The sequence below is a fragment of the Castanea sativa genome, chromosome 5 (genome assembly GCF_040712315.1).
Source record: "Castanea sativa cultivar Marrone di Chiusa Pesio chromosome 5, ASM4071231v1".
NCBI lineage: Eukaryota > Viridiplantae > Streptophyta > Magnoliopsida > Fagales > Fagaceae > Castanea > Castanea sativa.
In genome coordinates, this window is record NC_134017.1 from 29,867,405 (window position 1) to 29,939,493 (window position 72,089).

General features: G+C 36.2%; 1 protein-coding gene and 1 pseudogene across 1 annotated transcript; one reads left to right on the forward strand and one right to left on the reverse strand.

The window, feature by feature from the left end:
* The first annotated feature begins 6,143 nt into the window (after positions 1–6,143).
* LOC142634287 (multiple RNA-binding domain-containing protein 1-like) lies at positions 6,144–39,362 on the forward strand (annotated as a pseudogene).
* Positions 39,363–51,359: 11,997 nt separating this feature from the next.
* Positions 51,360–54,501, reverse strand: LOC142635041 (uncharacterized). Its single transcript, XM_075809258.1, has 7 exons — positions 54,302–54,501; positions 53,901–54,185; positions 53,749–53,807; positions 53,586–53,622; positions 53,378–53,449; positions 52,519–52,843; positions 51,360–51,722 (listed from the first exon to the last, which is right to left on the reverse strand). Exons 1-7 carry the CDS (start codon positions 54,499–54,501, stop codon positions 51,360–51,362), a joined length of 1,341 nt encoding a protein of 446 aa, XP_075665373.1.
* Positions 54,502–72,089: the final 17,588 nt, after the last annotated feature.

Genomic DNA, 72,089 nt, shown 5'->3' on the forward strand with positions numbered 1-72,089 from the left:
AAGAATTGCAGATATGATTAGTACAACCTGAATCCACACACCAGGAATCTGTTGGATTCTGTACCAAACATATTTCAAGAAGAAATGAACTTTTCATACTTTTATTCTTGGCAGCCTTGAATGTTGGACAATTCCTCTTCCAATGTCCTTTCTCACCACAATGGAAACACTTTCCTTTGGTTTTCTTTCCTTTGTTGGCAACCCCTAAGGCAATTTGTTTACCATCTTTCTTAGTGAAGTCCTTCTTCTTCTTACCCTTGCCTTTCGACTTAGGTTGAGAAGTAGAAGCTTCACCCACATTGGCTTCAACACTAGAAGTACCAAGGATGCCTTCCGCCGCCACTAACTCATTCATCAATTCAGACAAAGAATAAATCTTTTTGTTCATATTATAATTAAGTCTGAATTCCTTGAATAATTCTGGTAGTGACTGGAGTATCATATCCACTTGGGATTCTCCATCAATGTCGGCACCTAAAACTTCTAATGTGTTCAGATTAGCAATCATCCTAAGACAATGCTCCCTCATAGAACTTCCCGCAGCCATTTTGGTATTATAAATTTGCCTAATGGTTTCTTGCCTTGCAAAACGGCCTTGCTCACCAAACATCTCCTTCAGACTATGCATTATATCCGAAGCAAGTTCTACATCCTGCATTTGATGCTGTAGAACATTTGAGATAGATGCTAGGATGTAGCACTTGGCCATCTCATTAGATTTCTGCCAACGATCATATCGCTGTTTTTCCTCAAGAGGAGCATCTAATGAAGGAAAGTTAGGACATGGTTGAGTAAGCACATATTTGTGCTCTTCAGCAGTAAGAACAATGTCCAAATTTCTTTTCCAATCAACATAGTTGGATCCAATCAATTTGTTTTGGTTAAGAATAGAAACAAGTGGGCTAAATGATGCCATGACAAAATCTGAAAATAATAAACATGAATATAATAAGTAAATTGGACATTATCAATTTAGCATAAAAGCATATAATATGGAACCTTAAGAAAACCATAAAATAATATATGCAACGACAACCCAATCTCATATTCAATATCCCTCAGCATAGAGTGAACATAAAATACTATGATTGATTGAGAACTATTTTCATTATTAGTGCTATCATGATAACTCTTATAAAAAACTAATAATATGTCGTTTTACATTTAGCCTCTAAGTAATAATAGTAAGAACTCAGCCTAGAGGATACTATAATACTTAGTCTAGTGTATACCATTGTCTAGAATTATGTGTAACCACATTTCATCCCTTTAACAGGCTTATTTTGTAGTAACATGATAAAACACCCTCCGCATGGAATGCAAAGCTCGAAGCTAAGACAAGGTGTTTATCAAACCACTATAAACCAAGAAATTCAATCTTGTAGGACCATGAAATAAATACTCTCCACATGGAATGCTAAGCTCGAGGCAAAGACAAAGTATATATTTCACACTACTATGAACCAACAATGGAGGCCGTGAGATCCAACCCTTGAATCTCTCTCCCACTAGATATTTTAAAATAAAGGTTTTTAAGATCAAGAATGATAATAATGCTAGACACGTGAAAAAATATAATCCTAATCTCATTAGGAATAAATTTCATTAAACTAACATTAACATATATAAATATATATAATGTAATAAAAATCCTTATTATATATAAAAATTCATATTATATTATATATAATATAATATACAAATTAATATATATAATATATAATTATTACATTATATATATTATATAATATAAAATAATATACCTACATGTACTTTACATATATATATACATATATATATATATATATATATATATATATATATATAAAATAAAACTTATGGCCATCAACAATTTGCACACAAAGCCATTCATCCGTGGGCCATAATATATAGGCAAGACAAAAGAAACTTTGAAAAAGTCAAGTCATGTAATAATGGTCCAAGCCATGAAAGCCATGCAATCCATGCAATTAAAAGACCAAGTGATGCATTAAGTTGGTTCATGCATAAGTAGTTCCAAACGGTTATCCCAACAATGAATAACTACCAAAGACATTGCAATCCGTGGCTCATGAAACAAAAAAAAAAAAACTTCCAAACCCGAAACATTGACTTTACAAACAATTGCATTGTAAACTCATATATATTTATACACGGATTGGATGAAGTTTTATAATTTCCATTCAATCCCACTTGTAATCCGTGCACTTTTGGTGTTATGCAAAACAATATATCACATATATTGATCAATGCACACAAGGTTTATGGAACAATATCTTTATGCAGAAATTTGAAAACACAAAGATAACGGTATTTCTAAATTCTAAAATTCAATCACACGCTATACAATCATGATATGAAAACCTAGCTCTGATACCAATTGAAGGAAAAATTCTGGTTTTGTATCTCATACAAAACCCACAGCGGAAGCAACGAACTAGGATCTATTTCATTCATGATTGATAACGTGCACAATATAAATTTCAGAATTTAAGAACAAGATAGCGTACCTTGGTGTGGAGAAATTCAAAACAAAGATTAAAAGCACTTGGGAACACTTTTAATCTTCACTCCAATTCCACTCTACGCCCAAGATGTGTGGTCTCTCAATCAGTTTTTCAAAGGGAGAATGAAAGTGTGTCTCACACTCTCTCACACACCGTTTCTTATTTTCTTTTTCTTTTTTACTAATAAAAATTCTGTATGTTTCTCCCTTTATAACTAACTGATTATCTAATTGGGCTGGCCTATTGGGCCTTTCCAATTGGGCTTTAGTGTGTGGCTTGGAGTGGGACCAAAAGGAACCAATAAGACACTAGCTCCAATGGGCCTTGGGCTTTTCCGTCAACTCTTGACAAGTCCAAAGTTACCATTAAGTATATTTAATACCACTATATAAATATATTTGTACTCTAGGCCTTATTAATAAATTATATCCCAAGACTTTATTATACACGTAACCCCTTCATAAAATATTCGTAGTAACACAAAGTCATAAATGTAGACTGCCACTTTGTAAATTACTACATCTTATCCTTGAGTATCCGGTTTAATTCTTTAAAGTTATTCATTATATATTTATGAAATCCAATTTCATAAATATATACTTTAGTAATTTCTTACTCAAGTGGTTAGGCCTAACTCTTTGAATAACTGAAACCATTAAACTTATCTCAAGGGAATATTTTATATCTCCATCAAGAGACTATGAATTTCATCTTGAGAATATATGTTCCATCAACACTAAATGTGGCTGCCCAACATACTGAGGTTTTGACCGTCACTTCAGATCTTACTCTTGATATATCAAAGCAACCTACACTTCATGATCAGGTCCATTATTCTCTCAGGATTAAGAGTTCATGCAAATAGAAGTCGTGAGATTTATTATTCATTTGACAGTCATTAGGAGAATAATAAATCTCACAGCGGTCCTGTTCAATATGTCTTAACTCTTAAAACATATCAACATATCAATTAGAAGTCTCCACTTCCATGATCAAGACAAATCATCTTAGTTGACACGTTATAGTCTTCGCAGATGAAATGCCCAATTTCATCACCGACTACGAACTATAAATTCTGAGTTTACAAAGAACTTGTGATTTATATCTTCTGTGACTTTTCACATAAATCACATACAATGCATCTCATGTACTATATGATAATGTCTCATATTCATGCTACCATTATTTTAGATAATAATAAAATAACTTTATCAATCACAATATTAAGTCATACATCATGTCATACATAATGTCATACATAATATCATACATAGCATTATACAATAGGATTTAAGGGCACTAATCCTAACAGGTAATGTTTAGCATTAGAGCCCCCAAACCCCCTCTTACTCAGTCTTGCAAAGCCTTGCAATTGTAAAAAAAATTTGTAGTTGTACTAAAGTGCCATCTTATTTTTATGATAGCATTGTAGTAACTTGTAAAAGGTTTATATTGTATTTTATGGTGGTTTGTGGGTATTTGTATTTGTAATTATTTTTTATGAAGAGGAAGAGATTGAAAAAGTGGGTAAATTTAATATTTTAATGAATAGATAAGATAAATGAAAGTTGGGATGTTATGTTGTTATTTTTAGCATCACTAATACTTAAAATACATGCTACGGCAACAGTGCTATAGCTAAAAGAATGACTATGCACTGTGTAGCAAGTAGCTAAAATTATTTCTTTATTTATTAAACTCTCTCTCTTCTCTCCTTAAAAAAAAAAAAAAATTTATCTTTTCTTTCTTTTTCTCTCTTTCCGGCTTCTCTTCTTTCTTCATTTTTCCTTCTCATTTTTTTTTCTCTCCCTCATCGCCGAGACCCAACTCGCCCAGTTCCATCTCCACACTCACCCAACGCCGATCCAAGCTCCATTGCCGAACCAAGCTCATCGAGGCCTTTTCTTCACCGTCCGATCGGTTTTCCAAAGTTGTTTTTCGTTATTACTTCACTGCATCATAGTTTTTGTTTTTGTTTTTTTTTTTTAGATTCGGCTTTTTTTTGTTTTGTTGTTTTGTTAAGGCGTTTGGTTGCCGAGAAAATTTTACGAAATGAAAGAAATCATTTTTTTTGTTATTAGCAACTTCGTCACCCAAGCACCACAAGGAGAGTAAAAACCAGTTCAATTTGGCTGAGTTTCTAATATGAGTTTGATTATATTTTTAGATCATATGTTTATCTCTGTGTGTATATCAGAGCTAGTTGTTGTTGGGTGGTTGTTCTTGGTTGGCAGTGGTTGTGGATTGTGCCATTGATCGGTTTGTGGTGTTTTTTTTGGTAGAGGGATGAATTATTTATTGTAATAGATATATTATTTTATTGTGATATTTATATTATTTTATTGTGTTGAAAGCTAAAATAGATCTACTGCCAAATGGTATAATATAATTGATAAAGTAGTTTTTAAGATGGTAAAATAGAATAGTTCCAAGAAAGCGGATCTAAATGCTCTAAGGTGTTTATAAAGGAGTTTAGTTTGACCACTGCTTCCACAATTCTCTCTACTTAGGTGGTGTTGCTTAGATTCCTTTTTTAAAATTCTGCCATTTGGATTTTTTCTTATGAGATGGAAGTGTATTTTTTTAATTAAGTAGCCACATTGCTGAATCTTAAGAGAAAAACCTAAGAAACAACATTTAAGGTACTATACTTAAATTTTGTTCATATTTGCACTTCTATTCTCGAGAATCTCCCTCATTATGATTTTAAAGGGTCATGTTTCCATATGTTCAACTAAAAAATCATAGATTGGAAGGTTATATCCCATCAGTTGACCCAATTACGAGGTTATTTTCTTACTTTAGGACAACTAATGGAATGTCAAAGATTAGGACTATGCTATGCTGGATGTGCCTTCGCATAGGCAACATGTTCAGTCGACATCAAACCTCCAGCTCACATCATTTTCACTGTCAAAATTCCTTAGGCATCCATGTAGTCATGCTTAATGTAGTATAATGACTAGGTTCACCAAGCATAATTTGCCCAGCACACCCAAGTAGAATATATGAATTAGTGTATTAGCAAACTCTCGCTTCTTTTCTTGCCAAATCACCCCATAATGGTCTATGTGCGTTTGTAGTTGTGACTTAGTTGGAGTTGCACACGATGCTAGATCCGAAGTCATCTTGCAAACCTCTCATTGATCTTGATCCCTCGGAACTCATTCCTTATTGATACAAATGAACAAGAGCAAGAGAAACTTACATAAGAGAGTATATATGTACTTGTGAAGTCCAATTGGTTAAAAATTCATATATAATGTCACCTTATGTTGCTAACTGCTAAACATTTAATAAGACTTTTCATTTTAATTGCAGCCTTTCACATGATGCATGCTACATACGAATGTCACACTTATATGACTTGTCATTTCAATTGCAGTTTCTCATATGATGCATGCTGCATTAAATGTCACATTTAATATGTCTTGTCACTTCAAATACAACTACTTCCATGATTTACACTTCATATCAATTTTGACATTTACTATGCCTTGTCATTTCTTCGTAGCTTGTTGTTTTCATTTTTACTTTGAACTGTCCTTTCTAGCTCACTCGGTGGGTGCATGTGATTAACAAATCATTGCATGTTTCTTCGCAGTGATTGATTTAGTGTGAGTCGAGTGGTGTAAAGAGAGAAAAAACAAGAAGACCAAAGAGGAGGTAGAGGAATGGAGGATCACTTCAAGACCCAGACTGTGCCTCACCCACTTGGGTTAGTTTTGCTCTCTATCTCTCTCTCTCTCTCTCTCTCTCTCAATGGGATGGAAGATCATTTGTTTGAAACCATTTAGATGTTTTCGTGTGGTTACAGAAAATTCTTATTCATCTCCAAGCAAAGAGAGGAAACAACCAGAGATCCATTCATTTTGGAATGAGTGGCTTGGCGGCAACGTTTAAACAAATGTTGACTATCATTATTTTGGTATCTATTTAAATTATTGATGACATGGCAAAAGTCTACTGTTTTTTATTTTTATTTTTATAATTAATGAAGTTTTATTAGCAAAAACAGAATACATCTGGTATACAGGAAGTAGACTTGGTGAACATCTCAGCTAAGCTCTAAAATTACAATGCTCCATAAATTCTAAAAAGTTTGAGAAAAAGAAACTTCATGAAGTAGCCACGCATTTGAACAAAGTTCTTAGGAAGTGCAATTTTTGATACAATTGTCCTCTCATTTTAAATGGATGGATTGTATGTTAGGAAGCCAATGGTTGAGTTACCCTAAAAACCCTAAAGGATCCTATTCGATTTAAATTCAAAGTGTTCACCATACCTATCAAAAAAAATGTTCAGAGTGTTCACGATCGTGAACATGATGTCCTTTTTATAAAATAAATTTTTGATTACCTATAAAAAAAAAATCGAAAGGATCCTAACCCAAAGAGAAGTGAAGGGGATAAAAATAGGAGACGGATATCTCCATTGAACTCAAAGGGACGGAGAAGAAGAAGACGGATTGACCCTCTAGGTGACACAAATAGGACGGATGAATTTTGTGTTGTATCCGTCATATATGAATTAGCTATAGATTTTAGGTTGCATGTCACTTAATATGTTTGAGTCGACTTTTGCTTTATCTCCACGCAAGCGTGTACACTTGAACTCCTTGCACCGCATGCTTCAGAAGACCCCTATATGGAAAAGAACTCAAGAAGGAAGTTGTATCCTAAAAGGAAAGACAATTCTACACCAATATAAATACCCCAGAAACCCTAGATATCGAGGTACGCACAATTGACTCAACTCTGGCACTCTAGGGTTGCGAAGAAATACTAACTTAACCTTCGGAGGGTTTTTGGCTGGCACCACACCGGTGCTCTCTGTTAAGGTCTCTTTGCTTTCTCTTTGCAGGTGTTGACTCGAGTTGGAGAGTGCTTGCAACTTATTGGTGATTTTTTCGGCATCATCAGTTGGCGCCGTCTGTAGGAATCGAGGGCGTAGGGAGGACTATTTAGCCTTTGCTCTATTCCTAAGACAAAAAGTTGCATGGTACTCACCAGATCGATGGCGACAATCAACAACCAAGGCGAAGAACTGCATGCTACAGCGCTAGAAAGGCAAGTCCAAACGCTTGCTGCGGCTGTTGAGCACCTCACTAAGCAGAATCATGATTTAGAAGAGCAATTACGACAAAGGAATGCACATCAAAGTGCACCAGAGGAAGACCAGGAAGTCGCGAGCCCGGAGGGGAGGAACGTTGTCGGGCCTGAAGGTAGCACTGCACCGACTAGACCGGAGCGGCCGGAGACAAACCCGCCGTCCGTCTCGGACTCCCTACCACCTCACATCGCAGCTGAGATGCAGCAGATGAGGGAACGAATGGACGTGATGATGAGCGCCTTGAGGGGACGAATATCTAGCGACTTGGACGACCTAGTCCACAGAACAGATTCGCCATTCACAATGCCCGTGACTTCGTGCCCCCTTCCTCCAAAATTTCGCATGCCAAACATCGAGAACTATGACGGATCCAAGGACCCTTTGGATCACTTGGAATCTTTCAAGACCCTGATGCATCTTCAGGGCGTGCCAGACGAAGTCATGTGCAGGGCTTTCCTCACCACGTTGAAAGGACCTGCAAGGGACTGGTACAGTAGGCTAGCGCCTAACTCCATCAGCACTTTTAAGGAACTAGGCGTGCAGTTTGTATCCAACTTCATTGGGAGTCACCGGCATAAGAAATCCACTGCGTGTTTGCTGAACATCAGGCAGCGAGAAGGTGAGACCTTGAGATCATACGTCGACCGATTCAACAGAGAATCCCTCCAAATAGACGAGGCCGATGATAAGATACTCGTGGCAGCATTCACGAACGGGCTACGGAAGGGTAAGTTCCTGTTCTCTTTATACAAGAATGACCCAAAGACTATTTCCGACGTGTATTACAGGGCAACAAAGTATATGAACGCAGAGGACGCCTTGCTCTCTAGAGAAGACAAGCCCAAAAAGAGGGAAAGGCCGGAAGATATGCAACCAGACAAGGGGCACAAAAGGGCAAGAATCGTAGAACGACGGGAGGATCGGCGACCCAAGCCGCCTACAGGAAGGTTTACAAACTTCACCCCCCTCACCGCCCCAATTGACCAGGTGTTGATGCAGATTAAGGACGAAGGAACTTTGACGTTCCCTGGCAAGCTCAAGGGAGATCCTAATAAGAGGCCAAGAGACAGGTACTGCCGCTTTCATGGCGATCATGGTCACGATACTACGGACTGCTATGACTTGAAACAGCAAATTGAAGCCCTCATTAGGCAGGGTAGGTTGCAGAGGTTCGTCAGGAAGGAGAGAACGGATCAAATCCATGAACAAAATCCCCGACGGGAAAACGAACGTCCCAGACCACCGGTAGCAGACATACGGATGATAATAGGGGGCAGTACTTCAGCAGGGTCGTCTAAAAAGGCCAGAAAGACCTATTTACGGACGGTACAAAGTGTCCAGCCGACGGGCTCCTCACTAGAAGGAACACGACGGAACAGCTCCAGCATCGAGTTTTCGGAAGAGGAGGCCCGGCGCCTTCACCACCCCCATGACGACGCGCTCGTGGTTAGCATACAGGCAGGGGACTTCAACATCCACCGAGTTTTGGTGGACAACGGGAGCTCAGCAAATATCCTTTACTACCCCGCGTTCCAGCAGATGGGGATTGCTAAAGAGTGCCTGATCCCGGCATGCACGCCCCTCGTTGGCTTTGGAGGAACCCGGGTCTACCCTTTAGGATCCGTCACGTTGGCAGTGACGATAGGAGACTACCCGCAGCAAATAATCAAAGGTGTTTCCTTTCTCGTGGTTGATTGCTCCTCAGCATATAATGCCATACTTGGACGACCCACTCTCAATGCATGGAAGGCTGTCACCTCTACCTACCATCTGATGATCAAGTTTCCCATCGAATACGGAGTTGGAGAACTGCGCGAAAATCAGGTGGCTGCGCGGGAATGTTACGTTGCCATGATGGAGATGGATGACCATGTACAGGCAATGAACATTGAGGAACAGAGAATAGTAGCAGAGCCCGTGGAGGAATTGGAGGAGGTACGACTGGATGATTCGAGGCCCGACCGGACCACCAGGATCGGAACCTCAGTCGACCAAACGGTTCGACATGCGCTCATGTTATTCCTCAAAGAGAACCAAGACGTGTTTGTATGGAGCCATGACGACATGCCGGGAATAGATCCAACAGTCATAGTTCATAAATTGAACGTGTCACCTTCTTTCTCTCCAGTTCGACAAAAGAAGCGCATGTTTGCCCCCGAACGGGATCGAGCCGTAGCAGAGGAAGTGCAGAAGCTACGAGAAGCAAGCTTCATACGAGAGGTGTACTACCCTGATTGGCTGGCAAATGTGGTAATGGTCAAAAAGTCAAATGGGAAGTGGAGAATGTGTGTTGACTTCACGGATCTGAATAGAGCGTGCCCTAAAGACAGTTACCCGTTCCCGCGCATTGACGCCTTAGTAGACTCCACCGCAAGACATGAATTGTTGAGCTTCATGGACGCCTTCTCGGGGTATAATCAAATTAAATTGGAGAAAACAGATCAAGAGAAAACATCATTTGTGACAAGCCAGGGGCTTTTTTGCTACAAGGTGATGCCGTTCGGGCTCAAGAACGCAGGAGCCACATATCAACGATTAATGAACAAAATGTTCGCGCACCAAATTGGCAGGCACGTCCAGGTTTACGTAGATGATATGTTGGTGAAAAGCGCAAAGGTGTCTGATCATCTGAGGGACCTCCAGGAGACTTTCAACACTCTTCGGACGTATAAAATGAAGCTGAATCCAAGCAAATGCGCATTCGGAGTAACCGCTGGAAAATTCCTAAGATTCATGGTGTCCCAGCGGGGCATTGAAGTCAACCTAGAGAAAGTGAAAGCGATTATGGAGCTATCTCCTTCGAGGACGGTGAAGGAAGTGCAAAGCCTGACAGGGAAGATAGCAGCCTTAAATAGGTTCGTGTTGAGAGCGACGGACAAGTGTCTCCCTTTCTTCAGAACACTAAGGAGATCTTTCGAGTGGACGAACGAATGCCAAAGGGCATTTGAGGAGTTGAAGGCATATCTCTCTGCCTCGCCATTGCTTAGTCCGTCCACGCCGGGGGAGAATTGTTCCAGTACCTTGCCGTCTTATCAGCAGCGGTAAGCGCAGCTCTCATCAGAGAGGAAGGGAAGATACAAAAGCCCGTGTACTTTATTAGCCGGGCGCTAAGAGGCGCAGAGGAGAGATACCAACGGATGGAGAAACTCGCTTTCGCTTTTGTGACTGCAGCTCAAAAACTCAATCCCTATTTTCAAGCACATACCATAAAAGTCCTGACGGATCAGCCCTTGCGAAAAGCAATGAACAATCCTGAAACTGCAGGACGGATGGCTTTGTGGGCTATCGTGCTAAGTGAATACGATATCCAATACCAGCCAGGAACAGTTGTGAAAGGACAGATACTGGCAGACTTTATTGCGAAATTCACTACACCTGAGGAGCAGGGGGCAGATGAGACGCCCACATGGAGAATTCACATAGACGGATCTTCCAACAAGCATGCGGGAGGAATCGGGGTTGTACTCCACACCCCGGAAGGAGATAAGATCGAATGCATGATCCGTCTGGAATTTACCACTACAAATAACGAAGCAGAGTATAAGGCCTTGGTGGCAGGATTGGAGCTTGCGATAGCGGCTGGGGCTAGAAAGGTGGTGGTCTACTCTAATTCTCAAATCGTAGCCAGTCAAGTTGATGGGAGCTATGATTGTAGGAATGAACGAATGAGAAGGTACCTCGGGGAAGTGAAAGGTCGAACGAGTGACCTCCAATTCACGATAGTTCAGATCCCAAGAGAAGAGAACCAAGAGGCGGATCGACTCGCAAAGGCTGCTTCGGCCGAACCTATGATTGCCTCAGAACAGGTATTGTCCTTCGTCCAACATTCATCGCTACTAGATAACGTTCGAATGCAGGAAGTAAGCACTAAAGACGATTGGACGGTTCCAATTGTGGCGTACCTCAAGGACGGCAAGCTGCCAGATAGCAAAGAAGACGCAAGGAAATTGAAGGTTAAGGCTACCCGATTCATCCTGATTAAAGACGTCCTCTACAAAAGAGGATTCTCCCGACCATATCTAAGATGCCTTGGCTATGAGGAAGCAGACTACGTGATGAGGGAAGTTCATGAAGGAATTTGTGGAAACCACTCTGGATTAAGGTCTCTGGTGCACAAGCTACTCCGAACAGGATACTACTGGCCGACAATGCAAAAGGATGCTCATATGTACGTTATAGCCTGCGATAAGTGTCAACGGTTTGGCAATCTCATTAGATGGCCAATGGAGGAACTCACACCTATGACGGCTCCATGGCCGTTCGCACAATGGGGATTGGACATCATGGGTCCATTTCCAATAGCGGTAAGACAACTGAAGTTCTTGGTGGTTGGTATTGACTACTTCACCAAATGGGTGGAAGCAGAAGCTCTTGCTACTATCACGGAGAAAAACATTCGCAACTTTGTATGGAGAAGTATTATCTGCCGATATGGGATCCCAAGAGTGCTTGTTTCAGACAATGGGAAGCAATTCGACAACGATGCATTCCGAGACTTTTGTTCTCAGCTGGGAATCAAGAATCACTACTCGTCACCCGCCCACCCACAGGCCAACGGACAGGTTGAAGTCACGAACCAGTCCTTGTTAAAGATTATCAAGACTCGGCTCGAGGGGGCAAAGGGCATATGGCCGGACGAACTACCAAGTGTACTATGGGCATACTGGACAACGGCAAGGACGCCAACAGGAGAGACACCGTTTCGATTGGCGTATGGTGCTGAGGCCCTTATACCGGCAGAAGTGGGATTAACGAGCTACCGCGTGGAAAGCTATGACGAGAGCAAGAATAATGAAGCATTGCGTCTAGAGCTTGACCTTGTAGATGAGGTTAAGGCAGCAGCAGCACAGAGACTGGCGCGGTACCAAGACATGATGGCAAAACATTACAACTCCAAGGTCCGGCACCAGGACTTCAAGGTGGGAGATCTGGTATTACGAAAGGTGCTTGGCGCTACGAAGGATGCATCCCTGGGAAAGCTGGGTCCTAACTGGGAAGGCCCGTACAGAATTATCTCATGGCATAGGAAAGGAACGTATTACTTGGAGACGTTAGACGGAAGGAAATTGGGACATCCCTAGAACACGGAGCACCTGAAGAAGTACTACCAGTAGTGCAGCAGTCATAAGACAATATCTACCGCCTTATTTTTAGTTTAATTTTAAACAGTCATAGTTTTTACTTATTAGAACCCAAGTTTTCTTTTCCATAAACAATTTGGTCTGTTGAACTGATATAATGAGAGGAATTTTTATTTAGAAAATATGAAATGCATGCTGTTGAAAACTTTACTAGTCCACAAAGTGGACGGATCATCCAAAGGATGAAAATTCTACTAGTCCACAAAGTGGACGGATCATCCAAAGGATGAAAATTCTACGAGTCCACCAAGGAGACGGATCATCCAAAGGATGAAAATCCTACAAGTCCACAAAGTGGACGGATCAACCTAAAGGATGAAAATCCTACAAGTCCACGAAGTGGACGGATCCTCCCAAAGGATGAAAATTGACGATCACAAAATGGATGGATCATCCTAAGAGATTAAAATCGACGTCCACAAAGTGAACGAATTATCCAAAATGCACAAAGTGGACAGGTCTCAAAAAATACATCTGGAAGTCCAGCCCAAATAAAGGACGGACATCTAAATTTCTTCACAGTAGACGGGTTATCTAAATAAGAGAGATGTGCATATAATGTGCGACGAAAAATAAGCAACCAAATAGGCAACAAAAGATTCGATAAGTTAAATTGTTTAATTACAAACGACGGTTCAACGAAGTTCACTTACAACAGTAAGAATTTAAAAAAAAAAGGAAAAAAGAAAAAAAAGAAAAGCGTCACTACTCATTCTTTGGCGGAGAGTTCTCAATCATCTGGCCGTCGTTTGGTTGACTTGGAGGAAGAGCTTCACCTTCGTCAGCTGGAGCAGTGACGGCAAACACTTCGTCTGTGCTTTCTGAACGGACGGACTGTGCAAGTGTTTGCCCTTGAGCTTCAATTGAAATATGGGATACGTCCAGATCAGGATACGACGACTTCACCTGACAGATGGTGTCGTCGAATCCGTCAGCAAAGGAGCTCCCAAGCTCTGTTAGAAGGAGGTCGGAGTCGCAATATTCTTGGACGGCTATTTCCTTCGCATTATGGAGTTTAGTCTTTGTGTCCGTCAATTCTTTGTCCTTGTCCTTCAAAATTTCGAGCAGGTGCTCGTTCTCCTTCTCCACCTCACCTCTGACCTGCTTCGAGCATTTGAGCTTTCTATCCATGTTGATCTTGTAGGTCTTCAGCTCGTGAAGCTCATCCTCCATCGTCTTGTTCTTCTTCCTTAGATGGTTCATTGTTGTCTCGTGATTGACGCAACGACCCATTAATCCTTTCATCATCAGCATGGCCTGAAAGCAAAATACAACACCATGAAAATGACGGATTGGCATGAAAATAACAAAGTTAGACGGATTTAAAAATACCTGCGCAATATTAAAGAGCCCCGTCTTTCCCATCGCCTCCGTCGCGTGGTTGCCGAGGTCTTCATAGTCGTCAGCCGTCAGGATGGACGAGAGTTTGCCTAGGGCGTAGCTTGAGTCTTCCCTAAAAAGGACGGGTGCTTTCTCCCCGGTGGGAGCTGGACCCTTCATCAAGCCTTTGCCCTTTCCGTGCCTGACGGGTGCCTTCTCAGCCTCCAACGCCACGACGGGCTCTGGTGTGGTCCCCTGCTTCTTAGGAGGACGGTCCACTTTCTCTTGTTGGGAACGTTTAGACGGAAGGATGGAACCGTCCCCTTAGCTTGGCCACCCTCTTGTTTTTTCTTGGTTGCCTGCTGTTTGATGAAGGCTCTTCTCTTGGCAGCGTCCATCTCTGCAAATCAAAGATGGATGTGAGTAGAAACAAAAATGACGACGCTAAAGTAAGAAGGAGAAAATTACAGCTAACTTACATATTCTAACTCTGGTATCGTAACGACGGGCGGCGGACGAAGGGTCAGGACCGTCACAGTACCAGTGGAGAGTGTCGAGGGTGACGAGTTGTGCCCACGTCCTCTCCTGGAGCTTTGTCTTGTTGAAAATCCTCTCCAGAAAACTCCACTGCTCTAAGTTAACTTGTGGACGGTCCCGAGCTGCAACAAAGACGGTCAGACCTTAAACAAATAAACTAACTTTCAAAGATCAATTGGATGGAAACTAAAGCAATGGCATACCCAACAGAGGCATTATGCCCCATGTAGTGTCGACGGGCATGAATGTTCTATCCCCTGGACGACACATCCATTCGTCCCCTTCCAAAAAGAAATACCGACTCTTCCAGTCTCTATTTGAGTCCGGTGTATCACTGACGAGCCTTAACAATGGGCTTCTAGCAACAAAACTGTACATCTCTTTTGACTTGACGATCTCCGTCAGACGGTAACAGTGGAAGAATTCTTCCACCGTCAACCTTCGAGAACCGTCGGACATTGCCCCATACAAAACTTCTACCCCGATGAATACTCTCCAAGCGTTTGGGGAGATCTAGGTGACGGATAGGCCGAGGTATTGAAGAAGGTGACGGTGGAGAGAACTTAAAGGAAATCTGAGCCCCGCCTTTAAGGCTTGCTCGTAGATCCCAACACCGTCGACCCCCTTGTAGTAACATTTTTCAGACTTTTCGGGGAGACGAAGACGGATGTTATCTGGTATTTGATACTTGGTCCTAAGCGTGTTGAGATGGGATTCAGTCATTGACGACCTAAAATCGTTTACCGTCCAAAGGGGCAGCATGATGAACTTCCTAAGACCGTCCGGGCCAACCACTGACTGAACGGGGGGATCCACACCGTCTAAGCTACGACTGGACGACTCTGAACTCTCCGTCTCCAGACCTCCATTTAGGGAAGAAGAGGTACTGGACGGATTCCTCTCTTCACTTGAAGTGTCAGGATCTCTTGGACCTGACGGGAATCTCTCATCGTAGCCCGCCCCGTCGCGGACAAACGATTGATTACTTGACACACTAGACATTACCTACATTTATGACAGTATAACCTAAGACACCGACGGATCTAAAGAAAACGCATATATGTAAAACAATAAAATAAAAAGAAAGACGGAGAAGGGTTTGGAGTACATACCGGATTGAGATGGCTTCTAATAAGAGACGACAGATAGATTAGCTGAACGACAAGAATGCACAGTAGTAATGACGGAGGCGCTCTGCTCACAAATTTTTGATAGGAAGAGAAAATGAAGGGAGAAATGGCTGGCTTTTATAGAACGAGGGGCGTGGAATACGAAGCGACGCCTTGTTTTGGGGAAACAGCCAATCCATAAGGACCACGTGTCCTTCGCCAGAAATGCAGGCCACGTGTCCTCCGTCATGGTGCGCTCAAACCGTCCTATCTCAATATGTTGCTTTATGAGTCATTCCATGAATCCGTCAGGTTTCAAAAACGGATCCAAGGACTGAAGGGGGCAACTGAAGGGGATAAAAATAGGAGACGGATATCTCCATTGAACTTGAAGGGACGGAGAAGAAGAAGACGGATTGACCCTCTAGGTGACACAAATAGGACGGATGAATTTTGTGTTGTATCCGTCATATATGAATTAGCTATAGATTTTAGGTTGCATGTCACTTAATATGTTTGAGTCGACTTTTGCTTTATCTTCACGCAAGCGTGTACACTTGAACTTCTTGCACCGCACGCTTTAGAAGATCCCTATATGGAAAAGAACTCAAGAAGGAAGTTGTATCCTAAAAAGAAAGACAATTCTACACCAATATAAATACCCTAGAAACCCTAGATATCGAGGTACGCACAATTAACTCAACTCTGACACTCTAGGGTTGCGAAGAAATACTAACTTGACATTCGGAGGGTTTTTGGCCGGTACCACATCGGTACTCTCTGTTAAGGTCTCTTTCTTTCTCTTTGCAGGTGTTGACTCGAGTTAGAGAGTGCTTGCAACTTATTGGTGATTTTTTCGACATCATCAAGAAGAATTGTTTAGTTTATGTGATTTTTAAAAAATAATTTGATACAGAAGAAAGCAATTTTCTATTTCTTTTCTTCTTAATGCTTTAAAAAAAATCAGCAATGAATTTAAATTGTTTTAAAAATTAATATTATATTGGCATAATTATTTCTTTTTATATTGTTGTGAACAGGACTAGGATATGTGTGAAGAATTTACCAAAATATGTGGCAGAGGATCGCCTTCGAGAGTTTTTTTCTCAAAAAGGAGAAATAACAGATGCGAAGCTAATGCGAACCAAGTATAATTCCATTTATTTATATATATTTCCTTCTTTTTTTTTTACTTTTTTTTTATGTTGGATTCATTGTTTGTCATTTTTTCAAGTTATGGTTTAGTTCTAAAAATTTTGTTTGTTTTTGCTTCATTTGTGGGTTTCTTTAGGAATGGTAAGAGCAGCTCTCTTTTTTTTTTTTTTTTTTTTTTTTTTTTTGTTCATGTCGGATTCATTGTTCGTCATTTTTTCAAGTTATGGTTTAGTCCTTAAAGTTTGTGTGTGTGTTTTTGCTTCATTTGTGGGTTTCTTTAGGAGTGGTAAGAGCAGGCAGTTTGCTTTTATTGGGTTCCGCACAGAGCGTGAAGCTGGAGAAGCAATCAAATACTTCAACAAATCTTACATTGATACTTTTAGGATTACTTGTGAGGTGCGCATTGCTGTTTCTTGTACTGTTTATTATTATTATTATTATTATTATTATTATTATTATTTTAAAATAAAAGTTTGGTAGATTTTTTTGTTGTTGTAAAACATCAGTTGTATCTTGATTAATTAGGAAGTCCTGTCTAGAGCTGAATTTACACTAATTGCAATTTTCTGTCTAATTTGGACAAGGAAAAACTTATTTTTTGTTCAACAGGCTAATGACTTTTCAAGCAAATTTCTGAATACTACTTTCCATTAGTGAAATTACTTATTCAATTACTGCATCCAGCCTTCTGCATTTAATTGAGTTGAATAACAGGTTTGTATTTTGGATTGGTATTATATGTGCAAGTGTAATAGTGAATCTGTTGACCATCTTTTCCTTCATTGCTTGGTTGCCTTGGAGCTGTGGGATATGGTTTTTGGTTTATTTGGAGTTTGTTGGGTTATGCCATTGTCTGTTGTTGGGCTATTTGCTTGCTGGCAAGGTCATTTTGGTCGCCATCATAATGGAGATATTTGGATGGTTGTTCCTCATTGTTTGATGTGGTGTATTTGGAAGGAGAGAAATAGTAGGATTTCAATTTGAACTTGAATTTTGCTGTTTTAGACCATTATATGTTCTTGGCTAAGAGGATTTCTGCTGCTTTATTTTTGATAAATCAGTAAAAAATGAGACAAATTAAGTACATCTAATTGTCTGAAAGTGATTTTTTTTTCATAGGTAATAGAGAATTTATTGATAAAAAAAAGAACATTGTTTTCACGATGATGAACACACTAATCTTGAAGCAAATACAAAAAACTCAAGGCGTAGAACTAAAAGAAAGCAGAAAAGCATGAATGGAAGTACATTGTGTATAACCCCAAACTTGGGACCACTAAAACAAAGTACCAAAAAGAAGAGATTTTAAAAGATCCAAAGATCTTTCTTTATCCTCAAAAATACAGGTATCGTGTTCTTGCCAAACTAACCACAACAGACACCCCAAAACCATATTCCAGATCTTTGAATGATGCCTTCCCAGTCAATTTCTTCGTGAAAAAAGAAGAGACCCAACTGACTTCAGCATCACCCATTGGATTCCAAATACCAAAAAAATATCACATCATAGAGCATGAGCAAACTGACAGTGTAGCAACAGATGGTCCACAGATTCCTCATCACAACATAAACAACCCCAATTAACAATGGACCAGTCTCTTTTAATCTTTTAGCATTGTAGCTGTTCTCTTTTTGTGTTTTAAAACTTTAGATAAGATTGTTGTAAGGTCTATTCTTAGATTAATTAGAAGAGCCTCCTACCAATTTGAATATTTCAAATTGTGCCTAATAAGCATTAGATACATATGATTTGAGTTCATTATATGTATAATAACAATATTTAGAGATCAACACCTTGCTTCATTTGAGAGAGTTCATTTTTGGCGCCTCACACCTCAAGCGATACAAGGACTTGGCACCTTTTTTTTTTTTTTTGATAGGTAATCAGAAAACTATTATTAAAGAGAAAAACAAAAGGAAAAGTACAAGTTGTTCATGATGATGAACAAGGAGAAAAAATAAAACAAATAGCATAGCAAAAAGAGAAATCAGGAAACTAAGCTAAGGGAAAACATAAACTTAGAGAGAGAAGAACAATCAGTAAAACCCCAACAGCGAGACCACTCCAAAAGACTACGTTGGCATAAAACCTTTAACTCATCCAACGTCTTCTCATTATCCTCAAAGGAACAACGATTTCGTTCCAACCATACAATCCACATTAAGCACCCTGGAACCAAATTCCAAATGTCCGAATTATGTTTCCCAAGCCATTGATGCCAACAAGATAACAAACCCGCCACTGAACCTGGCATAACCCAATGAATACCAAAAGCCCGAAGCATAAAAGTCCATAGGAAATGGGTAACAGGACAATGAAGAAGAAGATGGTCTACCAACTCCCTATCACAACAACACATACAATACCAAGTAGCCAACGGGCGACTCCTAAGCATTAGATTATCCAAAGTGAGGATCCGACCATGTGCAACTGTCCACAAAAAGAAGGCCACTCGCCTAGGAATCTTTGGTTTCCAAACACCTTTCCAATGAAATAAAAAATTCGAAGCACCCTGAATCGCATGGTAATAAGACTGGATGTCAAACTTACCATCCCTTTTTAGCCGCTAGCCAAGGGGTAGAGAATAGGATGTAGCTAGATTATTCACCTCCTCAACAGGGACAATCTCACTTTTCCCAACATTGACCTTCAAGTCCGTAAAGGCCTGAAAACAAGACAACACCAACCTTATGGACAGTAGTTGTTCCCTAGAGGCATCACAAAATAAGATAGTATCATAAGCAAATAATAGATGGGAGGTACGCACACCAACAGAGTTCATAGAGCCCACATGAAAACCCCGAATGAGATTACACTCTGTCTTCTTCAAAAGTCTACTCAAAACCTCCATGATCAGAAGAAACAAAAGCGGGGATAATGGATCCCCTTGTCTCAATCCACAAGAACTACCAAAAAAACCTTCAGGGGAACCATTTATCAGGACTGAAAAATGGACAGAAGTAACACAAACCTTAATCCACCCCCTCCATTTCAACCCAAAACCCATCCGGTCCAACAAATAAAACAAGGCCTTAACATGGACATATGGCAAACCCTTTGGAAGTATCCTTAATATATAGCTACAAACTCCTACGCAGTATTGTATGTTTTGAAGAAAAGGAAATAGACACATTGTATATCTCTTTTGCATCACTTAAATGATATATCAAGCTAATAAATGGATCTGTTACTAAACCAGGCACCAACCCCGTATGATATGTCCCATATTCAAGGTTCTGAATGATGCCTCAACTAAACAAAGTCAACATTTTCCTGGTCGACCTCATTCATGCAAGATAGTTTCAACCAAAGTAGTGACAGCTAGCTTTCCCACCTCGCCAACTTTCAAGTTATTTATTTATTTATTTTTCTTTTCGAATCTTTTTTAGCAAGTAACTCTTCCATTCCAAGTTAAGCCACTGCATTCCATTTTTAAGACCAATGGACTCGTTTTTCCTTGTGAGAGAGAGAGCTAAAGAAATCATCCCACCTTTTTTTTTATAAGTAACATTTCATCCCACCTTAAGCATTACTTGTTTCCAAATTTCCTTTGGTAATGACTAAAGATGTGACAAAGTTTGTAAAACCAGTTTGCATGATGACATTAAGGCAGTTAAGGATAACACTGTGACGTTTTTAAATCTTAAGGACTAAATTGAAAAATAAAATAAAATCGTTAGTTCAGGGACAAAATTGAAACTGGATATGCATTTTTTAACAAAATCATGTAGAGACCTTTCTATTACCACTCTCATAGAATCTTCTTATTCTCTATCCATTGCATACATCAAGTAAACTCCAAGCCCTAGCAAAGCTTCAACCTTGAAACCAACAGCCTAGCCCAACGAAACATGAATCTACAAAACTTATATCTTTTTTTTGATAAGTAATAAGTTTTATTGATATAAAAAAGGGACACCCTAGTGCATAGGGAGTGTACAAGGGGTCAAAAAAAATTATGAGAATCAAGAAAATCAAGAAAGGAAGAGAATGATTGGTTTTGCAAATTAGCCAACCAATTAAATAAAGTTCTAAAGAAAAATATCTTGAGGTCTGGTATGGATCTCTCATTATCTTCAAAACACCTACTATTTCTTTCCCTCCAAAGACACCACATTAAGCAACGGGGAACAATTAACCATATATGACCATTTCTTTGACGACCAAGCCTGCCTTGCCAACAAGCTAGGAGCCCCACAATAGACTACGACATAACCTAGCTTAGTCCAAATAAACCCAAAACCATAGACCACAAATCCATAGCAATTGAAAAGTGAAGAAATAGATGGTCAACTGATTCACCATTACTCTTGCACAGATAAACACCAATCCAATATCCAAACTTTCCTTTTACGTAATTATCAATTGTCAAGCATTTCCCTAAAGCAGTAGTCCAAACAAAGAAAGCCACTCGAGAAGGGATCTTCTGCTTCCAAATACTTTTCCATGGAAAACAACAATCATTAGAGCCCACTATAATAATTATTAACTATGAACCCCTTATTTCTATGTGGTTTCCAATACATCTTATCCTTACCAAACCTCTTTACTGTATTGATATATATGGTATCCATGAAGCTCGACACAGCCTCTAATTTCCAAGCATGAACACCCCTAAAGAAACTTACATCCCAAAAAAGAACTCCATTAGTGGACTTTATAAGCTCCACCATACTTGCCTCCTTATCTCGGCAAAATCTAAACAATTTAGGATTGGTGACTACAAGAGATGTCTCCCCACACCAACGATCTTGCCAAAACTTCACCCTTGACCCATCACCAATATCATACAGAATATAACGTGAAAAAGAAGGCCATCCCCTACTAATATCTTTCCACAAACCAAGACAATATGGACCATAGATAGATTTGGAACACCAGCCACCCTATACACATCCATATTTCACCTCTATCACTTGCCTCCAAAGGGCATCCTTTTCAATCCCAAATCTCCATAACTGCTTCCCAAGCAAAGCTTCATTATCAAGTCTTACCTTCCTAATCTCCAAGCCACCCGAAGAAGGAGGAGTTCAAACAGTAGCCCATCTAACTAGGTGAAATTTGGGATCATCACCTAGCCCACCCCATAAGAAATTCCATTGAAGTTTCTCAATACGGTTAGCCACAGCAGCAGGTATAGGAAATAAGGATAGAAAATAAGTAGGTAAATTAGATAGAGTGCTCTCAAACAGAGATTCTAATTTCAGCTCTCTGTGTCATCCGTGTAATGAAGCCTATATTTTCCTTCCAACAGTAGGATATCAATAATTCTCAAGTTTAATTAGACAACGTGGCCAAGCTGGATATAACAAAAATAAAATTCCATATCACAGACCAGGACTAATAAGTACACAGATGAAGATGCATATAATTTTCATTACAGATCTAACCGCCATAAACCCTTTATCCCTTTCACAGATTATCCCAAACTCATCCTAAACAACTAATCAATGCATATTTAATGAAACAAAAAATAGATTTTGTTAAACTAGAGTCAATATTTATTGAGAATTCAATTTTTAAGATTTTTGAAGGAGGGAAAATTTGTTGCAAACTATTAGTAACCTGCTGCAATGCACGTTTTAAATTGTAAAAATGGATTGTGGAGTCAAATGTCGCAATTCCAACCATCGTCTGAAAGTGATTTTTTTCTTTCTCTTTTGATTGTCGTGGGGATGGGGTAAAATGATCTTAGCCTAATTGGTAGGAAAAGCAATCTCCTTTGTTTACTTTTGGATTTCTTGTATTGTGTTTAATGCCCAAAAACATAGAGACATCCATTGACCAACATGAAAGTGATTGAAGTTTGAACTTCGAGGAAATAGCTAGCCCTTTTGCGTACTTCTGAAGTTCTTGTTATGCACCGAATGCATATATATATCGATGCATGCAGAATGATAATGCTTCCTTTGAAAATGCTTGTGGTATGTCAAGTATCCAAATGCTCATCGAGACACTTGTTCATCTCCCCCCCCCCCCCCCCACACCACCCAAAAAAAAAAGTTGTGAGTACCGTATATACTATTTTTTATACTTCAGAGCTCAAAAATGCTTAATGAATGGAAAGTGATCTTTCCTTGATAGAGGATTTTTGAGTCCTTTTGTATACTATTTTAATATTGGACGCCCAATGGAAAACAAAATTATTTGTACACAGGAAGATATGGAGAAAGGTAAATTTAGCTTTACATTTTACCGGACCAGAAATAAGTCCTATATGCTTAATTTCAGATTGCTCATAAAGTTGGGGATCCAAGTCTTCCTCGTCCTTGGAGTCAGTATTCTTTGAAGAAAGAGAAAGCAACTGAAGAGAAGAAACTTGCTGGTGCTAAAAGTTCAAGCCTTGTGGGTTCTAAAGAAGAGAGAAAGAATCTTAAAAAGAGTAGTGAGGATTATGACCCTAAGCTTCAAGAGTTCCTTGAGGTCATGCAGCCACGTATGAAGTCAAAATTGTGGGCAAATGATACATTGATAACAAATACAGCTGACCAAAATGCTAATCTCAGTGAGAAGCAAAATCAAGAAAAGGAGGAACACAAAGATAAATCATTTCCAGTACATGTTGACTTAGATGAGCATGAAACAGTAGAACATGGGCTATCAGATAGTCATGAAACTAAGAAACCACATAATCTTGCTCATGATGAGCTCGTTTCAGATTTGGATTACTTCAAGAGTAGAGTGAAACAGGAATGGTCAGATTCAGAAAGTAGTGATGATGATGATCATGGAAATGACAATGACAGTGACAGTGATAAAAATGATGATAATGATTACAAAGAAGACAGCAGTGGATCTTTAAAGGAAAGCATTGAGAGCCAGGATGCTCATAAAGTAGATCTGAAGGGATCAAACACTACCCTTAAAGAGGTTGTACTTGAAGAAGAGGTTGAAGAGGAAGAACATTCCCATGACTCGGACAGTGGAATACCTAAACCTGGGTACCTAGCATCAAGTTTGAAAGATGAGAAAGAAGTTGTTCTTGAGACTGGTCGTCTTTTTGTTCGCAATCTGCCATACACAGCAAAGTATTCATCCTTACTTCTATCTTTTTATTGATTAATTTGTGCGTGTGTGTGTGTGTTTCCTGTCCATTATAATTAATAAATTGTATCTTATACAAAAGGGAAAAAAAGGAAAGAAAAAGACATGTTTTGTTCAGTATATGAATTCAATTTGTTTATGATGCTAACGACTATTTCTAGTTTTCATGTTCCTGCTTGGCCTTAAATGTTATCGTGTTTTTCATTTTTATTTGATGAGTTTTTTGTAACAGTGAGGAGGAACTGGAAGAGCATTTTAGTAAATTCGGTGATGTCTCACAGGTCCATATTGTTATTGACAATGATACAAAACGGTCCAAAGGAATAGCTTATATCCGTTATGCAGTTGCAGAATCTGCAATGAGGTTAGATAGTTTCCCTTCTATTACTAAGAACCTTTTTTTTTTTTTGGGATTGCAATGAGTTTAGGTCACCAATGACCAATTTGAAGCTTGAAGCTGGATGATACTTGTAACAGTTCCAATTTTGTGGCTCTTATGCCTTAAACAAGATTTGCATGAGATGGGCGTTGAGGTCAATCTTTCTAGTTTTGAGGCTTGTCATACTTGAAAAAAAAAAGAAAAAAGGAAGTTTTGCCAAAACATATTGTTCATTTGATTTATTTTTTCCTTTGTACTCTTTGCTGACCATAATCCACACACATGAGGCATACAATAATTGCATGTTCTTGGTAGTTTCAGACCATATTGTTCCTTGTCTTGATGTTGTTGCCAGTGTTGGTAAAAGTGCTCCAGCGCTTTTTTCCTCTAAAGCAAGGCGCATTCAAAGAAGCATGCTTTAGGTGTGTTTTTTTGCGCTATTTTATATTTAAAAAAAAAAAAAAACCAAAACTGAATTGTGGCCATAGGATCTTAACACTATTGATCTAAACCATGGATTTATAAAATTCAATCTATGGTGTGCTGCTATGCACTTCTATAGTTCTAGAAACCCATTTTGGACCGCAATCACTCCACAGTCCACCATTGATCGTAGATTGACTAATTCTTATTTTCTTATACTTATTAAGTGATTAAACTATTTCTTCTAAAAAAAGTTATTAAACTATTAACTAATATTAGCAATTAGCCCTAGCACATTATGGCCACTGGAGATTCAAGAAAGGATATTGACAGAAGTACTCATATCTAGCTAATCCAAAATATAAAAAATGACCTGACTTGCAATTTTTCTGGTAAAATTGCAAAAAGAGGTGCTTATATAAATGTTATATGAATTATATAAAATGTCTTATTTGAATTTGTTTGATTTTTTGATTACTTGATTGTTGAATTGCCCATTAATAATTATTTTTGAATTTATCAAATCATTTTATAAAAATTGTGCACTTCGCTTCAATCAGGCATGCTAGCACTTTGTGCGTAGGATCAACGACTAAGTGCACCCGGCACTTTTACCAACGCACTTATGACTTTCTTAACATACATATTGTGTACTGGGGTTCTTTTTCTCTTAATACAATTTTATTATTCATTAAAAAAAAAACAAGATTCAGTTCCATATATCCTTCTGCACTTTGTGATTGTTTTGCATCATAGGGTGTAGAATTATTTTCCTCTTCTTTTTTTGTAAATTATACACAGCCTGTGGATTCTTGCTTCCTAATAGATGATGCTATTCAAATCTTTGCTCAATCTTTCCATTTTGTTGGGTGTATGTACTCAGTCTGTTCCTTGAAGAATTATTTAGAAGCAAAATGTTCCTTCCAAAGTCGCGTTTTTTGTTTGGATTGCAGCTTTGGGAATTATTTTGACCATTGATAATTTACGTAAGAAGAAGGTGTTGATTTTAGATTGGTGATATATATGTGCATTGACGAGCAATTACCTATATAAAAAAAAAAATAGATTGGTGTTATATGTGCAAAAGTAATAGAGAATCGGTAGATTATCTTTTACGACATTGTCTAATTGTTTTGGAGTTGTGGTCTATGGTGTTCACCTTGTTTGGTATCTACTAGGCAATGCCAAAAACTGTGGTTGAACTCCTTGCATTTTGGCAAGGAATCTTTGGTCATCATTATAATGGTGTTATTTGAATGGCTATCCCTCATTGTTTGATGTGGTGCATTCGGCGAGAGAGAAACAACTGGTGTTTTGAAAATTCTGAAAAGGAGTATAGCCGATTTAAAACTGTTCTTTTTTAAAACTCTATCAGATTGGATGTCTATCATAGGAAGTCATTCTATTTTTTCAGTATGTGATTTGATGGGTGCTTGTAATATATGTATTTAATTATTTTGGTCCCTTGCTTTATACTTGGGTGACTCCTTAAGACTATGAATAAAATTTTCTTTACTTATCAAAAAAAAAAATGTATGTCAGACTGCTTAAACTATTTTTCTTTGTAAACAGGGCATTAGAAGAATTAGACAATTCAGATTTCCAAGGCAGATTATTGCATGTTTTGCCAGCTAAAGAAAAAAGTTCTTCTGACCAGCAAGGGTAAAAAGCATTACTATATATTGGCCTCTTTGTGCTTTTCTGTTCATATCACATCATTTATTGCTTTCTGGTTTCACTGAAACTAGGAGTTGGACATCTATTTCTTTAGGACTGATGTTTCTGTTGCCCAAACTCCAAAAAAATTTTAGCAAAAGAGGGAGGAAGAGAGGAAGGCATCTGAAGCCAGTGGAGATACAGGAGCATGGAATAGCTTTTTCATGCGCTCTGATACAGTATGTTTTAACCTGAAACACAGTATACAATGCATACTCAATGTGAAGCTAAGTTTCAGTGATTTTGCAGTTTGCATTTCCATCCGTAAACTGAAGGAGGTTGCTGGTAAAATTTTTTTTTTTTATCTCAAAAATGTTATGTCGTCATACCTACATTTGATTTCTTCCCCCCCCAAAAAAAAAAAAAAACTCGTTACTGCCTAATACTCTATCCCATTACTGCCTAATACTCATAGCAATAGCATTCCTAAGGAATTTACCGTGTTTTGCTGAAGTATTTCTGTGTGTGCATTTTATGCTTTCTGTCATGGAATTGGGCCTCATGCTATCTGTTCTCCTGCACATAATAGGTTGTTGAAAACATTGCTAGGAAATATGGTGTAAGTAAGAGTGAATTACTTGATCGGGAAGCTGATGATCTTGCTGTTCACATAGCTTTGGCAGAAACGCAAGTGATTGCAGAGACTAGAAAAGCTCTTACAAATGCTGGAGTAAATGTATCATCTTTAGAGGAATATGCTGCTGGGAAATTTGATGGGGTAAAAAGAAGCAACCGTGTTCTGTTAGTGAAGAACTTGCCGTATGGTTCTTCTGAAAATGAATTGGCCAAGATGTTTAGCAAATTTGGGAGTTTGGACAAAATTATTCTCCCTCCAACAAAAACATTGGCCTTGGTATGCATTCATGTTTTTTTTCATAGTTATTTCATTCTAGGTTTTGTTATTGAATGTGCCTCTGCAATTGAGAATTTCTATTTGTTAATTCATCTTCTAGTTGAAGTTTACATTGATGCTTAATTCTCAATGATTTTCCCAACTAGATTCATTCACCCTAAACTGTCTAAGGGGAATTAGACTAAAAAACCTGGGATGATGTGTGTATATGAGAGAGAGAGAGAGAGAGAGAGAGAGAGAGAGAGAGAGAACAAAGTTGCCAAGACTTCATTTCATTTAATTATTTAGAAGTATGTATGTATCTGTTCTACAGTCACGATCAAGGGGTTTGTGTATATGATTGAGATAAAATAAACGAGCATTAAAGTGTTTCTAAATTGAAAAGATTTTCATCACAGTAAAACTGGATAATGAGGAGTTTAAGACTGTTCTTCTATAAGAGTGGAGAGGTTGTAGTTATTAATCAATAAAAAGAAAAAAAAAAGTGGAGAGATCGTAGTGAATATTGTCGTCTGATGGTCTGAGAGATAAGATGTAGCTTAGATGTTTGTGTCTAGACTCAATAGACTGGTGGTGGTGGAAGAGGATCTAACCTGGGCCTGAGTTGTTGAGGTATTGGCCTGCAGTTGGCATTTGACTATCATGTGTGGAATATCGGTGGAGCAATATTATTATGGTTTACTGAGTATTTGGAAATGCTCTCTTACAAGAGTTCCTTGTCAGTTCTCGTATGTAGTCTAACTAGGTAAAGTTTTCTTCTCTGTTAGAAAACTCTGTTAAGTATGAAGATTCAATGATCCTTTTTACTTGCAAAGTGAGTGAACATTGTGATAATTGGGAGAAATATACAATTATATCTCATTTTTTGAGCGGTATATTACTAATTCTCCTTACCTATCATATATATATATTACTAATTTTCCTTTGTTTATTTTTTTGGGGATAATATTTCAGGTTGTTTTCCTTGAACCAGCTGAAGCTCGTGCAGCTTTTAGAGGTTTATTATATAAGCGTTACAAGTAAGTTTTTATTTTTATTTTTTAAATTATTTCTTTTTGGACATTAATTGAAAATATTCATGAATAGATATTCTTTTGCAAATAGCTGATGAAGTTCTGATTGTTCAACACATCTACTTAATAATGACAATTTATTTATAAAAGAAAAATTTTAGAAGTGGATTTGGTTTGTGTTAGATTGGATTCTGCTCAGATCGGAAATGTTTTTCGTACACGTAAACTGGCCCATTTGTGTATGATGATGATGATGAAAAAACCCTGGGTATATTACTGTTGTGAATATAAACGGAAAAAAATGCCTTTTCTTTTATAATAAAGAAGTAAAAGAGAAGCTCATCTTTAACTTAAATTACACTTCCTCTCAACATCAGAATAAGGTGAATGGTCAACTTTTGGGGTTTATGCGTAACTTAACTTATCAATTAAAAAAATTTCTAGACTCAAACAGGTATATGTGTAACTTATCAATTAAAAAAAAAGAAAAAAGAAGTTTAGAGAAAGTTTCAAATGGTTTAAAATGATACTCCTCCATCTCATTTTGTTTTGTCCTACTTTGTACTTCCAACTATTTTGGTGAAGATCATTTTTTTGTTTTTACATGCAAATAAAAGGCAATTGCATTCCAAAACTACCCGTTTTTGTTTTGTTCAATTTCAAAAGAGCACTTTAAAAATTTCGTGTTTATTCTAATCACTTTCAAAAAAGCCAGATTAGTTTAGAAAAGTAATACTACAAATTTGGTGTTTTATTCTATTGAATTTAAAATAAAATAAAAAGCTATATTGGGAAGAAAGATTTTTTGTTGTTGTTGTTGTTGTTGATAATTTCAATCGTTGTTGGTGGAGGGATTTGAATCCTAGATGTCTCTATTGGAAACACCAGGAGGTGTCAACCTATGATGCACGGACACGGACATGGACACGGATACGGCGATACGGCAATTTTTGAAAAACTAGGACACGACACGGCAATTAAATAATTAATTAAATTTTATATTTAGACACATTTTTAAATATTTTTAGACATAAAATACCTTTATATCTAGAATTTAAATTATGTACGAACTACAAATAAGTAAACTAACGCCTAAAGTAGTACAATAATATACATAAAATATTTAGAGTACAAACCAAAAGTTTAAATAGGCTACATTCAATATCAAACAAAAAACATAAAAGGAAATAAGTAGGACACACAAAAACAAAAATCACAAAAACAAGCTTTAGTAAAATCACCTACAATATTTAACTTTAATAAATAAATAAAACTATAACAGGACACACAAAAACAAAAATCACTAAATTCATAATTAACATTATAATTTATAAGGCAAGGTTGAGTAAAGAAGGAAAATATATATATATATATATATATACAGTAAAATATAACACAGTAAGTGGGATTAAAAAAAAAAAAAAAAAAAACTTTGGGTGTTATAAATATAACACGCCACAATACACCAAACCAAAGGTCCTAAGCAGTCAGCAGATAAAAGAAAGAAAAAAGAAAAAAGAAATCGCGAAACAGAAGGAGAGAAGAGAAGAAGCTCGGACCTGTCCACGACGAGAGAGAGAGAGAGATTGGAAGGAACAGAGGGACAGAGGGAGCTCGCCGACTCGCCGATTGGCTCGATGTAGCTCCGGCGAGGGACAGAGGGCAGCGGGCAGAGGGAAATCAAAGGTTGGGCTGTGTGGGTTTCTGATATTTCACTTCTCACTTATGGGCTGTGTGGGTTTTTGTTTTGTTTTTTTTCCATTGCTGGCGTGTCCACCGCGTTAGCGCCGTGTCGGCGCCGCGTCGGTGCCGTGTCGGAGAAGCGAAAAAAGAAAAGAAAAAAGACACCGCTCGGACACTAGTGTCCGGCGAGTCTTACTGGTACCGGTGTTCGACACGTGTCAGACACCGGTACGTGGGCAAAAATGCCGTGTCGGTGCAACCTAGGTGTCAACTAGTTGAGCTATGAGGGTCTTGGCAATATTAGGAAAAAAGATCTGTGTTAAAGTAATTTTCAAGTTTGGCAATTTGAAGCGTTTCATGTGTGGGATTCATGTAATGTTGGATTCAAATGTGTTTCATATGGTTTTAAGGGTCCACTTATTAGGTATCACAGGGAAGATTTTCACCTCAAATCGTATGTCTTGTGATGGCAGTAAGTCCTATTTAGTCTCAGCCAAACACCCAAAACTCACACGGAGGACAGCACAATATAAGCATGCACAGGCAACAGAAAGCTTATGGAAAATACTCCCAACAGTAATGAGATTCCTAAATGTTAGGATCTTCACTCATGCCACCATCCATACAAAGAAAGTAGACCATTGATGGGGCGTTAATACACCAAATACTCTCCCATGGGAAGACCTGGCACATAGACCCCTTAAGACATTGCAAAAAGAGCGAACATCAATGTCCCCACTCCTATTCAACCACCAACTCATTCTATCACAACCCTTTGTGAGAGATATTAGAGTAAAGAAGATTGAGAAAGGAGGCTACCAACTTGAACTCCCAATCATTAGTCTCAAAGAAAGGTTACATCCTATCTCCTCATTTTCCCATCAGTCTGTCTAACCAGCATGAATAAACTGAAGCTTCTCTAGCTATTGAGCATTCATACAAGATAGGAAATACCACCTTCAACGGATGATTCCTACACAATCTGTCATTCCAGAACCGAATATGGCAACCATCTCCTACATCCAATGTGGAGATAATGTAAAAATCAGTCCCACCAGATCCTTGTTCTTTTCCATATGCCACTACCATGAGTCCCATGAACAGATTCCAAACTCTATACACCCCATTCCTCACTGTACTTTGCAGCTACTACACTCCTCTATAAAAGTGTTTCTTCTGTCCTAAAGTGCCATAATCGTATTCCCAATAGAAGTTGGTTAAAGGTTCCTATTTTCGCAACACCCAAGCCATCCTTAGCAATACCAGTGTAAACCATACCCCACCCTATCAAATGGTATTTGAGCTTATCACCCATACCTCCTCACAGAAAATCATTTTGAATTTTGTCCACTCTATTCCTTATACCAATCGGCAATGGAAACAAGGGAATGTAATACATTTGGGAGACTAGACAACTACAACATACTCTTAATAAGAGAGAGTCTTCCTCCCTTAGACAGATTCATTTTCTTGAATCCTTTCCAAAACACCATCCCACATATTTCTCAACTTGAAATGTGCTCCTAGAGGTAAACCCTGATATTTTAATGGAAGGAAAGAAAGCTTACAGCCAAGAATTTCCCCAGTTCTTCCCATTCCCTCTCCTTGCCAACTGGTACAATTTCAGATTTACTTAAATTAATCTTCAGTCCCAATATAGCTTAAAAGAAAACACCTTCAAAAGGAGAAGCTGGTCACTGCACCGCAGAAAATGAGTGTTTTGTCTGCAAAGAGAAAGTGAGAAAATCTACAGTGGTTCACCATTCACATTGTTGATGGAAAACCCAGTGAACTACTCTTTGTGGCCTCATGAACTTCTGAAAATTCACTTGGTTTGCCATTGACCAAAATCAAAACAGATATTTGTGGAAATGCAAAATCATATTCACTTATGCCATTTCCCCCCAAACCATACCTCTTCAGCATATAGGGAATGAACTCCCCAGTTTTGGCATCCTGTAGTTTTCAGAAGCATATTTTCTAAAGGTTAGACAAAAAGATAAAATTTGGCTTATTTTTGAAAAAAAAAAAAAAACTAGTTTTGTTACTTATTTGCTATAAGGTGAGACAACAAGCAAAAAAAGTTAACTTTGGGTTGCCAAACGACATGGTCATATCCCATACTTTTTATGTGTGTCATATTGTCTTGACACATGTTTGATGACATGGCTAGGTGACGGGTTTGAGTAACACAGTTGCATTGTCCACCTATAGATTTAACTTCAATTGTCAATAGTGGCTCAGAAACAACCTTTATTTGCTTTCTTGATTGGAAATTTAACCTGGATATTACCAGTTTGAAACTGGTTTCAGGACTTCACGATTTTAAACATTCAAAAAAAATTTGAATTGCAGTGAAATCCCCCTTTTTCCAGCGTGGGCTGCTCAATCCAATGTCAGGCTGCTGGCTTGGGTTGGGGCATTCACCTTTCTCATTTTTATTCTCACTCCCTTGGGCTTTGGAATTTTATGTGCAAGTAGATGTATTTTAAACTTCCAAACTTGGGTTGGCTGGACAGGTTGAAAGCCAACCTTTTACTTTGAACAAGCTGCAGTCAAACCCAAGCCTACAAAATCTCCAGTATGAGCTGCCTGAAGACCCTGAACTAATTTCAGGATGGTTCTGTTGCTTGTCTTATTTATGAGGCTTTTTGGGCTATAAATCTTAAATAACCATAAATTAGCATCATCACATAGGCATTACAATATAATTTTCAGTATTTGTTTGGTTTCTTGTTGTCAATGTGAAGGCATTTAATTCTATTTTAATTTTTTAAATTTTGATTGATGCATCTAGTTTTTTGGAAGTCAGACTTTCTAACCCTTCAGATTATCAACACAGGGCTGTGCCTCTATATTTGGAACGGGCTCCTGGCAGTATTCTTACTCAATGTTCTACATCCAAGATTGATGAAAAGAATAATGCCATTGGTGAACATGATGCCAAGAGATTCATACTGGAGCAACAAGAGGGATTAATGGACATGGATATTGATCCTGATAGAGTTGAGGTTTGATACGCATTTCTTACTTGCCTTTTAATTTATTTCATTAGTGTAGGATTTTACCAGTATTACAATCTTTGAATATGCTGCTACTTTTTAATTTTTTTGCTAAGCTAACCTCAAAGAGTATGCTGTAATAAAATAGAAGCAATAACTATCTTTTAATAAAATATGCAGTAGTGAACATAAACTGTTGCAGGTTTTTAGGCCAATGATCTTTTGTTCTTTCCTCTTAGGATAGTACACACTGTGTTATTGTATTTTGGTACATGGACCTCACTTTTATTTATTCACCTTAAGTATTATTGTTTTTGTGTTGTTTTCTACTTGCCTAACACAGTTGTTCTCTCCTGGTTTATATTGTAAAATAGAGTTGGCTTGTAAACATCAGAAAGTTAGAAGTCTTTAACTTTTTTATTGTTCATAACTGGTGTACAAATATGATTCAATTAAATTTCAATTGTACTTGGTACCAAATCTCAATTGGGACTTTTTTCTTTTCCTCTTTTGTAAAATAAATTAAAAAATCCATAAGCAATCTGGTGTGGGTGCATTGGTTGTCTATCACTCTATCTTCCTGTCAAATGTATGTGTGTGTGCATGTGTGTCTATTTTCTCTATGCGTAAATATATATATATATATATATATATATATATATAAATTGCTAAGGAAAAAAAATGTAGAAGCGATCTGGTGTAGTTAATTGTTTATCTTTGCCAAGAGCTTGGTAGCTTAACTGACTCTTCTTAGTGTTTCTAACAAACGTCCAGGGATCAAATCCCCCTTCCCCCAATGATCGAATTTTTAGTTGACCTATGAAAATCTGTGTTTCAGCTCACTCTTTTTGATTGATAAAGGTGTTGGGGATTGTTCATCCATTCTAGAGTTCCTAGCTTCTCTTAGACCTGCCGGGTGAATCTTTTTTTTGTCCTCCTGTGTTCATCATTGTGAACTAAAAGTTTTTATTTCTCTGATTAATAAAATTGCACTATTTAACTATTACAAAAAAGACTCTCTCTCTCTCTCTCTCTCTCTCTCTCTCTCTCTTTAGGGAAAAGAAAAGTGCAGCATTTTTATGTTCTGTGATCATTTTCCATAGTCTTGGTCCAATTATTATTAGATGCTGTTATTAGAAAAAAGTAATATATTTTGTGGATCATAAATAAAGGGCGTTTGCTGTTGTGCTGGTCTGCTTGCACTTTTTAGCTGTTTCCTCACATCTAGTGAAGTGCAACTTGTATATTCTTTAGGCAATAAAATGATTAGATATAATCCATGAGAGCATGAAGCTAAAAGAAATCACATTGACAGCTGGTTGAAGAAATTATGGCCATGTATTTGATGGAACACTGGTTGGTTCTTCTGTTATTTTCCCAAGATGGTAATCTATGTTCTAATATCATACAGCTTTTAGTTTTATGTGCTTGCACAATAGGTCTGATTAATACTATGCTTTTGGTTTTGTCTATTTTGCTTCAGTCACGAACTCTATTTGTCAAGAACCTGAATTTTAAGACAACTGATGAGAGTTTGAAAAAGCTTTTCACTGACAACATAAAGGAGGGAAGAATTTTAAGTGTCAAGGTAATTATCTTGGTCCATAGAACTTTTAATGATCTGTATATTATAATTTTCTTATCTTTCCTACCATGTCTGGTCACATGCAGGTGAAGAAGCATGAGAAGAATGGGAAGAATGTTTCAATGGGCTTTGGTTTTATCCAGTTTGATTCTGTTGAGACAGCCACCAATATTTGCAGAGATTTGCAGGTATTAACTGAATTTCGTCACAATTAATTGCACACTACATGCAGTTTTGGAAGCTTATTGCAACTCTCACATTTTCTCTTTCAGGGAACTGTTTTGGATGGCCATGCTCTTATCTTGCAGTTTTGTCATGCTAAGAAGGATGAACAAATGCTGAAAAAAGTTGACGAGGATAAGAGTTCAAGTAAATTACTTGTTTGAAACGTAGCATTTGAGGCAACAGAGAAAGATCTGAGACAGCTATTTAGTCCATTTGGCCAGGTAATTACTTGTATAAATCTAATCATAGTGCATATATTTACGCATATATAATTTGGGACAATGTTCCTGCAAAGTTAAAAGGTTAGGAAGCTTTATTGCTATAACAGATTTTTCAATCTACAGTCTACACTTTGAAATTGACCTAAGGAATCAAGATGCAAGAACTAGTGAATGTTGTAAAAAGGAACAATGGAAGCAGTGTATTATCAAAACCTCTATAAGCTATTTGTTAATGAGCTATATCTCAACTGGCACTTCCTTCTCCCATAATTAGTGGTTGGAGGGGGTTAGGTTTGGATGTGTGTAGTTTATCAATTAAAAAAAAAGAATTTTTTTTTTGGGTGTTTCAACCAATGGTGTCCGCTCTTGATAATAGTCCTTTATTATCAAACCAAGGCATTAGTCAGTTTTTGGTGTAGGCGGGGATTAAATCCTAGATTTCTTATTTAACCATCAGAGACATTATTAGTTGAGTTAACTGGAATCCATAAAAAAAAATCTCTATGAAGCTTTTTGGGTTATCTATTATTTGTAATAATTAAAACTTTGTGAATGGTTTGAATCAGCCCTCGATGTCTAGGATAGATAGGGCTTTGGTTTCTCACGATTGGGAGGATCACTATTCGGATGTGACCCAACGGATTTTACCTCGTCCTATTTCAGACAACTTCCCCATATTAGTGGAGGCAGGACGGATTTTAAGGGAGAAAAATCCTTTTAGGTACGAGAACATGTGGCTAAAGTCGGATAGGTTCAAAGATAGGGTTCATTCTTGGTGGAATCGATATTCTTTCTCAGGTACCCCCAGTTTTGTACTTGCCAAGAAGCTGAAGGCATTGAAGGCGGATATTATTCAGTGGAACTGGAGTGAGTTTGGAAATGTAGAGCGTCAGAAAAAAGAATTTTTGGAGGCTTTGAAATTATTGGATGTTAAGGAAGTGGAGCATGGCCTTTCTGAAGTGGAGTTAGGTGAGAGGGCTGGGTTGAGATCTCAAATACAGAACCTTCTCTTTGGAAGAGGTTTCGTGGAAATCGAGGATGCTTTGTACTAAGGAAGGAAATAACAATACCAAATTTTTCCACAAGATGGCCAATTCTCGGAGAAGGTATAACCATATTAGTATGTTGGAAGTGAATGGGGTTATCTATGAGGACGAATCCGAGATGGCTGACCAAGCTGTACAGTTTTATAAAAATTTGTACAAGGAGACAGAGGAGTGGAGGCCTTCTGTGGAAGGATTGGAGTTTGATCAGATAAAGGAGTTGGAGAGGGACTAGCTTGAATGAAGGTTTGAACAGGAGGAGGTCCTTTGAGTTGTCAAAGAGATGGAAGGAGATAAAGCTCCATGCCCTGATGGTTTCTCTTTGGCTTTTTATCACCTTTGTTGGGGAGTGTTGGAAAGAGATGTCTTAGCCGTGTTTGAAGAGTTTTATCAACACAGTAAGTTTGAAAAATCTCTTAATGCAACTTTCATGACCTTAATTCCTAAGAAGAATGATGCTTCCAATATTCGAGATTTTAGACCTATTAGTTTGGTGGGGAGTGTCTACAAGATTTTGGCCAAGGTGTTGGCAAATTGCATGAAAGAGGTTTTGGATAAGTTAATATCTGAGTCTCAGAATAGTTTTGTGGGTGGTAGACAGATTCTTGATTCAGTTCTCATTGCTAATGAGTGTGTTGATAGTAGGGTGAAGAGTAAGCTTCCGGGGGTTATCTGTAAATTAGATATTGACAAAGCTTATGATCATGTGAACTGGGAGGCTCTTCTTGATTTGTTGAAGAGAATGGGATTTGGGGTGAGGTGGTGCAGGTGGATTCACACTTGCATATCTACAGCTCAATTCTCTGTATTGTTTAATGGGTCTCTAGCTAATTTTGTTGGGAGTTCGAGGGGATTGAGACAAGGGGACTCGTTTTCGCCCATGTTGTTTCTGGTTATGATGGAGGCTCTCAGTAATATGATGAAAAGAGCTGAAGGGGCTGGTTTGTTTCGAGGCTTTATGGCCCACGGTAGACGAGGGGGAGGGGTATGTGTATCGCATCTTTTGTTTGCGGATGATACGATTCTGTTTTGCAATGCTGATGAGGAGCAGATTCTTCATATTCAGATGCTTCTTCTTTGTTTCCAGGCAGTGATAGGTTTAAAGGTTAATGCGCTAAAAAGTGAGATGGTTCCCATTGGGGAGGTTCCTAATGTCCATGTCCTAGTAGAGATTTTGGGATGCCGGATTGGGTCTTTGCCTATGACTTATCTTGGTATGCCTTTGGGGGCGTCTTACAAGTCCCCTACTGTTTGGAATCTTATCTTGGAGAATTTTGAGCGTAAGTTGGCCGGTTGGGAGATGTATTTGTCAAAAGGTGGAAGACTAATGTTGCTTAAAAGCACTTTATCTAGTCTCCCCACTTATTATTTGTCTCTTTTTACCATTCCTACGCATGTGGCCAATAAAATTGAGAGGTTGCAAAGGGATTTCTTGTGGGGGGACTGAGGAGCGGAGAAGTTGGAATGTTCATTTTATTCAGAAACCAAATGATTGGGAAATGGGTGGGGTGGATGATTTTCTTCGTACCTTGGGTTCTAATTCTCCTCCTACTGAGAATGGAGATCGTATGCGATGGAAGTTGACAAAGAATGGGGACTTTGATATTCGTTCGTTTTACAATAAGTTGAGAAGCCCCTCGTCCATTATTTTCCCTTAGAAAGGTGTTTGGTAGGTTAAGGCTCCTCGGCGTGTTTCCTTCTTTGTGTGGACTGCTGTTTGGGATAGGATCCTTACAGGGGATAATTTAAGGGGTAGAGGGCTGGATTTTGTCGATTGGTGTATCATGTGCCGCAGTAATGGGGAGACGGCGGATCATTTGTTACTACATTGTAGAAAGGCTTCTCGACTGTGGAGTTTGGTATTTAGATCTTTGGGGTTTTCTTGGGTCTTGCCTAGATCAGTTGCGGATACTCTATTCAGTTGGTGGAATTGGCCTGGAAAACATTTGTCTAGCATTTGGAATTTAGCTCCTTTATGCTTGATGTGATGTCTTTGGAGGGAGCGCAATAGGAGGACGTTTGAGGACATGGAAAGTTCGGATGACCAGCTATTAGCCTCTTTTAGTGGTATTCTGTTTGATTGGTCTAGGGCTTGGGGACTCACCTCTAGTGATTCTCTCCTTATGTTCGTTAGCTCTCTCCTGTGTACTTAGTTTCTTTTCCTTTCCTTTTCTTTTTACTCTTTCTTTTCCCTTTGTATTTTTCTCTCTACCTTATGTTTTTCTGCATAAGGTGGTATTCTTGAATATATGTCTTTTTTACCTAAAAAAAAAAAAAACTTTGTGAATCATAGAATAAGAGGATGGTGGATAAAGTGGAGAAGTTCATCAGAAGTATTGTGTCATCAAAGAATCTATCAATTTAAAAGGAATATCTTATAAGACTATCATGCTATGTGGTATTGAATGTTGAGCTATTAAGATGCAACATGTTCATAAGATAAGATAGCTGAAATGAGACCCACTTAAATGGACAATGGAAAATACAAAGAAATATAGGATTTCCAAATGAGAAAAATTCACTTAAAGATAGCGGTGGCCCATTTAAGTATGAAGTTGCTTCCAAATGGTAACACCTACATTCCAAACAATTCAACTCAGTAGGAACTGATTCCCCCCTTTCCTCTCCCACTGATTATTCTAGGTTACCATTCATGAGCAAATTTTTTGTGAATGATGCATTGTTAAAGTATAACAAATTAATGTTCTTGTGTATTGACTTTCTTCTTGTACAGATTAAGAGCCTAAGGCTGCCAAAGAAGTTTGGAAATCATAGAGGGTTTGCTTTTGTGGAGTATGTTACAAAGCTAGAGGCACAGAATGCACTTCAAGCACTTTCAAGCACACATTTATATGGTCGACATTTGGTAAGTTTTCTAGATGTGTAACTTTTTGCTCCTTTCACACAATAGAGAAATTGCCATAACTGCCTGTCCCCTTTCAGGTTCTTGAGAGAGCGAAGGAAGGTGAGAGCTTGGAAGAGTTGCGAGCTAGAACAGCTGCTCAGTTTACCGAAGATCAAAATGGGCTTCAAAATCCGACTAAATTGTCCAAAAAGAGGAAGAACATGGACATCTTGGATGTAGGAACAATGAAGTTTAAAAGGATTGCTAATTAGCGTTTCTTCACTATTGTCGTGTATTATAATTGGGAAATGAGTTAGGTAGTCGTATTCATTGTAGGTTATGCATTATTTTATATGTTATGCTCGCCCCATTTTTGCTTTGCAGGGAGCTGGTTTTGTTAATTACACGAGCAGGAATAAAAAAAAAAAATGTATCCCTGTTTCAAGGTTCATTTGTATTTTTTTTCAAAGTTGAGCTGCCTTTAGGTAGGTCTTTAGATTCAAGCTTGGTTAGATATTTGCATAACACTAGGTGTGAGTTAGGTCAATATTTTTTTTTTTTTGTGAGAGTTTCAACTTATAGTGTTTACTATTGAATATGGTTTTTTATCATCAGATCAAAACACTAGTCGGTTTTTTATATAGATGGAGATTGAATTCCAAATTTATTATTCAACCATTAAAGATTTTACCAGCTGAGTTAAATTTGGTCTAAAAAGCTATTTTAATGAACTCATTTATAGATACTCTTACATTTAAATGTTTATATTTATATTTTATTTAAATATTTTTTTTCTTTCCACACACTCCATCTTTGAAACTATTTTGGCCAAGATAGTAAGGCGATAGGCCAAAAACGTATTGACCCCTTGTGATGGATTAATTGATTAATTAACCAAATTTAATTAATTAATCAAATTTACATATAAAGTACGTGGTAGCACAAACAAATCACCAACTAAATAAATATGCAGCAAAAAGTAAATAGACACAGTGATTTATTTACGAATGGGAAAAACTTTGGAGGCAAAAACCCCTCCGGATGATTTTAAGGTCATAACTTTCGAAAATTCACTATTATCAAAACGAGTAAAAGAATCTCAGTACCTTATACCAGTTTACAATTAAATTCTTACTCTAATACTCAATTGGACTTGTTTTGTAGTAATAATCTCTCCTTATATTGCATGGCTCCTAGTACGTGACTAACTAATAGATGTGCGGATTTCAATACGCGACTTGATCACCAACTTGAGAAGGATGTTGGCTGCAAAGTTCTTCTGTTCATCACACGATGAAGATCATAAAGTTGCTTGGTCATCAAACGGTCAAAATTGGAAATTAACTCAGTTTTCCAAACAATATAATTAGTAGGCACTGTTACAAAACTATATTTTTTACTAACATCTCGAGTCTAAAAAAGTCGATTTTGGGCTATAAATCGAGTTTTGAGGGTCAATTTTCATTTTTTGATCAGGTCTGAGTTGACACTTTTTCCACGTGACATCTACTTGGAAATCGAGTTACAAAAACTCAATTTATATCTCGACAGTGAGATGCTCGATTTATGTTCACACCTACACGCCACAAACAGACTTTGATACCAAAAAAAAAAAAAAACCCAAAAGCCACAAATAGAGGATACGAAAAAAATATAGCTGAGTTCTTGTTCTTCTTGGCATACCAAAGAAGAGCAAAGCTCGCGCTCGATACTTTTTGAAGTTACACTTCCAAGATTGTAACTCCCAAAGCTCCAATTCAAGAACCCACTTCTAGAATTTCCCAAACTGGGTCTTCAATTTTCTGGGTTTTCTTCATATTCTTGTATTTCTCAAAACTTTCTCGGTTCAATCAAATTCATTCCAACCCTTTTCTAGGAGGTGCTAAGAGATATTACTACGTTGATCAGTACTAGGTTTAGCATTTCAGGCCACGAGGGCCTCAGCGGTGGTTTTAGAACCCAAGAACTGTGTTGGTAGTGGTTCTTGTGGGTTCTGGGGTTTTCATCACTGTGTATTTTGGGAATTTAGAGACAGTCCCATATACGAAGCGAACTCATTTCGTGCTTTTGTCAAAAAGCATGGAGAGGAGGCTGGGAGAGACTTGGGAAGAAGAAGAACAAGAACTCAGCTAGGGGTTTTTTTTTTTTTTTTTTTCCGTATACATCTGTTTGTGGCTTGTAGGATAAATCGAGCATCTCACTGCCGAGATATAAATCGAGTCTTAGAGACTCGATTTTCAGGTGAACGCCACGTGAAAAAAGTGCCAACTTAGACCAGATCAAAACATGAAAATCGACACTCAAAGACTCGATTTATAGGCTCAAAATCGACTCTTTTAGACTCGAGATGTTAGTAAAAAATACAGTTTTGTAACAGTGACTACTAATTATATTGTTTGAGAAATTGGGTTAATTTCCAATTTTGGCCGTCACAAAAGCCTATGGTGTACAAATACAACAGCTTTTTCAAGATGAACTAGGGTAAATTAGGTTTCCGGTCACACTTTTTTTCACACTTGTGGAATTGTGCTCTTGTCCAACTGTGCAACCTGTGACGGCCCTTAAAATAGTCTTTATATATGTTTAGGGTTGTGAGAAAAGAAAACCCAAACATATATTCACAGATTAGATGAAAATCAGCTCTGAAAAACTGAACTTCATAAATCTCGATAGATAGGGTATCTATCGAGTAGCTGTCGAGCATCGAGTTAAAATAGCTCTTTTAAATCTCGATAGATACTAGCTGTTGAGCTAATTGTCGAGTTTTAATGAACAACACTTCTTTACTTGATTCTTAGACAGACTTGCATGGCTTTAACACTTGAACTTGAAACCTTGTTTCTTGAAGTATTAAACACATCTTAGATCTACTCAAATACAAGTAAAGTGCGTTTTGTCAAAGGATTAGTCAATTACATAAAATGTTGACATATGTTCCTAACATGAATCACATGTGTCCTAACATAAGATACTACCAAAACCACCACCAAACCACCACAAAAGCCTCTACCAAACTAGCGCGGATTGCTCAAAGCTGCTCATTTGGTAGATTGCACAAAGTTGGCGATGATGTTATCAGTGGTGCATTTGGGTGGCAATGACATCTTGCAGGTATGATCTAGCAGTGTGGCGTTAAGAAGGGGCAATGGTACCTAAAACAATGAGTGAGAGGTGAGAGAGCTTTTTTGGGTTTTGAAGGAGAGGATTGAGAGAAAATGCAAGTAGAGAGAGCTCTGATAGTCCAACTAGAAGAGAGAAATGAATAAAAGTAAATAACATTTTTTACCAGAGTATTTGGAGTGCTATTTGTGAATGCTAAAATGTTGAGTATGATGCATGAGGTTTTATAAGTGTTTTTAGTTATATATTTTTTAAAAATTTAGTTTGAATAGTCTGATGAGAATGCTTAGTTGCAGCCCATGTTCAAGGTTGACTTAAAAATTTTCATTTTTGGTGGGAGGTGTGCCTTAGTGAAATTTGATGTGCTCAGCTCATTTGGAGCTTAATATGTGCTTAAATTAACATAAATCATAAATAAAGGCAGCTTATTGTGAGTCTTCATCAGAACTGTACTACCAGGATTGGATCTCTTCAGTTCTGCACAATAATCTCAAAGTTGATTATGTTGCTCAGTGAAAGCCCCATTTACAAACTCTTGAGCCCTTTCTTTAGCCCTACTGGCCTTCCCAACACTAATACTCATCACATACTTCTCATGAACAACATCTTGAATATCCTTCAGTTTTATTTCAGGTTGCCTCCTCACCTTTTTTATCAACTTCTTTGCAAGGAACTTGGCAGTACACCTTTGAATTTTGTAGCTCCTTGTGCATGTGTGCTCCAAGTTCAGGGTCTTAAGTTGATAAGTCATCTCCCTGGACATCTTTGCTAGGTAAGCTGTAAACTTACATGGAGGTTGACACTTAGCTCTAACCCTTACCTTATTATTCTTCATAAACCTCACTCCCCATCTACCCTACACTGCATACTTAGTGATAGCATCCTTGAACTGTTTAGGAGAAATAAACAACATATCCTTCTCAAACCTAAGGTGTTTAGGATTAGAGACTGAATTAAACACCAAAAACTTGTTCCTCCTAGTAACATTGTTCACCTGTCCATGATCACCTTCACCATGACCCTCACTGCCACTATCATCAACCCCCCTATCATCTGATGGCTTAGTGAGACTTAACAGCTCTTCACTGGTGTGATCTGAGTTCATTACACCAGCTCTTCACTGGCACTGGTACCTCAACCTCATTGTCCCAACTGTCATCACTATGTTCTCCAACATACCTTTGGTTGGGGTTCATTTCTCTAGTCCCTTCCATATCACTATCATCATTACTGTCAGAGGTGACAGCCCCATCCTCTTTTGGTTCATCAACAATTGGTTCCTTATTAGGTCTCCTACATCCTACTATTTTAACATTAGAATCAGTTTGGATACCATCTCCATTGGTGGGAGCAGGATTTTTACTACCATCATAACCACCCTCAGACCCAACAACACCACCATCCCTATCACCCCTGTCATCCCTGCCAAAATCATCATCCATGTCACTCTTATAGAAGTACTGATGACCATTAAAATCATCAAAATCATCATCACCACCAAAGGACCCATCCTCATCATTAGAATCACTACTACAAAAGTAGCCCTTACCATTGTAATAAGCATCATAAGTAGGTTCCCCCTCAGAATCACTAACATCCACAAAGTCATCATATTCATTTCCTACAACAACCTCCAATGTTACACCATTACCCCCATAAATGAGGATAGATCATGTATTGGATGCTCTACATATACATGAATCTGCCCATGACCCCTCACCAATGGTCTCAATCTCTACCTTAGACCACTCATTAGGATCATAATTCTCTACTACCCTCACCTCACCCCCCACATACTTCTCAAGATTTTCAGTGAAATGCCCCCCCATGATGCATATGCAAAGTAAATAACTCGTCCATTTTGCATGCATGGAAAAAAATTGTACTGAATATTTTATTACAATAAAGACAAATCTAAACCAAACAGTTAAACATGCACTAACTCTATACATTCTAAACAATAAGCTCCAACATGGAACACAAAACAATGCCAAAAATATATATAGTTTACTGATAACAGGGAACACACGTGGACCCCATTGATCCCTACAGGCCAAACAATAACAAGCACCAACCAAACAGACAAATTAAAGCATAATGAATCACCAAAAGTGTGGTCCCTAATCAATGAGATAGACAAAATTACATACATAAATAGAACGCGTTAAAAGTAGGAGAGAGAGAGAGAGAGAGAGAGAGAGAGAGAGAGAGATTTATATACATAGACACAACGTGTTAAAAGTAAGAGAGAGACATATAAAAAGAGATGGAGAGACATATATACACACAGAGAAACAGATATACACACATAGAGAGACAAATATACACACATAGAGAGACAAATATACACACATAAAGAGTTTCTTATATGCACCTATGAGAATCTCAGATGTCAGAATCGATGCGGTAAATCGAGCTTCAAATCGTGATGTTCTTCTCCTCCTCCAGATCACATCGTCGTTCTAAGTCACATTGATTTGTTAGGGAAATCATTTCATAGAAATGGGATTGAGGTTTCTCATGGGACTGGGCTTGAGTTTTCTCAAGGAAGTTGAGGAAGAACACGAGCTAATTCGGGGATTTTAGGGTTTAGGTGAAATTTGGGGATTTTAGGGTTCAGGTGAAATTTGAGGATTTAGGATTGAACTCGGTGGGATTAGTTGAGGACTGAGGTCACGTGGATTGTCACATGGGGGAAAAGTGGGTGGGAACGTGACGTGGCTCGGTCACGTGAGGGTCTCATGGGTTTGAGTGGGACACATTGGCATTTTTTTAATATTTTATTAGTTGGCTTTGACACCTAGCATTTCCGTTTGCCACCTCAACTTTTTCCGTAATTGGGTTAACTATAAGGACCATTTTAAAAATGATTTTAAAAAATCAGGGATTGACCTAGGAGTAAAATCAGTTTAGGGACCAAATTGAGAAATGAACCAAAATGTAGGGACCCAAAGTGCATTTACGCCTTTATTTTTCCACTCTTGAGAAACGAGTTTGACTTGTACACAAGGGAGTCAATCTCGTACTGGAGGTTGTACCGGTTTAACTAGTAGAACGATATATTTTGGTACATGTTAATACCGATGTACCGTTTCAAGTTTACTTATTTTTTATATTTATAAATATATATATATATATATATCTTTGTGTGTGTGTTTTATAATAAATATAAAATTTTACCATAAAATATTACCTTAATTTAGAACAAATTATTTATGGTTTTAGACTTTAGCATCAATTAAAAGAAAAAAAAAACACAATATAAAAAATAGAAAGCTTAATTGTTCATTGCATACTAAGAAAACAAATAATACTTATAAGTTAATGCAAATAAGTTACTATTTTGCCATTACAAAAATTCAAAAATTACAAAACTATAAAAAAAAAACTTTTTTCTGTACTGGTCGATACGCCTGGTACTGACCAGTATTGCCAGAAATTGGCCGGTATTTAAATCGGTACGAAACGTTGGCGTTTCGATATCGGTATATGTACCGGTACAGTACATACCGACTAGTATGACCGGTATCGGTACATTATCGACTACATTGCTTGTACCCCTAATTCAAATTGGGCTTTTTCTAAAAAAAAAAAAAAAAATTGGGCTTAACCTAAACACACTCGACCCACACCCACTTGCCAAGCATATGATAAAAAAACATAGACTGAGGGAAAAAGAAAAAGAAAAAGAAAAAGAGAGAGAAAACCTTAAGACGGTGTCGGCCTCACGCTGCTTTGCAAATCGCTAGGACCCCGCCATCTCCACTGGTAAAAAAATTTTGCTATATCCCTTTTGCCACTCTTATTTTTGCTTCACTTTGTAAAACTTGCTTATCATATCATATTTATATATTTGAGTTAACTCCCTATTTCTATTTGGCTTTACATATTTAGACTACTGAATGAGAGAGATAGAAAGTTGTTAATTACCTCTTTGTCCAATAATTGTGAACTAGGAAGCACTGATATGGATACGATATGACAAGAGTGAGAGTAATATCTGAAAAATTATAACATGACACGGTTACAACATCTGTGGGACACTCCAAATGAAGTGTCTATGCTTCCTAGGTTGTGATTGAATGGCATTGGCCTGACCACATGTGCATAATGGATGCATCTTTATCAACAAGGCAGGGCTGTTTTGTCTTTTGTTGTTTTCACTTTAGAGGGTAACTTTATCAGATGAGATGGGAGATAAATTTTGATAGTACTACCTAGAATTTCAGTGTACAGTTACAATAACAACCCTACATTACGAAACTCAGTTGAAGTGGTTGGGATTTTTTTGATTCTTTGTGATTTTTTGGGTTGTCAATGTCTAGTTTTATGCTTGTGTTTCTGGTCTTGATACAAAATTCATTAGTTTAGTTTGTATATGTGCTTTCTGTCATGTTGCCTTGGATTTCTGTAATGCTGAAGATAAATTTAATAATATTCTTGTTGCTTGATGGTTAGGTTCAATATTTTTGCTAATTGGGTTGTTACTGCTGGGTTCAATTTCTTACACATGTTGCTTTCATTTATTTTCCTATTGTTTCTATATTTTTCACAATTAATTATGTATTAGTTCATGTAAAGATTATGGTTTTTGTATGCTTTGTGGGGATTAAAGAGGACAGCTTTACAATTGGAACAACTGTCTTGTCCAAGTTCTTCTTATAGGATGTTGGCAATGAATGCGTTGATCTGGCGATGAGATTTGGGAGAAAGATATGACTATATGAGTGACTAATTTGCCTATAGTGGTTGATGGTTTTCAATGAGATTACATGGGCATTTAGGTTGTTGTGGGGAGAAGGTTGAATGTAGTTTATGTGTATTGTTTGGGTTATATGAAGGAAAAACTTGCTAAACATAAACATAATAGTAAGACATAATTTTTGAACCTCAAAAAACTTCCTAATTATAAACAAAAGATGGTTCACAACAAGGTCTTAGGTATGTGGAGATCCTCATTGCTTGAATTAGAATAGTTAGATTGCTCCTAATTAGATGCCAAATTAGAATCTTTAATAATGGTACTTATGGCATTGCATGGGTCCTTTTGTTTCTTCTTAGCTAGTTGGATTGCATGATAGTGGTCCAATTGCGGCTTGTTTTCCCTTTCAAGCTGATTGAGTATCTTGTCAATATTATTAGGGTTGTACACGGTGTGGTGCAGTCAGTTTTGGGGGGCTATTTTGCACCACACCTACAAGGGGCGATTTCTCTGCATGTTTGACCGCACCTCAAATATGGAGGGTGGAAACTGGCCCATGGAAGGTGCAGTGCACCGTACTGGTTCGGTGCGGTTAGTTCGGTTATTTATCCATTTTCTTAGTAACCAGACACAATAAAATTAACACCCTAAACTACATATTGATCATTAAAATACCCCAAACATTCCTAAAATAAAAAATATTAAAAACAAACAAACAAACAAACAAGCAATTTCACTATCTTTCTGTCAATTTTCCCATTCAAATCACAAAGACTCAAATAAAAACAAAAAACAAAACACAACCCATAATAGATTTTAAAAGGAAGAACATAATGCACATACAAATTTGGTAGAAAACATAGTAGGATTTGAACATCAAAACCTTCTCTAAAAACTTTGAGATTGCTAGGCCTTGGAGAATGAAGACTTCAAGGGCGGATCAGGTGGAGGAGGGCACGGAGGCGGAGGAACAGGCGGAGGATGAGAGGGAGAGGTGAGACAAGTTTTCGGTTTCACATGAGACTTGAGGGAGGAGAGTGGGAGTGGCGGAAGAGAGAGAGAGAGAGTGACTGATCTAAATGAATGAGAATTGAAATTTTTTTAACCTAAACCTAACGAGTTAAAACGACTTCGTTTAACTATTTTATATGAAATAAATATGATACTAAAAACGACATAGATTTGAAGTTAATATTAATATTAATTTTGGATACAAAACGGCGCCGTTTAGCATCAATTTTTTTACTTATAAAGAAGCTAAACGATATCATTTTAGCACATATCAACATAAACCTATTGTCTTCTTCCTTCAAATCTGCCGCTTTCTCTCTCTCTGCTATTGGTGTGGTACGCTAATTCCTCTCTCTTTTGGGAAATCACCTCTTTCTTAGTATTTCGTTATACTAAAACACAAACACAAACATGAACACACATAATAATTTATGTTTATATATACATATATCGGTGCTGTGTGGTTCTCATTAGTGTGCGAAACTCACCACTGCTCGCTGCATCGGCCAGCGTCGGTACTCGAAAAATTCTACTGACCACTGTGCCTGAAACCTGTCGTTAAATCATGAGGTGGGCGGATCGATGCGGAGAAGGTCGGTTCTATCGGTATCGAGCACTGGCTGAACAAGCCTGTTTAGGAGTACTTTCGTAACATTAGGCTGCTTCAAATTCTATGCATTGCCATTAATTGCAATGTGAAGGTTGTGGTCACTTTTTGCCATATGTTGATCTCTAATTGGGCACTTTGAATGAGGCATCAATCCTTTCACATCATCAAGGAGACGTTTGGAGAAAACCCAAAATTGGTTATTCATTTTCACATTTACTTTCTCTAGTTTTTGTCTCAACAATTTCTTTTCACTTAGGCATTACTCTTCGTTGACATGCTTATTTGGTGAGTTTTCTATTTCTCAACTGTTACTTCGTTATGGATCCTTTGAGTTCATCCTCAGCTTTCTCTTTTGTTAGATTGTATTATTTCATCAAAAAAAAAATCATAGATGTCCCTTTGTAAGTCCGATCTTAGGGGCTTTATTAGAGTTTAGGAGAATGCCATTTGAGGTGGTGAATGGTCCCTTCTAGGGTATGATCAATTACTAATGGAGTGGCGTTTTGTGGTATCAAGTTCATCTTCTTCTTCTTTGTCCATTCCCACTCCTTCTACGTTTGTCACCTTGACCTTAAACCTACTAACTCTCCCTTCAATTCACTATACATTCCTTAAACCCTCTAAGATAAAAACCTTAAAGTAGATTTGGAAGAAGTACCGAATTCCTCTGTCCCTCGTTCTCATATGCTTCTTGTAAGGACCAATAGGCTTGCTCGTTTGTACATGGGGATGTTTGTTTTGACAAGGCCATTTTCATAGTTGGCTTGCAATTTTCGTTGTGGCTTTTTATCTCTAAGCTGTTGCATTGTCTAGACTTGGCCCTTGGTTAGCTTTTTCATATACATAATTCTTTTTACAATTTTTTCATAACTATTGTGTAGATAAGCTATCAATTGTAGACAATAAAGTGGTGTCAGTGGTGGACTCATATGAAATTAATAACAACTTGTTGAGTTCATACGAAGGTTGGCAAAGCATGACCTTGTGCAACCAAACTAGGAATCTTTGTCTGTCTTGATGTGCGTTTGAAGTAAAGTTCAACTTCCAAACAAGTAAAGGCTCAAGTAGCAAGACAACCCAATGTTTTTGGAATCTCAACTCCAACTCAATTCTGGCTTGACCCATTTAGATTCACTAGTCTTAACCCATCGAGCCAAAATCTCAACCCATGCATTGAGATTTGTGTAGAATCAGTTTTCTAGTTTTATTTTTTTAACCATTTAATGTAGGATTTCGTGGTTTTCAAGCTGTTAGGACATATGTGGAACTTGTTATGAATATATGTCATTTAGAATTGGCTAATCCTTTGACAAAATGCACTTTACTTGTAATTGGGTAGATTTAGAATGGTTAAAGTCTTCAAGCAACATATTGTTCAAGCCAAGAGTTAAAGCAATGCAAATCTGTTCAAGAAACAACTAAAAAATGCTATATTTTAAAGCTCGATAGATAGCTTGACAAATTGTATCTATCAAGATTTAAAATGGAATTTTAGCTTGATGCTCAACAGTAGCTCGACAAATAACCTATTGAGATTTACGAAAATCATATTTCGAGATATGTTTTTCACACATATCCAATCGATTTGTGTAGGGTTTCTTTTCTCACAACTATAGACATATATAAGGATTATTTTAAAGGCCGTAACACAAGGAATCAAAGCATCCCTTCATGCATTGTGTGACCGGAGACAAAAGTTGACCTAGTTCATCTTTTTTTTGAAGAAGTTGTTGCGTTTGTACGCCGTAGGGTTTTGTAACCAATGAGCTTCTTGATCTTCATCGTGTGGATGAACTGAAGAACTTTGCAGCTAACATCTTTCTCAAGTTGGTGTGTTAGTCACGTACTGAGATCCACACATTACTTAGTTAGTCACATACTGGGAGTTGTGCATTGAAAGGAGAGCTTGTCACTACATTGCAAGTCCAATTGTGTATTGGGGTAAGGGTTCAACTGTAGGTTGGTATAAGGTATTGAGATTATTTTACATGTAATTGCTTATTTTGATAATAGTGGATTCTCGGGAGTGGTGACCTTAAATTCACCTGGTGGGGTTTCGCCTTGGTGGTTTTTCCTATTCTTAAACGAATCACCTGTGTCAAATTTAATTTCTGTTGCATTTAGTTATTTGTTGATTTGTTTGTGCTACCATGCATATTGCATGTTAAATTGACTTAATTAATTCACTTGGCTAATTAATTGATTAATTTATTTAAGGGGTCAATACATTCTTGGCCTATCACAAGACAAGTATAAAAGTAATCCAAGGGTATGTTTTCAATACTTTTAAGAGAGTCTTTTTATGTACAAAAGCATTGGAGATTTCCAAGTTCTCTTGAAGCATTAGTCAAAGATCCAATTCAAAGTTCTGAAGATCTGGTGATCAAAGTAAAGTTGTTGCAATTAAGTTACAGAAAATTTTGTTTAAGTAAATCTTCAAGTGGGTGCTTGAAGTCATGAGTGGGAAGTTTACATTCAATAAAGTCCAAAATAGAAGAGTTCGTCAATTTGGAGCTGTGTGGAGTTACATTTGTAAGTACTACATGAGGTAGTAGTAGATTTATAGTTTAATCTATTGCATAAACTTCAATTCTATTCATAGCAGATTTTGTTTCCTTATGACTGATAATTTAAACCCTTTCGGCCGTTTTTACTTTGGGACAGTTGTTCTTTTGATTTCCCTTAATTACCATATTGCATGTTATTGTGCTTTTAACTTTATATGTTATTATGAATGTCTGTACCAATTGAGACAAGCATAATTGAACTGATATTTAACTTGGTTCTAAAATTAATTGGTAATTTGGTACAACTGAGGCCTAACTTCCTAACACATCTTACCACCTAAATTAAGAAAATAAAATTGTAAAAGAAGAAATTTACATATTTAAAGGGCTTTTCCATCATTTGTTCAAAAGCTGTGGACATTTAACCCCCCAACTACAACAACAACAAAAAAGGAAAAAAGAGAAAGAAGTAATCTTTTAATCTCACTAAAAGCCTCATACTCCTTGAGAATAAATTTTTGGAGTAAATTTTTTGACATAGACTCGATGCCGTCTCTCTCTTACATAGACTAGCCAGAAGATCATAGAAAGCATAACTGGAGCTGAGACCATAACCAACCCAACATAGATCCTATAACTATAGCGCCTTAGTCCCGGACAGTGATCCTCACTTATGTCACTGAAAGTTTTTCTAACAAAGTTGCAGTCTACAAGGTCAACAAGGAAGGGGCCATAATGATACAATGTATAGCTCACATTTACAGCGGCTTGCATCTGGCCATAAGATGTAGGCGTCAATCGGCCCATGCTGGTGCACATACCAGATGGTAACACATTGCAAACATAATTCCCCCACACCTGCAATGGGTAAGAATAAAATTATTACAATTCTTCAAACATTGACGCAGTGTTTTTCATTGATCCAATGAAGCAGAAGGGACTTCTTGGAAGCAACAATACGGATGAATGGAGTATAATGGTACCTACAACAATAAAAGCCTTAGTCCCAAAATTTAGGGACTATATATCATCAACAGATTTGTTAGGTTTGGCCACATATATTAATGGTACCTAGAAGCTATAATTTTATAATACGGTATCTCTTTTTAGAAAATATAGTTAGAAGGTTATCCGCAGACAAAGTGGGTGAGACTTCTTATTCAGTAACAATTATCTTATGCATGTGATATTTGCATTACTACTGAGATGTAACTTCTTAAACTCTTAGGTGTCCTTAATGGGAATTCCTTAGCATTACTGCTGTGGTTTAGCCAGCTAAAAAAGTAGAAGACAATCTTTCTGAATGTGCTTGAAAATGTATCAAGAAAGTATTGAATTTAGGTGTAGGAAATCTAAATATGCACCAAAAAAACTAAAGATAATTTGGGCAAAAAGTGATGCTAGGAATTTCACAAAGTGCACTACATAAGTTTTACAAATTGACATGCTAACAATCACAAAAAATACTTTAGATATTCATATTTTCAATTTGTAAACCTTAGAAAGTAAAATTCGTAGTAAGTTTAGCATTTTCCTTGGGGAAATGACCATAGTCAATTTTCCAAAAAAGAAACTCTAACCCCACTCCCCTCCCTTCTATCCCAAAAAAGCAACAAGCTTTCAAATGCTTGTTTAATGTGCTTATAAGGTTTACCTGGGTTGCATTACTCAAGTCCATTTCACCAGCAGTGCATCTCCGATCAGTGTTATCAAAATTTAATGGATTACAAAGGATGGGCACCAATGGACCAGACTGATTGTAATAAAAAGGTCCAGCATTTGGGGGTACATCATTGTTGGCCACATTAGTTATGAACTGGTTCACGATACCAACCATTAGGAAGGTGACATGTTTGCTTATAGACAAGATGTCATTTGCTGTTGCATTGTCCACGCAAGGGAGAACTTCACTTAGGGCTGAATGAGCTGTGGGGTTTTCGACCCATTGATCCATTGAAATACACGTGTCTGCTACAATGCTGGAATGTGAATATAAATGAATTAAATGTTGCCACAATTTAATATTTTAAGGCCTACTATAAAATAAAGTTCTACATTCCGTAATTAATACAAAAGAAAGGTGATTTAGTTGAGAAAAAATTAAGTCAGAATTTAGGGGAACTTATGTTGTGTAATCCTCCATGATTGATTCACTGATCTATATTCTATAAGTAGCATGGAATTTGTTCGAGTTTCATTTGCAGGCAACATTTCTTATTTATCTGCTAAAGAGGAGCAGCAGCAGTTTGAGTTATCCATGTTAAGAACAAATTAAAGAAGCCACAGAAGATGCAGTTCCTTTTGAAAATGCAAGGGATGCACTTATAACATAATAAACATTATATATGTTATGCTAAACATGAGCATCTGCCTGAATTAGTCTAATACAAACTAAAACTCACACAGAAAAACAGTAATATGCATTGATACTTACAGCTGCCAAAATTTTAAACAAAGAAAAGAAGGTATTTACTATATGATATTTTGAAATTAAATGACTCAGTGGAACTTACTTATGGAGGACAAGAGATACGCCACACAAAATAAATGTGCCCGTCACAAGAATCCATCCTATGATCATTAATCTGCAATAATTGATTTAATCTAAGTTAAAGCAAATTTAATAAAGATACATTACAAAGTTATAATGCAAAACTTTGAGAAACTAGACGGCCTACGGACAGCATATAAGAGGGAAATGATTGGTAGAAAGTCACTCACATGTACACGAAACACTGCAGACCGAAAACTGAAAATACTGCAAACAATATTGACAACAACAGAGTTATAAAATAAATAAAAAACTTGCAATAACAGTGTAACATTAGTGGTTTGAAAATGGTAAACAACACGCATCTAATAGCGGGTGTTAATAAATGCTTACTGAAACCAAGAAGGGCTAATAGTAGCATTGAAGCGGCAACAATGTTAAGAACCTGCCTCCTGTAAAAAAAGCCAGTAAATCAATTGCAGGATAAAACTAAACCGAAAATTATACCAAATCAAAAGGAAGAAAGAATCAAAGCAATTACTTACACAGGAAGCAAGACATTTTGTATTTGTTTTGAACTCTGCTGTGTCTTAATTTTAGGAATCATAGCAGAAATATTTGTCATATTTCCCAGTATGTCAATATTACTCTGGATATCAGGAGGTAGAAAATTTTGACCAACTCCGACTTGTTTAGCTGCAACAAGATTAACCAATACATCCTTTAACTTCTCAACAGTGGTATCTGCTTGGTCGAGAAGATATTCCAATATATTTGTTGTACTGACTTGAAACTTTCCCTGCGCAGTGTACAGAAAACCACTTCCTGTTCTGAAAACACAGCAGTTTTATACTTAGAACTGAAATCAGAAAGATTTAACCAAACATAAATTCAACACTGATATGAGCGTGCAAAAGTAGAAGTGGGGGCAAGGCACGAGACATACATAGCAGTGATGGTGAAAAGTATAAGGAGGATAATAGAAAGTGCATAAGCAATTCGAGAATAGCCATAAGACTTCTTCTGTCTGCGGCAACAGGAGCAGCAGCAGAGAATTAACGAGCATAGGCCGAATGTCAAAAACCAGGTTGCAGCAGTGGCAAGAAGAGGAACACCAGTATATGCAACTGACTGCATGGAAACCATACTTAGAGAGAGAGAGAGAGAGAGAGAGAGAGAAGTTGATATGAAAAAACAACTAGAAAAATATATAAATGAATAGACAAGAGCCTTATAGATCAATGGCATTATCTAGTTCTTACATGGAGAAGAACTTGGGTTCGAATACCTCTCCCCTACTTAACATTGTAAGAAAATAAGATTTTAGGAAATATGCAACATGCATGTGATCTAGGCAATTGCATGGGGTTAAAAGTTTGAAGTCAGTACATAAAACTTTTAGCAGAACCTGAATAAGAAAAGTAAAATTACAGGTTGTAGAAGACCTTCAATTGTTAAAATTTAATTCCATCATAAAGAAGAAAAACTTAGATGAACTCGACAGTCACAAAAACAATCGCTTCTATAAACTACAAATCCACCAAAAAGCCCACAGGCTGCACAAATTAAATATAAAAAGATCCCCTTTGGGTCCTAACATTCATAACTGGCAAAACTTAGATGAGGAAATCAATTCATAGTCCTAAAATTTATCCATTCCAATAACAAAGAATGACATGCCAAAATATAGAGACTTATTGCGTGGCAATAAAAAGATTAGGCAACATGAATGAAAAGAACTCACATAAAGATAATGTTCATTAGTGATATTCCATCCACCCTCGTAATAAGTAAAATTGGCAAAAGGGTCTATCCTGTGTGTTTTGTTAGCAGCTAATATCAGGGTAGCGTTAGGTGCGACTTCAGTATTGCTTTCCTCGAGGAAAGACCTCCTCATTCGCCCTGAAATGTCAGCAACACCGTTTTCACCTCCATATATGCAAATTAGATCCATTAATGTTTTATTATTAGCATGGAAAACAAAAAGTAATGTGGTGAAATTTATTTTTAAAAAAGTTGTTGATCAAAATAGGAAACTAAATAAATCCCATTTAGCAAGAGAGGGAGAGAGACAAGTGGAAAAAAAAAAAAAGAGGTAGTAATTACCATGAACATGTTTGGTAGGTAGGTGCTGAAATTGAGGAGCTCCATGACAAAGTGAAAAGAAGGTTGAAGATACGAGGACAAAAGCTGTAAAGATAAGAAATTGCTGTGAGTTGAGACATAGCATTTTATTCTTTGCTCAGGATATTTTGTTGGGTTTCTCTTTTTGAGAAAAAAGTCGGCTAATGCATGCATGAATCTATGATTTATTTAGGAATATATTCTCATAAAGAGAGAGAGAGAGAGAGAGAGAGAGAGAGAGAGAGAGAGAGAGATGGAGAGAGAGTACGTTAAATATATTAACTATTTTTAGGTTGACATAGTTTATTTAAAAGGCTAAAACTTATTGCACACATGTGTAATCAAACCCGTGTGTGTATACACACATGTATGTAACAAATAGCTTTTATTAAAACAACTTATGTGAAATTTGAGCTCTACAAGACACGCTTATTGTTTTCACTCTTCACACATAAACAGGATTTTATTTGTTTTTCTCTTACACTTGTAATATAAATAGTATTTATTTGTTTTTCTTTTCCTAATTAAGTTTTGGCAAAAATGCAAAATTAACCCTCTAACTTTGACATTTTTTTAGTTCAGTCCTCTAACTTTCAATTTTGTCAATTCAGTCCTCTAATTTTCAATTTTGTCAATGCAGCGCTCCGTTATAAGTCAATTAGTGACTACTGTTAGATCCACTGAAATAACGCTATTTTGCATATATATATATATATTTTTTAATTCAGAATTAAAAGAAAATAAGAAAAAAATCTGAAAAAAGAAGAAGAAAGATCCTAGGCTAAGTACTGGTTAGCGAGCGAGCTGTAGTCATCGGAGCAGAGAAGCAAGGTCTTAGACCGGCTAAGCAAAGCGACGGCGAGGTTTCGGTTCGAGAGTTCCCAGGCGGTACGAGATCTGGTGAGATTGACATCGAGGAGAAGTTTCACTACATTGTCGGCGGAGATGGCGGCGGCGGTGTTGGAATTAGAGAGAAGATCGGTGGCTTTCTCGAAGCAAGAGGAAGTGAGGTCGAAGCGGCGAAGGTTATGCCAGATGAGGCCGGTTTTGTAGTAGAAGGAAGTGAACTTGATGGACAGAGATGGAACGCCGAAGACGTTGTCGGCGAGGGAGAGGATATCGGCAGCGATGTGGCGGAGCTTGGCGAGGTGGAGAGAGAAAGAAGAAGAAGAAGAGGAGTGGAGTTTGGGATTGAGGTTGGAGAGGTCGATATAGGGTTAGTTTTGTATTTTTACCTTAAGTTTTCTTCATTTCCCTAATTAATAGAAGTAGGATTTTGTTATTTATTTTTCTTAAAGGACTAGAAAAATATCACTTCCTATAAGGACTATTTAGAAGGAGGTAGTGATTATTAAGTTGTTATTAGAAAGGGCTTTCTCTATTCTTAGCATATAAGCCTAATGTTCTCGTACGTAGAACTTAATTAGGATTTGTGGAAATGTTGTTATTATTGTGTATTTCAAATTATGCTTTCACAGGCCTATGCTACAACAATAGTAATCACAGCAATGTTATGCAGCAATAGTTGGTATTAGAACCACACTAAGCAAGGTTATGTTCCTGGCATGGCACCAAGAATAGCACGTGGGGGGAAGGTATGTTGTAGTAGATGATGTGTGTGAACACGATGCACAACTGGTGGCATTCTTTTAGCTCACCTCCTTAATCATTGGAAATAACAGCCTCAAAACTGCCATCCTAATCCGCAGTATGTGGAAGAGGAGGAAGAGGACGATTGCGATGTCAAAGAGCTGGACAAACACATTAAAAGAGTTGGTGTTGTAGACAAGAATTCTTCACCAATAAATTAATGATGACTATCTTCAAAAGCATATATAGTCAAGGAGACAAAATGTTGCGTGATAAGGATAAAGTCAAATGGATACAAGATGAGCCCATAACCCACACCATTGATGTGGCTTTCTTTGTTCAAGCAAAAGAGGTTGTTGATTATATAAAAGGTAATCATTTAGTGGTACAATTAGTTTGTTTAGAAAAAGAAAGATTCTCTATTGTTGAATGGAGTTTCAATCTCCCAAAGCTTGAACATATTCAAAACTATGATGTTATTAGAGTTGATGGGTTTCTATCAAATCTTCCTAGTGATAACGCTAATCTTACTTAATTTGGAGAGATTAATGGCTACCATTAATTCTTGGTTCTTTTTGGGAAGACTTTGTTAAACAAGAATAAGTAGAGATAAACAGGAGGCATGGAAGAGAGAATATATATATATATATATATATATATATGTATATATTTATTTATGAGACAGAAAGATATATTTTGAGTGAGAAAAAAATTGATTAGTATATTGGCTTGTCTTGTCTTGTAGAGAAGAATAGGATGAAGAGGAGTTGATAGCTGCCTCTATTTTTCAGCCTATACAAACCTCACTGCAGCAAAGTTCCTTGTTTGACATGATGAATGAATTTCTTGTACTTCCCTTGTCATCCATTTTTTAGTTTTTCTCCCGTGCATGCTCAAAAGATTAATTGATGAAAATGGATTTTAATGAGAAAAAAAGAAAATAGATGGAGGAAGGGATGAATTAATAAAAAAAGATAATGGAATTACAAGAAAAGCGTGTATCAGTTAAGACAAGGGATGCTCAAAAGATTAATTGATGAAAATGGATTTTAATGAGAAAAAAAGAAAATAGATGGAGGAAGGGATGAATTAATAAAAAAAATAAATAATGGAATTACAAGAAAAGCGTGTATCAGTTAAGACAAGGGAGCTCTTGTATTGTTACCAACTACTGGTTTCTGCAAAAGTCTGGATGGCACAGCATAAGATACATCCAATGGCTAAAGAATAATCCACTAACACAGAAAAGGGCACATCAATAACTCAGTTTCTTTTTTGAATTAATCAGTTAATTTACTAGTTTTAATGTAATCTTTATGTAAAACTAGTCGCAAACACTCAATGCAAGGTAAAAATATTATGATATAATTATTTTATAATAGAGAATAATATAAATTTTTGTAGGTTATATGCTATTTAAAAATATTAACTATTTTTATAAGTTTCATGTAAAAGAACATATTCATTAAGTAGGTTATATTTTGTAGGTTATATTAACTATTTTTCATTAAGTAGCTAGCTAGCTAGCATCACCGCTATTCTTTAGTGTGGTGATTACTCTATAAGTATAAATACTTGTGGAGGGTAAGGGTTGAGGTCCAAGTCTCCAAAAGATAGCTTCACACATACATATACTTAGATTAGGTTAGAGTAGAAATTTTATCTTGTATATAAAAAAAAAAAAAAAAAAAAGTAACTACAAAAAGATTTAAATTTCATAATTATATATAATAGAACAAAGTTTAGCTTATAAATTAGTTGTAGTATTAATCTTAAGTTTAGCTATATAATCTTAGTCAATATTTTTTTATTGGAAGTGAATGTTGACAAATCTATTATTGGATTATATCTTTTTTTTATTTTAATTTTTTTTATATCATCCATACTTGCAAAATTTTAAGATTAATAACTATGTTGTAGAGAAAAGGAAAATTCTCTGTAAATAGAATGAATTTTTCTTTCTTACTGATGAAAAAATGAGATAGTACAATCATAAATATCTACTGCTCTGGTATTTATACACCGTAGCAGACTCAGTTCCAAGCAAAAGAAAAAGGCGCCAAAAAAACTCTAACAAACTTATTATCCTCTAATAAAACGACACCTGTCAAAGCCTAATAACGGATTCTGAGCTTAAGTCTGGCACGTGCACAGTCCATGTCTTCATTAAGTATTACGCGTGTCTTCATTAATCCGAACGGTGCCGTTTTCCTCTAATTCAGCTTTCATTCCTTTAGTCAAATTGATGTCGTGTGAACTCTGCTCCTTCTTCTTGCACTTTTGCTTCTTAGCCGGAGTTTTAATCTATGTCATTAATAGATGGTTTAAATTACAAGTCTTTATAGTTTAAAATTATGTATAAAGAATAAATTTATAATTATATAGTAAATAATATTTGATTGACATAAAATCTAACATGTGTATTAAGAGTGTAAAAAATATGTATTTCAATGGTTGTAAGGTTGTAATGTTTATTTTATATAGCAATATTTATTTTATTGAGTAAAGTTGTAACCTTAGTTTTGTAGTTAAATTTTGTCTATTATAATATTCTTTTTTCATACTTAGTATCTCCATAATTGGTCGACTTATTTGAACATTTTCAAGAATATAAATTTTTTTATAATATATATATATATATATTTTTTTTTTACATCCCTAAGTCCATGGAACACATATTACATGTTACTTTTAAGTTTAAATATTATATAAGATTAGAATTGTAGTAGATTTTTGTTTTCAATGATATATATATAAAAGTATAGTGTATATACTATTGAAACTTGAATTTTAAGAAAATATTTTCAAAATTTATAACTTTTTGTTGTTGCCTATCCCTCCAAATTATGGGCAATGAATTAAATTAGGCTAATATTTTGGAGGGATAAATTTATTAATGGTCTGTTTGGATTGAAGGGAAGAGATGAGAAGTAGAGTAGAGTAGAATAGAATTGACCACAAATTAGCTTCAGTCTACTTTACTATATTTTCCTCCAGTTCTCCCTCCCTTCTCTCTCTATTCAAAAAGGCCCTAAATACATAAGTAGACACTAATATAGGACAGTCACCATAACAAGTATGAAAAAAATAATCCTTTGACTTTCCTCCTAAAATCTGGTGTACTGGCCCAAATATATATTGGAGATTTTCCTTTTTTTTGGCAGGCATTTGTGGACCAAGTCGAACGGTCGATCAAATGCATCATCAACAAAGAGCGACTTTAAAGCATCATCAACAAAGAAAGGAAATCTTTGAAACTTGTCCATTACCAAATTAGTATGAATCCCATCTCAACCCTAAAAGATTCTGTCAAAGTTTTTATTTTTTATTTTTATTTTTATTTTTAGAGATAACTGCAAATTCTATGAAAGCTGAAATGGAAGTGAGAATACCCATACTTTGTTTTCTTAATTGAATAATGTCATGCAAATAGATAATAGCTTTTTTTAGTTAAAAAAAAAAGACAATAGTTATTACAGGATCACAACCAATTACACACTTATTTTCAAAGCTATCCTATGTGGCCAGGGGTGTAACCAGGAATTTTTACAAGAGGGGCCGATTCGAAGTATTGATATAAAAAACATAAATCACAAGTCTATTAAATATGAAATTTCAATTTTGATATATCTTAAACATTAATGAACATACAAAAACTGTACAGTTCACTATAGACATAAACAAAAATATCCACACAAAAAAAACATTTTATATCAAAATCATGTCTGACGACGATTTTTCATGGAATAGAATTCATCCATAATCATTTCCATGGTGAAATTCCCAGCAATTTCCTTTTCTATATAAACTATCATATTATCTGCCAAAAGTTCATCCTCCATTTTATTGCGAAGTCTTGTTTTTAATAGTTTTATAGCTGAAAAAGCTCGTTCTATAGGTGTCCTAATTTTTGAATTGCTAATATCTTTTTTCTTAAAGAATGCATAAATTGTTTTTCGTTTGCTCATAATTCTTTTAGCTTTAAGAATATGACTCAAAAATTAACCTGAAAAGAACTTTAAAAAATAAAATTTTAATTAAAAATTTTTACTTAGTTATATGGATGTTATTCATACTTAAGAAAAAACAAAATTTCCACTATAATTTAAACAGTCAATCCATTTTTAATACAACTTTAATTAATATATACCCCTTAAACAAAAACAAAAATTAAACACACAAGTATTAGTACACAACATAAACCAAACAATTTAACAACACCCACAGTATCAATTAAAGAGAAAGAAAACTCACCACTAGTTACAGCTTATACTAATATAAACTGTAAACAGGCTTGATTTCCTTCAATGAAGTCAAAATCCCTGTATCAATCAACTCATTGCATCTTCCAAATTATTCACCACAGCCTACAACAACAAAATTAAGCAAAAAAATCACAACTTTAACCAAATTTCCATATGAAAATCACATTTTTTTCACATAAAAAAAAAACCCAACTGGGTCTCAATCAATTTTTTTTTACCTGATAGCAAGTGACAGTCTAAAAACACAAACACCGAACTCACCAGGCCAGGCAGTCACTGAACTCACCAAGATTTATTTATTTTTTTATTTTTTTTTCGGACTGTGAGGACAGAGGAGTAGAGGACTAATGTTGAGAGGCTGAGAGCTGAGTTTTGGCTGTATCAATCAACTCATGTAGTCATGTGCATCTTCCAAATTATTCACCATAGCCTACAACAAAAAAATTAAGCAAAAAAATCACAATTTTAAACAAATTTCCATATGAAAATCACATTTTTTTCACAGTAAAACTAAAAAACCCAACTGGGTCTCATATCATTTTTTTTTTTACTTGATAGCAACTGACAGTCTGAAAACATAAACACCGAACTCACCAAGTCAGGCAGTCACCGAACTTACTAGGATTTTTTATTTTTTTTATTATTTTTTATTTTTTATTATTTTTTATTTTTCGGATTGTGAGGACAGAGGACAAAGGACTGATGATGAGAGCTGAGTTTTGGGGGCTGGTAGGCAGTGGAGTGGGACTGGGAAGACAAAATACACACACACACACACACACACACACACACACACACACACACATATATATATATATATATGTAAAGGGAATAAGGGGATTCCGTGGGTCAAGTGGGTGGGTTTTTTGAGATGGAGAGAAAGTGAAATTTTGTTGTTAGTATTTGGACAATTGGACTTGAGTATTTAAATGTAAGTGGACCAATTTTTTGTTTTATTTGGAGTAGGCCTAAAACTTCAGCTGGGGCTTGGGAGAGCAGTGAATATATGGGCTATAGGGGGGCCGGATGTCCAACATTGAGGGGACCCAATTATTTTTTATAGGGGGCCCAATTATTTTTTATATATACTCTAATGGATTTTTTTTTTTTTTTTGGTGCAGGGGCCTAGGCCCCCCTAAGCCACTACGTGGCTCCGCCCTTGTATGTGGCAAATTATAATGGATTATTTGTCACTTTCATAACTTAATTTCCACTGCTCATAATTAGTCGCATCAAATAGTTGTGAAAATGGACACTAAATTATCTGTTGTCCTAGAATATTTCAATAAAAAATAATGGTTAATTTTCCATTATATTACATACTATTATATTATGGTGTACGAATTCCTTTGATCAAAACGCCTGATGGAAAGTCTCACATTACTTAATTGTGACTTTAGTTTAGTTTGATGACTAGATAGTTAGGCCTCTCCGCCAAAAATAAATAAATTTGTGTGTTGAATGTTCTAACATTTTATTAATATAGTTTCTTTGCTTGTTAACCATGTGCTAAACAGCCTAAACTCTTAAGATCTAGACATGAGAGTGGGTGTCAGATGATACAAATTGATTAACTGTTGGCTTTGGTATAAATTTAGGACATAGATTTCTTCCAAGCCGGTGTGGAGGAATCTCCTTCGATCTATTGCTAGTGATATATGAAACTCATCAATGTGTATTATTTAAACAAGACACTTAACCTTATAAAAAAAAGTCACTTGACTTTTTAAATGAGTTATGTAACTAAAAGTAAACATGAATGATTTTACTAATTGTCACAATAGGTTGAAGGGATTTTCTTCCTAACCAGTTTAGAAGTGAATTTTTTTCATAAGTTTTTTTTTTGCACCATCATTTTTTTCAATTAAAAAAATTAATAGAAAAAAGGGTTTTTTCTTCCATGTCAAAATGATTGTGTGACAAATACGCCTTGTAAGAAAGCATCAAATTTGTCATTTAGTAATAATAAAAAATAAATAAGGTTACCATCAACCTAATCTCTTTCTTAATTGACTCTAACCCATTTCCAAGTTTTTAATCAACCACATGTGAAGAGACTAGTCTAAAGAAAAGAAATAATGACTAGGCAGAAATGCAACCGATGCTTAGTTTAATCGTTCATATCCATTCTTAATTAATTACGTTTTCCATGTGAATTAATTAATATATGAAATAATTAGAATTCAGACCATTAATAGTGACTCATCTAAAGATAACCCTAAACATCATTAATAAAGAGTAAGGCCCTGACACATTGTGCTAATTAATCACATTTCCAATACAAAAGAAGGAACAAGTTGTCTTTAATAAAATGAAAAGTCTCTAAACCCATCTTATTAATCAGAGAAGAGAGCAAAAAAATCGGAGCACACATCAATCGGTAACAAACTATCACTATTTCACTATAGTCTACAGTCTTATCAACTTGATAAGATGTTTGTTTTTTTAGACCCCTTAAAGCAGATTGTTTAAGCTAATATATTAGTCAAGTTAACACTTAGGGTAATTATTCGGATCTAGGTTAAACAATAATAAATCATATCATGCAAAGCAGCGGAAAGTAAATAACACTACGATATAATGATCCAAGAAAACCAATGGAACGAATCGCCTCAAGGTAAAAACCTGGGAAGGATTTAACTTGAGATTCTTTAAGGAATATTGCCGGTAGAAGACTTTAGAGAGCATTGGGTACAAAAACCCTAGATCTACAATTGGAGGCACAAGATGAACTCTTTTCTCTCTAAAATCCTTTAAAAACCCCCCCTCTAGGGTTAGCTTATAATGTCCTTTAAATATTGAAAAAATAGATCGCGATTTGGGTTTCAAATGGACAACTTATGAGCTTTTTATGTTTGCTGATTTTTTGCTAATATGTGACTTTCGATCAATCAATAGGAATCAAATAGAAATTGAGAGGACCAGATTGTATCTCACTTTTTTTCACCTTGAACTTGAGTTATTTTGGTCGTGGACTTGAAAGTACACCATTCTAACTCAATGAGACTTAGTTTTTGTCATAGTTTGCCAACACTACAAGCTCAAAACCTAACAATCTCTCCCTTTGGTAATCTGTGACAAAACATACATACAACATAATGCCCATATATAATAAAATGCCCAAATACATCACAAATCTCAATCTAATACTCCTAACTTAGAAGTTGCAATAATAAGAGGTTGATCAGAATGTACCTATCTTTCCTAAAACACTCAAAAGAGCACATCACTGCATGTGTGGAAATAAAGACAGATAAACAATAAATAACTAATATGCAATAATAGCAAATAACAAACATGTAAACTAACTCTCCCCCTAAGTTAGATGCTTAAAAAAAAAAACTTTTATTTTCTCCCCCTTTCGAAAACAATTTCATCTCCCCCAAAATAAAAACAATTAAATTTAAAAAGCCTATTCCCAAATTTCATCTATTTCTCTCCCTTTTTGTCACGTATTGATAAAAATAACTTAAATTAAGAGTAGATAGTAAACATACACAACAAAAGGCAAGAGAATGTAGAGAATTAAGGGAACACAAAAGAATTCAGCTCTATAGAAAATGGAGGTAACTCCCTCTATGAAGAGCAACAACTCCCCCTATGAACATCATAGATTAAAAAAAAAAAAAAAGCTTTCTTCCCCTATAAAAATTGGAAAAACAAAAAACGTTTGGAAAAAATAGTTCTGGGGAAAATTTAGGAGGCGGGAAAAACTAAAAAGACACAAACCGAACAAAAAAAATAAGCTGAGGATACACATGAAGAAAAATATTCTCTATTTCAATATATACAAACTTGACACTATGTGACCCATAAATAGATGCTTGCAAACATTTCAGGCACAATCAATAAGACTAAACAATATAGATCTCAATGATATAAAAATTCAGCATGCAAAGTGTTTTCATGTGTCAGGGTATTTTTAAAACTCAAATCAACCTTAAGAGTAGAGAAAATATTTGCATATTTATTATCCACCATATCTCAAAAAAAATTCCAATTTTAACAGCTCACACATTAAGAAAAATAGCATATACTAACATTTACAGAACTCAAAAATTAATCAATCAATTTTTAGATCAAGTTGAGTACTCAATTCAGCAAAGCGTATGCGTGTTGTGTGTGAAAAAAAATGAGACATATGATTGCAAAAATGCAAGATGGATAAAGAAAACAATGCAATGCATGTGAATCCTATCACAAATGATGCATGAAAAGAAAAATTGGTCAAGAATCTAAAAACTAAAAATTTTCCAATTTCGACCGGTAGAAAGGAATTAAGTATTAATCGAATAAATTTTCTGGAAATTTTTGATTAGTTGAACATCAATCGGACATCAACCGAAGCAGGCATTGACTTTTGGCCTAAAATTTGAACATTTTCGATTGGTCAAAGATATGGTTCGATCGGTCGAACAATGTAAATTTTAAAATTTCTAAAATTTGAAAATTTTATGTAGAAAAACAACTTTGAATAGCAGTTTTAAGACTCAATGTATATGAACATGATCCAGAAAAGTTTTAAAAACATGATGCCTCTTAAATGCAGGTATCAAAACCAATCAAGAAGTTAAAAACGAAGATTTTAAACTTCTTAACACATTTTTCTTCAAATTCCCAACCAAATTTTTTTTGCATTTACACATCAGTTTATATGCAATTAAAGATGACCACATTAGTCAACACACAATCATATTTATATAATTTAACAAAAATTTGCGTGTAGTGTGAGCAACTAGTATGTGTATGAGATACATAAACGGTGATGTATAGATAAAAATTAAACACAATTTCTACAATATCAATCACATAAGTTTGAAAGTGACTATCACCTAAAAAGTTACATCATATAACTTTCACATCTCCTAGAAAAGACACTGGTAATCATGTAAAAGCATTTTTTTTATTCTTTTTCTTTTGATGCCTGTTTTCTTTTTCTTTTTCTTTTTTTGCTTTTCTTTCTCTTTTGATTTTCACATTCTTTTCACAATTAACATCTTGTTTAATCTTGCTATGCAAGTGCTACACCTTACCAGGCACATCTTTTATAATTTGCACGCAGGTGTTCATGATTGACGAGTAACAGTGGTGAGATGGTTATTTATGCATTTCTCCTAAGATTTTTTAGCCCTTACAATCAAAAGAATGTGACTTCAAAATCAAGAGCATGTGTTTATAAACCATAAACAACTCACACATTATAAGCACTACATAGCACAAACTAGCAAAGTGAAGAAAAATAGCCCATCTAAGCTAAACAAGGTATACAATCATGAAATGCAAATTTTATAGGCCAACTTCGATTACACACTTGAAGATGTGTAATACAAAAAAATCTTTTTGGATTTTCAAAATTTTTATGACAAAAAACGAAAGGCACACATTATGCTAAATGAACAAATGCAAAAGAAATGTATGACAGTGCTCAACTAAGCTATAGAGTATACACAAACAAGAAATATCGATTTCTTAATTAACCCATGAGTACATGTAAAATCTAGTACATACTCATACAAAATTAGAAATAGCTTATGCACTCAGTAATGCAACACATACTTTTTATGTTTCTCTACAATATCAAGCATGTTCTAAATCAAGAGAGAGATATCATAATTCATGTAATCCTCAAGAAAAATAAAATAAGATCCAAAATAACATATTTTTGTTTTTTTGAAAATTTTCAATGTTTTTGGATTTTTTTTTTAAATCAAAACAACCTAAGAAAATAAAACAATCAAAAACTGAAAGAAAACATGTCCCCAAATAATTGTAGGAATTATATCAAGGACAAGTAAACAACACCCACCTTAGCAAATCTTTTCTCACCCATATAGCATGCTTCTTTGTCTTTATTGATGAAAAACCATAAGAAGCAAAGTGTATTTGAGGGATTACAAACTTTTTTTGAGAGAGACTGAAATCCTGCAATTTCCTTTCATAAGCCCACAAGCTTAAATTTTTCAAAAGCATATAAAACAATTTATCAAGACTTATAGCAGGAGATATATCATCACATATCCTAGACTGAAACATAGAATGCTTAAATATCAATTTATGATAGTTAGGACGAATGTGAATGGAGACACCACAAAAGTGACAAACAGGAACAAATTTAGGAATATCAGTATTCCGAATAGCAAATATAGTCTTAGATTTTGGTTTTTGCCTCAACTGATAGGCTAAAAACATATTGACCCCTTGTGATGGATTAATTGATTAATTAACTAAGTTTATTAATTAATCAAATTAACATGCAAACGCGTGGTAGCACAAACAAATCACCAATAAACTAAAGTATGCAGCGGAAAATAAATGACACGGTGATTTCTTTACGAATGGGAAAAACCTACATGGCAAAAATCTCACTGGATGATTTTAAGGTCACCACTCTCGAAATTCCACTATTATCACAACAAGCGGTTACAAGTAAAGGTATCCCAAGAACCTTACCAACCTACAATTGAACCCTTACCCCAATACCCAATTGGACTTGTTCTGTAGTGACAATTTCTCTTTTTAATGCACGGCTCCCAAGTACGTGACTAACCAATTGCGCGGATCCCAGTACGCGACTTCAATCACCAACTAGAGAAGATTTGTTAGCTGCAAAGTTCTTCAATTCATCCACACGATGAAGATCAAGAAGATGCTTGGTTACAAAACCCTATGGTGCAAAGACATAACAACTTCTTCACAAGAAAGATGAACTCAGGTAAGAACTTCGTCTTAAGTTACAATTTGCATGAACAAGGAATTCTCAATGCTTGTGCAACTTGCCACACTTTGACGGCCCTTAAAATAATCCTTTTATATGTCTAGGGTTAGGAGAAAAGAAGGCCCAAAGACACATCCACGGGTTGGAGTTAAAACAGAACTAGGAATATGTTTTTCTTAAATCTCGATAGCTACAGGTGTCGAGATGCTGTCGAGCAGCTGTCAAGCCTCGGGGCTAGAACAGCTTCTTAAAGCTCGATAGATGCAGCTGTTGAGCCAGCTGTCGAGCTTTAATGAAAAACACTTCTCAACTTGTTTCTTGGACAGACTTGCATGGCTTTAACACTTGATCTTGAAACCTTGTTTCTTGAAGCGTTAACCTCATCCTAAATCTACCCAATTACAAGTAAAGTGCATTTTGACAAAGGATTAGCCAATTACATAAATAATGAATGACATGTTCTAAACAAGTGAAACACGTATGTCCTAACATCAACAAAGAACAATTTGGTCCAATATGACCAGCAACACCACAAAGATGGAAGGTAGGAGCAAAAATAGATTTCTTTAGCTCTCTAACAAGAGGTTTAGACACAGGTTTAGAAATTTCAGCGACTACATCAGAACTTTTACTTTTGTCTAACCTAGCAAAATAAACCTTTACTTTATGATTCCTTTTGAAAGGAGGAAAATAAATTTTTTCTTTAGGTTTAATAGGAACAGGAATAGAAACATATCTGTTATCAACAACAAGTTTGGTATTAGACAAATTTTCTAGTTTAGCTTCAGACTCAGCTAACTTTTGTTCCAAAATTTTCATCTTTTCATCTTGAGAGGAAAATTGATTTCTCAAAAAAATCATTCTTTTGATTAGATTCATCCAATCACACAATCAATTCATCTTTTTCAAGATTAGCCAATTTTAACTCTTCCTCAAATTTCTTAGCAATTTTTATAGATTTAGTTGATTCCCTACGAAGAGTTTCATAGGCATCAATAAGATCAACAGAAACATTAGTGTCCTTTTATTCAAATCATCACAAATATGAGCAGACAGACACATAAAATCATCCATGATAGTAGGGATCAAGGATTTCACTCAAGACGTTAATCCAATCAGAGTGAATCCACTCTGATACACTTGTTTGTTTGTTTAGACCCCTTAAAGCAAATTGTTTAACCTAATATATTAGCCAAGTTAACTCTTAGGTTAATTATTTAGATCTAGGTTAAACAATAATAAATCATATCATGCAAAGTAGCGAAAAAGTAAATAACTCCATGATATGATGCCAGAAGAAAACCAATGAAATGAACCACCTCAAGGGAAAAACCTGGGGAGGATTTAACTTGACCTATCCTCAAGGCAAACAAATCCACTAATAGAGAATCGAAGTATTTACAAAAAATTTAACCCTAAATCTATTACTACCTTCAATAGTAACTTACTGACACGACCACGTGCAAGCTCCGAATCCATAGACTCCTTCTCTCTTAGATTTGTAGAAACAAACTCCCACGTTTGTGACTTTGAGATTCCACTCAAGGATTTCAGATCACCATCAGTAGCTGATCTTGTATGTAGCAACTTCTTCAACACCGGATCTTGAGATTCTTCAAGGAATATTGCCGGTAGAAGACTTTAAAGAGCATTGGGTACAAAAACCCTAGATCTACAATTGAAGGCACAAGATGCACTCTTTTTTCTCTAAAAACCTCTAAAAACCCCATCTAGGTTTAGCTTATAATGTCCTCTAAATACTGGATAAAAAAAAATAAATAAAAAAAAACGGATTACAATTTGGGCTTTAAAAGGACAAGGTATAAGCTTTTTACTTTTGCTGATTTTTTTTTGCTAATATGCGACTTTCGATCGATCAAGAGGACCAGATTGTATCTCACTTTTTTCACCTTGAACTTGAGTTATTTTGTTTTGAATTGAAAGTACACCATTCTAACTCAATGAGACTTAGTTTTTGTCATGGTTTGCCACCACTACAAACTCAAAACCTAACATGTGAGAAATGTTATTTTTACAACATTTTTACAACACTTACATAATGAATCTTAGTTGGTAAATTGTTACAAGTTTAGTAAGATTTGTTGTAAAGATATTGTAGACATAGCACTTCTAGCATGATATTCTCCCAAAAAAGAATTTCCCCTTTTAAAGCAACCACCCAACCAACTTTTTTCTTAAACAAGCACTTAAACTTATTGAAACTTCCTTTGGTATCCTAGTGAGTAAGATTACGGAAATTTTCTCCTATACATCTCAATTCTCAAGCCCCAAAAAGAAAAATGTTACCAATATTTCACAACTATTAAGGTGACAGATTGTTAATGATAGATAATAAATTAATATAAGTAATGAACCAAAATGAAATCCAATAAAATCTTGTTAATTCAATTGTTTTAAAATTAATGTATGTAGCATTACTCTTTATACAAAAGAGAAGCAATGAGATAAATGTTGGAAAAACATAGTTTGTATCGCATAAAAAATATATGCAGCGGAAAATTAACGGATCTATTTCATTCGCAATTAATAACATGTATTATGTAAATTTCAGAATTTAAGAACAAGAGTGTACCTTGGTGCAATGAAATTTAAAGCCAAAGATTAGAAATACTTGGAAACAATTTTAATCTTCACTCCAATTCCACTTAAGCCCAAGAAGTGTGGTCTCTTAATCAGTTTACACATGTGTTCAAGGGAGAATAAGAGAGTGGCTTACACTCACATACATACCATTTCATTCCACACAAAAAATAAAAACCCTTATGAAATTCTGTATGTTTCTCTCCTTATATATAATTGATTATCTAATTGGGTTAGCCTTTTGGACCATTTCAATTGGGCTTTAGTATGTGGCTTGGAGTGAGACTAAAAGGGAACAAATAAGACTCTAGCTCCAATGGGCCTTGGGCTTTTCTGTCAACTCTTGACAAGTCTAAAGTTACCATTAATTATATTTAATACTACTATATAAATATAATTGCACTCTAGGCCTTATTAATAAATTATATACCAAGAATTTATTATACATGCAACCCCTTCATTAAAATATTCGTAGTAATACAAAGTTATGAATGTTGACTGCTACTTTGAAAATTACTACATCTTAATCTTTGAGTACTCGGTTTAATCTTTTAAGTTATTCATCATATATTTATGAAATTCAATTTCATAAATATATACTTTAGTAACTTCTTAGGCCTAATATTCTGAATAACCAAATCTATTAAACTTATCTTAAAGGAATATTTTATATCTCCATTAAGGGATTATGAATTCCATCTTGAGAATATATGTTCCATCAATATTAAATGCGGCTGCCCAACATATTGAGGTTTTGATCGTGACTTTAGATCTCACTCCTGATATATCAAAGTAACCTACACTTCATGATCATGTTCATTATTCTCTCAGGATTAAGAGTTCATGTAAATAGAAGTCGTGAGATTTATTATTCATTTGACAGTCGTTAGGAGAATAATAAATCTCATAGCGGTCCAGTTCAATATGTCTTAACTCTTAAAACATATCAACTAGAAGTCTCCACTTCCATGATCAAGACAAATAATCTTAGTTGATGTGTTATAATCTTCGCAAATGAAATACTCAATTTTATCACCGACTACGAACTAAAATTCTGAGTTTACAAAGAACTTGTGATTTATATCTTCTGTGACTAAATCACATAAATCACATACTATGCATCTCATGGACTTTATGATAATGTCCAAATATTCATGTTACCATTATTTTAGATAATAGTAAAACAACTTTATTAATCATAACATAATGTCATACATAACATCATATAATAGGATTTAAAGGGCACATATCCCAACAATAAATTATTATGTGGAGTTTATACGAAGTATGTGAGTGTGACTATAAACCAAGCAAACTGCTTGCATTGCCATCTTGACCAAGAGCAGAATTGTAGCTAGCAATGTGAGAAATTGCCAAGAATTTTCCAATTTTAACACTCCATCAGTCCATCTCCCATTGTGGTACTTGTTCGCATTTTT

Bases quoted from the DNA above. Each gene is read 5' to 3' on its own strand.
- LOC142635041 (XM_075809258.1), bottom strand. From the start codon at position 54,501: ATGGTTTCCATGCAGTCAGTTGCATATACTGGTGTTCCTCTTCTTGCC. The intron at 54,186-54,301 runs GTATGTCTCGTG...CTGTGTTTTCAG, and splicing joins CTTTTCACCATCACTGCTAT to AACAGGAAGTGGTTTTCTGT. The intron at 53,808-53,900 runs GTAAGTAATTGC...CTTTTTTTACAG, and splicing joins CAAAATGTCTTGCTTCCTGT to GAGGCAGGTTCTTAACATTG.